At 37.3% G+C, this 72,089-nt stretch overlaps 1 protein-coding gene across 1 annotated transcript; it reads left to right on the top strand.

Moving 5' to 3' along the window:
- The first annotated feature begins 36,306 nt into the window (after positions 1 to 36,306).
- Positions 36,307 to 66,823, top strand: LOC135628213 (GABA transporter 1-like). Its single transcript, XM_065134769.1, has 7 exons — positions 36,307 to 36,655; positions 36,914 to 37,036; positions 37,125 to 37,219; positions 37,296 to 37,479; positions 37,682 to 37,812; positions 66,016 to 66,231; positions 66,304 to 66,823. The coding sequence occupies exons 1-7, from the start codon at positions 36,322 to 36,324 to the stop codon at positions 66,697 to 66,699; spliced, it is 1,479 nt and encodes a 492-aa protein (XP_064990841.1). The 5' UTR covers positions 36,307 to 36,321; the 3' UTR covers positions 66,700 to 66,823.
- The last annotated feature ends 5,266 nt before the right edge of the window (positions 66,824 to 72,089 follow it).

Below are 72,089 nucleotides of genomic sequence, written 5' to 3'. Positions count from 1 at the left end.
AAGACTCGTTGAACTCGCCACAAGACTGGGAGAGAGCTTGCTGGGAGTCCGCCGGAAGAAATCTGAGGGTGTATTAGAAGTCCGCCGGAAGTTCACCGGAAAGCTCGCCGGAAGGAAACTCGACATTGCCGGTTAAAAATTCGCTTAGGACTATGTCTTAATTTCATAGTTTGCATATAATTTGGGTTAGGATTAAGGGTTAATCTTATAACCCGGTTAGGGGCCAATTGGGCCTGAGTTTGGATTGGTTTGGGCCAAGTTTGGAGCCCAACTAGTGAGCTGGAATAGTCCAGGCGGTGGCACCGCCGAACTGGGTGGTAGCACCACCCAAAACCTGAGAGGTCGGGTGGTGGCACTGCTAGTACACTATCAGTGTCAGACATTGACAAGCGGTGGCACCACCTGCACCGGGAAACCTAAAAGTAATTCAAATTTGGAGCCCAAATTTGAATCCTCTTGGAGCCTATAAATACCCCTCAATTCTCAATAGAGAACACATCTTTTTGAGAAGTTAGAAAGTGAGAAAAAGCTCTAGCAAAGTCTTGTTTTCAATAGCTTAAGTGTTCATCTCCCTCTTTCTCTTTGAAAAAATCTATAAGAGTATGAACCACTTGTAAGAAGGTTATAAGAGGGGTATTTGGTCATTCCCCTTTAAAGTGATTTTCTAGTAGAAGTTGGGAGTCTCATCGAAGAAGGCTTCGAAAGTGGATGTAGGTTATTTGACCAAACCACTATACATCATGGTGTTCCTTGAATGTGTGAGTGTTTAATTTTCTGAACCATTTCTCTACTTAGCTGCAAATCGTTCGGTTTTCATCTCCCTACTCTTAGACTACCTTTACTCGAGCTATTTTAGCTAAGTCATCCTTCATCAAATCAAAATCTCTACACATTTACGAAATCAATTTCAAACTTACGAGTTTTAATCCGCTGCACTAATTCACCCCCCCCCCCCCTAGTGCCGCTCCGATCCTAACAATTGGTATCAGAACAAGGCTCACTCTCATATTTGGTTTAATACCCAAGAGAGATGGCTTGCTCCGGCATGCAAGAGGGTCACTCTATTACACGTCCGCCTATGTTTAATGGGTCGGATTACACATATTGGAAGACTCGTATGAGGATCTTCCTTATTTCCATTGATTTTGAGCTTTGGAATATTATCAAAAATGGATTTCAAAAATCTTCTCTTCCGATGAGCAAATGGGATGAATCAGAGAAGAAGGTTTTTGCTTTAAACGCAAAGGCTATGAATGCCTTGTTTTGTGCACTTGACAAAAATGAATTTAATCACGTTTCGATTTGTGATTCGGCTTTTGATATTTGGAGAACTCTTGAGGTCACTTATGAAGGTACTAGTCGAGTGAAAGAGTCCAAAATCAATATTCTTGTGCATTCTTATGAACTTTTCCGGTTGAAACCAAGTAAGTCCATCGGAGATATGTACACCCGTTTCACGGATGCCATCAATGGACTCAAAGGTCTTGGTAAAGGTTTTTCTAACTTTGAACTAGTAACTAAAATTTTAAGATCCATTCCGAAGAGTTAAGATCCAAAAGTTACGGCCATTCAAGAAGCAAAGGACCTTAAAACATTTCCTCTCGAAGAACTTATTAGGTCTCTAATGACCTACGAAATGACGTGCCATACTTGTGAAGAGCTCGAGAACCCCCTTCCAAAGAATAGGAAGGATATGGCACTTAGAATACAAGAAGACCACTTGAAAGGAACATCAAGTGATGAGGACAGTAACGATGACATTACACTTTTAACTCAAAAATTTATAAAATTTATAAGAAAGAATAAATTTAAAAATGACACCAAAAATAAACTTAAACATAAAAAGGACCAAGTAATATACTACGAATGCAAAAAGCCAGGGCACTTCAAAAATGAATGCCCCCAAGCCAAGAAGAAGCAACCGAAGAAGAAGATAGCTTTAAAAGCGACTTGGGACGACTTAAGTGATTCCGAGAATGAAGAAGCTAGCAACAAAGAGGAGGCAAACTTCACGCTAATGGCTTTAGGAGGAGAGGTATGTGATTTAATTAATGAATATTTATCTTTCGATGAACTTTCTATCACTTTTCATGAATTATTTGATGAGTGTAGAACTATTAGTAAGAAGTTCAATCTATTAAAGAAAGAGCATGCCTTACTACAAAATAAGCTTGATAGTCTTCAAACTCCTCCATGCTCTAAGTGTGAACACTTAGAAGCAATAAAAAATGAGAATTTGCTACTTAAGGAGACCTTAAACAAGTTTAAGGTCAGTAGCAAAGGCTTGGACAGGATCCTTGCAAACAAGGGTCACGTCGCAAATAGAAGTGGAATTGGTTTTGTGAGAGGATCTCACCAAAATCCTACCACCTTCATTAAAGGACCCACATTACATGTTTCACCTCATTTGAAATGAACTTTTATTGTAAATCTGGACATGTTTACAAATATCCATTTAAGAAAATTAGTTCACATAAGTTGATATGGTTCCTAAAGGAACTATAAATAATTCAATGATGAATGACAAAATTAATAGATCAATTTTTGAGACACCCAAAATCAAATAAGTACCTAAAAACCATCCTCTTTTGTAGATAAACTCACAAGCTAGGAGCAAGATATGGTATCTTGATAGTGGATACTCAAGGCACATGATCGGAGATTCATCTCATTTCTCTATGCTCACTAGCAAAGAAGAAGGGTATGTCACCTTCGGAGACAACAACAAAGGTAAAATCATTGGCAAGGGAACCATAGGTAACAAATCAAGTTTTTCAATTAATGATGTATTGCTAGTTGATGGATTAAAATATAATCTCTTAAGCATTAGTCAATTACGTGATAAAGGTTATATCATTAGATTTGAATCTAATGTGTGCATTATTGAAAAACTAAACAATAACATATTAATGATTGCCTTAAAATAAAATAATATCTACACCATCAACCTTGATGAACTTAGTAATGAAATGTGCTTTTCCGCTTTAAATGATGATACTTAGTTTTGGCATAGGAGATTAGGCCATGCAAGTATGAAACTAATATCTAAGATTTCATCTAGAGAGTTAGTACGAGGGATTCCCAATATGAAGTTTGTTAAGGACAAAGTGTGTGATGCTTGTCAACTAAGAAAACAAATAAAAACTAGTTTCAAACTAAAAAATCAAATTAGCACCACTAGACCATTGCAATTGATCCATTTAGACTTATTTAGACCAATTGACACAACGAGTCTAGGAGGAAGCAAATATGCCTTCGTAATTATAGATGACTATAGTAGATACACTTGGACCTATTTCTTAGCTCACAAAAGTGATTGTTTCAAATGTTTCTCTATATTTTGTAAACTTACTCAAAACGAAAAAGACTTCATGATTTTATCAATTCAGAGTGATCATGGTGGCGAATTTCAAAACTGTGACTTCCAAAGTTTTTGTGAATCCAATGGATATAACCACAACTTCTCCACTATGAGAAATCCTCAACAAAATAGGGTAGTTAAAAGAAAAAATAGAAATTTATAAGAAATGACAAGAACCGTGTTAAATGAACATAGTCTACCTAAGTATTTTTGGGCTGAAGCCGTTAATATGGTTTGCTATGTCATGAATAGGGTTCTAATAAGACCATCTCTATCAAAAACTTGTTGAATCTCGGATTTTGATGATGAAGTCAATTGTCATTTGTTATCTAATCTATATGTTGAGATAAGTGTGCAGAATTAACTACGATAAAAGTAAGATATGCAGCAGGAGTTGCGCCGGAGTCAAGACGATGATCACGTTGGGAGTTCGAGAGTTCGACGGAAGTTCGGACAGTCGTCGGAGGTTCTGCGGGAACAAATCCGAGGAGTCCATGAGCTTGCCAAAGAAGCTCATCGGAACTCGCCAGGTGGATCGTCGCAAGTCCAGGAGTTTGCCGGAAGTTCGCAGGAGCATCACCGAGAGTTCATCGGATGATCGACGGAAGTTCACCGGAAGCTCGCCGGAAGAAGCGATTGATGCACCGGAGCAAGTTGTAATAAATGTCTTAGGAAATATCATAGTTAGCACATTGATTAAGTTGGAAATGGGAGGTGATCCCATTAACTTAATCTTGGGGCAATTAGGCCCCTGAAAAACCCAAATTGGGCCGAATGGATCAACCCATTCGGACCCTGATTTCTGCCAGGTGGTTGAACTGCCCAAGCCGGGAGATGGCATCGCCTGGGCTAAGTCTCCAAGCGAGACTGGGTGGTGCAACCGCCCCAGCCAGGAGGTGGAACCGCTTGGGCTCAGTCTCCGAGCGAGACTGGGCGGTGCAACCTCCCCTGACAGGAGGTGGCAACGCTTGAGCTCGGTCTTCGAGCTCTGGCTGGAGGTGCAACCGCCCCTGACAGAGGTGGCACCGCCCAGAGGCTCAGTCTTTAAGCTCTGCTAGGCGGTGCAACCGCTCCAATCAGGAGGTGCAACCGCCTAATCCCGGAATTCTAGGAATTGACAGTTTTGATCTCCAAATTCAAACTGGGTTGGGGCCTATAAATACCCCACCCATTCAGCACTGAAAGGGCACAAAACATACACCGAAATCTTGATCTTGTTCTGTGATTTTTAGAGCTCAAAATTATTGTAAAGGCCAAAAGTACTTCTCCCTCTTTTCTTCTAAGTTCTGAGCTTTAAAGAGAGGAGAGAAAATTTTGTAAGGGTTATCTCCTAAGCCCGTCAAAAGGAGTGAAACTGTAAAAGCATGGTTGGCCTTCGCCTATTGAAGGAAGGCCTCTAGTTGACGTCGGTGACCTCGTCGGTGGAGGAAGCCAAAAGTGGTGTAGGTCAAGATTGATCGAACCACTCTAAATCTCGGTTTGCATTTACTTTGAGCATATTATCTTTACTGCAAACCTCCTCTAAAGCTTACTGCTTTCTGCGCATATAGGATCGGGTTTCAAGCTTTGCACTTTCTGAATCGGCGTTTAGACGTAAATCAGTTTTATCGTACGATCATTATATTTCTGTTTCGTTTACATTTTGATTTCTATCATAACTGCAAACTGCCTTTATATCCTTGCTTAAACTGCATCTCGATTAATCAAGTGATTTATGAATCAGCATTTAGATGTAAATCAGTTTTTTTGTACGAATATCATATTTCAATTTGCGCCTACTATCTGATTAGAATCATAACTGCAAACTGCATTTATATCTTTGCTGCATCTCGCTTAAACAAAAGTTAAAGTGATTTACGAATCAGCTTTCTTACCAAAATCACTTTTAACGAACGAACGCAGTTTTTATTTTTCGTAGAAGGTTTTCCGCTGCACTAATTCACCCCCCACCCCCCCCCCCCTCTTAGTGCTTTTGATTCTAACAATTGGTATTAGAGCGGGGTTAACTCTCAAACGGATTAAAACCCAAGAGAGATGGCATATGGCAGAAACCAAGAGGGCCATTCTATTACACGTCCACCCATGTTCAATGGGACGGACTACACCTATTGGAAGACCCGAATGAGGATCTTTCTTATTTCTATGGATTTTGAACTTTGGAATCTTGTCGAAAATGGATTTTCGAAGTCTTCTCTTCCAATGATCGATTGGAATGAATTGGAAAAGAAGGCTTTCGCTCTTAATGCAAAGGCTATGAATGCCTTATTTTGTGCGCTTGATAAAAACGAGTTCAACCGTGTTTCGATTTGTGAAACCGCATTTGATATTTGGCACACACTCGAAGTGACTCACGAAGGCACAAGTAGAGTGAAAGAGTCAAAAATCAATCTTTTGTTACATTCTTTCGAACTTTTTCGGATGAAACCGAGTGAGACTATTGGCGACATGTTTACCCGTTTCACGGATGTCGTCAACGGTCTAAAAGGACTCGGAAAATTTTTTTCAGATTTTGAGCTCGTAAATAAGATTCTAAGATCCCTTCCTAAGAGTTGGGATCCTAAAGTCACTGCTATTCAAGAGGCGAAAGATCTAAACAACTTCCCTCTTAAAGAACTAATCGGGTCATTAATGACCTACGAGATGACTTGCAAAGCTCATGAAGAGCAAGAAGACATCCTTCTAAAGAACAGGAAGGATATGACACTTAGAACTTCAGAAGACCACTTGAGAGAAAACTCAAGTGATGAGGACTGTGACGATGACTTGGCACTTATAACAAGAAAATTTAAAAAATTCATTAAAAGAAACAAGTTTAAGAATGACACAAAAAATAAACTTGAACCCAAGAAGGACCAAGTTATTTGCTATGAGTGCAAAAAGCCGGGACACTACAAGAGTGATTGTCCCCAAGTCAAAAAGAGAACATCAAAGATGAAGGCGCTCAAAGCAACATAGGATGACTCGAGCGCGTTCGAAGAAGAAGAGTCCAACACTGAGCAAGTTGCTCATTATGCCTTAATGGCCATCAGAGAGGAGGTAACGAATTTAATAGATGTAGATTTATCATTTGATGAATTATTAAATGTCTTCCATAACTTATTTGATGAATGCAAGATTATTAGTAGAAAATATAAATTGCTAAAAAAGGAGCATGATAGTCTTACTTGTAATTTCGATAAGTTAAAAGCTGAATATCATGATAGTTTAGGTTCATGCATAATGTGCCATGATCTAGAAACTCTCTAAAAGGAAAACTTGCTACTTAAGGACACCTTGAAGAAATTCGAGGTTGGTAGCAAGTCCTTGAACATGATCCTTGCAAACAAGGGTCACGTTCCCAAAAGAAGTGGAAAAGGAATTGTGAGAAGTCTTCACCAAAATCCAACCACCTTCGTAAAAGGCCCCATCTTACATGTTCGACACCAAGACAAATGCAACTTTTGTTGCAAACTTGGACACAAAACGCATTATTGTCCATTCAAGAAAATTAGTCCGAACAAATTAATTTGGGTTCCTAAAGGAACCATGATAAATTCTATGCAACATAATAAACAATGTAGATCTATTTTTGAGGCACCGAAAAGCAAATGGGTACCTAAAGATCATCCTTTCTTGTAAAGACATAAAACATCTTAAGCTGGGAGCAAGAAATAATATCCTGCTCTTTAGATTCTCGATATTCATGACCCAAGATCCAAAAAGAACTTGCGATGCTCTCTAGCCTAAATAACAGAAGAGGATTAAAAAATTAAAATTATAAATGTGATATAGATACAATCCTATTTGATCTCTCAGAATTGGAAACCCATGATTCTCACTTCACATATCCTCTAGATTTTCGAACTCATTGATTTCATCCGTTCGTTACTTTCGAATCCAACTATATCATGAACTTACTAAGTTTATCATGAACTTGCAAGACCTGAACAATCTGTCACAAACATGTGCACGACATTTAGAGTATGCACGTCACAAGATCTATCTTGATCATGCAAAATTTCTTATCTTACAATAGAAAATTCTTACGTAATTACGTAAGTAAAGTTGATTGCTCTGAATGAAAATTCTTCTCAAGTCAAAAACATTCAAATCAGATCACACTGTAGTCAGAACAAGTGCTCACTGCCTGCAGACCGTGGCACCGCCCTAGCTGGAGGTAGCACCTCCGGCTGTCACGTGTTGCAAGCGGTTGCACCACCCCAGCCAGCGGTGCAACCGCCCGCAACTCTGCCTCTTTTTAACCCGAGCTAGGGCTGGCAGTGGAACTGACCCCAACTCACTCCCTTCCCCTCTTTACTCTTCTAAAGCTTCGCCACCTCCATTTCACCCCTCATAGCATCCCAAATACTCCTCATTTTGAAGTAAAAGATCAACAATCTCTCCTTCTATTGAAGATCTCACTAAGGTATTTTCTAAGAACCCCTTAAATTATGTTTTTGATTCATTTACTCTTGCTCATTACTATTCTCTTAAATAGCAGTAGTTATGGAGTCTAGAAGATCCTCAAGGGACAAAGGGAAGAGGAGATTAGTGGAAGATTTTGATCTTACCCTTTTCGATTCAAAATATCATGCTGAAAAGTTTTCCTCTTTCGAACTTAGGAGTGTCAATAAGGGAAAACATGTAGATTTAAATGAATTAAGAGACTTAGAGACAATCCAATGGTTTGCAAACTTAGATCTACTCCCTATTTTACAAATTAGTGAACCCATCTATCCAAGACTTGTTAGATTGTTTTACAACAATATACAAGTAGATGAAGAAGAAAGAATGTCTACCTATCTCTTAGGACAACACATCTCCATTACGGATAAATTCATTTGCGAAATGATAGGCATTCCCATGAAAAATAGAGGACTCTACTTTAGAGGATCATGGGATGATGAAACTGTTGGGACAACATATGTTGAAGCTTTAGGAACAATTTTCGCCAATCCCAACTTAGCATTTGTTCCTAAAAGTTGTGAACATCTACTACCACTAAACACTAAGGTACTTCATCATATCCTAACTAGCATCATTCTCCCTAAACAATACCATCATGATGAAGTAAGCCAATTAGAATTAGGAACTATGTATTGGATCATGAAAGGACATGACATCTGTCTTGGTTATCTTATCTAGCAAAACATGTTAGAACTATCTAAGAAAGACATGATGCTCCCATATGGTGGTATAATCACTAGAATACTGAAAGCCTATGATATTCCAATACCACCGGAAGAAGAAGTAATAAAAGTAGATAGGTTTAGCATAATAAATAAAAATCTACTTCACCGATTAAGATGTGTTTATAGAAATAGTAACTGGGTTAGAATGCCTAGAAGAACCGATCCCCCTCAACCTGAACCAAAACCGGAAACACTAGTCTTTAGAGGTACTCAATCTCCTCCGATCTGTCCCTTTGAGGAAACACATTCATTTGAGCAAGCTCCTGCATCATCTGTCGAAGATATTGGGATTCGGATGGACCGATTTGAACAAAGACAAGAACGGCTTGAACATCGACAAGATCAAATCCTATCTGAGCTGCAGCAAATTCATCGACAATTTGACTCTTTATTTAGGCATTTTAATTTTTCACATCCTGAATAAGCTTATATGTGTATTATAAACTCTTTATGTTACTCACTATGATCACAATGCCTTGTGCCTTGATCTTTGATATGGTTACCTGATGTATTTATTTGTGAGCAGAGTTACAAACATCACTCATTGTTTAATCTCGTTACTCACTGTCAGATTTTACATCGAAACTAAATGTTTTTGAAAACCTTGTGTCTTGGTTTCCATGATTTGTGAAAATGATATACCAATGCAGTTGATGCGTCATGTTATTATATTGTCATAATATTAAACATCAACTAGCTGATATTTTTACAAAACCTCTAAGTGAAAAATAATTTGATTTCATAAGAAGAGAATTAGGAATGTTGATGTGTCCGAACACATAAACTAGTTAAAATTATTTTTCGGACTTTATTGAATGATCAAATCACTTAATTGCCATTATATGCCTAAATAACATGTTGGAAATTATGTATTGAATATAAAAATTTCCATAACAATAAGCATGTTTTGTCTTCATAATTGTATAGCTTAGTCTTGTCCGAATGCATGAAAGTGTTAATTTCATTTTCGGATTCGCTTAACAATTGGTATCCTAAAAATCGGATTTTCTCATACACTTATTATATGAAAAATATTTTTCTGAAATGGATTTGATGAAATGATTCCTGCTTATGAATTCCATCTTGAAATATGGATGATAGTGTTTTTACTTGCAAAGATTTGTTTCACATACATATCTTGATACCTGTAAAAATGAAGCATGATTCAATCTCTCATCGACTTTAACTTCATGATTTAATCTCTCATCGGTTTTAACTTCACTCAAAGTAAACTCACAAATAGCTAGTATCACAAATGACCTTCCTCCTTCATGCAAGAAGATTATAACAAATAAAAAGGAAGAAGTATTCAAAGTGATCTATATATCATGATTTCCTTTATATGCTTGTACAATTGATTTCCTATCACTTACTATTGGAAAATAACTTGAACCTAGTAAAGGCATGAACGACTATCGCACTTATGCTCAAAATTTGGTTATATTGTTCTCCTGGTATCACAACTACCATGCTTTTTGTTGATGACAAAGGGGGAGAAATATATGAGTATTAATGTCATGCTTGCATCACTAAGAGATATATGAATAGATGCTATGATTGCTATAATTTGCATTATGCCTTGTTTGTATCGTGTCAAGATATCAAAAAACTTGCATCGTAATTTTATGTATTGATATCTTACCATGTGATGAAATGCGATAATTGCTAAAACATTTGAAATGTGTGCATCATATCAAAATCTTACTTTGTAGTTTTACATATTGATATATGATGAATTGCTACTATTACCATCATTCAAACTTGTAATGTAAAATTTGAAAATGAATGTCAAGCCTTAACATCATCTTCAGAGAGATACATCATGATGGGAGTATTGATAAGTTTAAATGATTTTAACTTATCAATATATCTCTTGAATTCAAAGGGTTTGAATTCAAGAATGACTTATCTCAAGTATGACATATAGACAGGGGGAGTTAAGGTTAACTCCATTATCAATTGATTGTCATCATCAAAAAGGGGGAGATTGTTGAATCTCGGATTTTGATGATGAAGTCAATTGTTATTTGTTATCTAATCTATATGTTGAGATAAGTATGCAGGATTAACTATGATGAAAGAAAGATATGCAGCAGGAGTTGCGCCGGAGTCAAAACAATGATCACGTTGGGAGTTCGAGAGTTCGACGGAAGTTCGGACAGTCGTCGGAGGTTCTGCGGGAACAAATCCGAGGAGTCCATGAGCTTGCCAAAGAAGCTCATCGGAACTCGCCAAGTGGATCGTCGTAAGTCCAGGAGTTTGCCGGAAGTCCGCAGGAGCATCACCAAGGGTTCATCGGATGATCGACGGAAGTTCGCCGGAAGAAGCGATTGACGCACCAGAGCAAGTTGTAGTAAATGTCTTAGGAAATATCGTAGTTAGAACAATGATTAAGTTGGAAATGGGAGGTGTTCCCATTAACTTAATCTTGGAGCAATTGGGCCCTTGAAAAACCTAAATTAGGCCGAATGGATCAACCCATTCGGACCTTGATTTCTGCCAGGCGGTTGAACCGCCCAAGCCAAGAGGTGGCACCGCCTAGGCTAAGTCTCCAAGAGAGACTGGGCGGTGCAACCGCCCCAGCCAGGAGGTGGCACCGCCTGGACTTAGTCTCCGAGCGAGACTGGGCAGTGCAACCTCCCCTGACAGGAGATGGCATCGCCTGAGCTCGGTCTTCAAGCTTTGGCAGGAGGTGCAACCGCCTTAGTCAGGCGGTGGCACCGCCTGAGCTCGGTCTTCAAGCTCTGGCAGGAGGTGCAACCGCCCTTGACAGAGGTGGCACCGCCTAGAGGCTCAGTCTTTGAGCTCTGCCAGGCGGTGCAACGGCTCTAGTCAGGAGGTGCAACCGCTAGATCCCGAAATTCCGGGAATTGACAGTTTTGAGCTCCAAATTCAAACTGGGTTGGGGCCTATAAATACCCTACCCATTCAGCACTGAAAGGGCACAAAACATACACCGAAATCCTGATCTTGTTCTGTGATTTTTAGAGCTCAAAATTGTTGTAAAGGCCAAAAGTTCTTCTCCCTCTTTTCTTCCAAGTTCTGAGCTTTAAAGAGAGGAGAGAAAATTCTGTAAGGGTTGTCTCCTAAGCCCGTCAAAAGGAGTGAAACTGTAAAAGCGTGGTTGGCCTTCGCTTATTGAAGGAAGGCCTCTAGTTGACGTCGGTGACCTCATCGGTGGAGGAAGCCAAAAGTGGAGTAGGTCAAGATTGACCGAACTACTCTAAATCTCAGTTTGCATTTACTTTGAGCATATTATCTTTACTGCAAACCTCCTCTAAAGCTTACTGCTTTCTGCCCTTATACGATCGGGTTTCAAGCTTTACACTTTCTGAATCGGCGTTTAGACGTAAATCAGTTTTATCGTACGATCATCATATTTCTGTTTGCATTTACGTTTTGATTTCTATCATAACTACAAACTGCCTTTATATCCTTGCTTAAACTGCATCTCGCTTAATCAAGTGATTTACGAATCAGCATTTAGACGTAAATCAATTTTTTCGTACGAATATCATATTTCAGTTTGCGCCTACTATCTGATTAGAATCATAACTGCAAACTGCATTTATATCTTTGCTGCATCTCGCTTAAACAAAAGTTAAAGTGATTTACGAATCGGCTTTCTTACCAAAATCACTTTTAATGAACGAACGTAATTTTTATTTTTCGTAGAAGGTTTTCCGCTGCACTAATTCCCCCCCCCCCCCCCCCGCCCCCCCCCTCTTAGTGCTCTTGATCATAACAAAACTCTCTATAAATTATAGAATAACAAAAAACTAAATGTTTCTTATTTCAAAGTTTTCGGTTGCAAATGCTTTATTTTGAATGAAAAGTATGCCTTAGGAAAATTTGATGCTAAATCCGATAAAGGCATCTTTCTTAGTTACTCTTCCGTTTCTAAGGCTTTTCGTGTTTTTAACAAAAGAACCTTAGTTATAGAAGAGTCTATTCATGTAGTTTTTAATGAAAATTTTGAGTTAAAGAAAAATGATTTTGATGATGATCTTGGTTTTGATAATTTAAATTTAAATGAACCCCGTCCTCAAAATAGCAACTTGGATGCATCTTCTTTTGAAATTTCCTTACGTAAGGAATGGAAGTATGTAAATGCTCATTCTTCCTTCAAGAATGTTTGTGCTAACACCGCCTTCCTTTCTCAAATTAAACCTAAATGCATTGACCAAACCTTGAAAGATGATTCATGGGTTATTGCAATGCAAGAGGAATTGAACCAATTTGAGAGAAATGAGGTATGGAAGCTTGCTCCTAGACCTAGTGACTATTTAGTCATTGGTACTAAATGGATCTTTAGAAACAAGCAAGATGAATGCGGTATCATGATTAGAAATAAGGCAAGACTAGTGGCCAAGGGTTTCAACTAAAAAGAAGGTATCTGTTGAATCTCGTATTTTGATGATTAAACTACTTGATATATGTTTATAATTTAATCTGCGTTTTGAGTGACATAGGATTCTTCGATCAGGATGAGACAGTTAAAGCAGGAAAATCATGTTGTGCTGAAGGAACATGTCAGAAGATTGGACGTCAGACCGGTGGATCGGTCGACGTATCGACAGAAAGCTTCGGGCCGTGGACTCGGGCATCGGGCTAAGAAGAGTGGGTATTGTGCCAAGGATATCAGAGTTGCAGAGTCAACTGACCGATTGGGCAATAGGCCGTAGGAGAGGACGATGCGCCGAAGAATCGGACGAAGCATCGAGGGACCAATGACATGCCGGACAACTTGGTTAATTGCTTAGGATTAATTGTCTTGATCGAAGTTTTGTTTTAAGTGTGCAGGATTAACTACGATGGAAGAAAGACATGCAGTAGGAGTTGCATCGGAGTCAAGACAATGATCACGTTGGGAGTTCGAGAGTTCGACGAAAGTTCGGACAGTCGTCGGAGGTTCTACGAGAACAAATCCGAGAAGTCCATGAGCTTGCCAAAGAAGCTTGTCGGAACTCGCCAAGTGGATCGTCGCAAGTCCAGGAGTTTGCCGGAAGTCCGCAGGAGCATCACTGAGGGTTCATCGGATGATCGATAGAAGTTCGTCGGAAGCTCGCCGGAAGAAGCGATTGATGCACCGGAGCAAGTTGCAGTAAATGTCTTAGGGAATATTGTAGTTAGCATAATAATTAAGTTGGAAATGGGAGGTGATCCCATTAACTTAATTTTGGGGCAATTGGGCCCCTGAAAAACCCAAATTGGGTCGAATGGATCAACCCATTCGGACCCTGATTTCTGCCAAGCGGTTGAACCACCTAAGGCAGGAGGTTGCACCGCCTGGGCTCAGTCTCTGAGCGAGACTGAGAGGTGCAACCACTCCAGCCAAGCGGTGGCACCGCCTGGGCTCAGTCTCCGAGCAAGACTGGGCGGTGCAACCTCCCCTGACAGGAGGTGGCACCGCTTGGGCTCGGTCTCCAAGCAGCGGTGCAACCGCCTCAGTCAGGAGGTTGCACCACTTGAGCTTGGTCTTCGAGCTCTAGTAGGAGGTGCAACCGCCCTTGACAGGAGATGGCACCGCCAAGAGGCTCAGTCTTCGAGCTTTACTAAGCGGTGCAACCGCTCCAGTCAGGAGGTGCGACCGCCTGATCCCGGAATTCTGGGAATTGACAGTTTTGAGCTCCAAATTTGAACTAGGTTAGGGCCTATAAATACCCCACCCATTCAGCACTGAGAAAGCACAGAATACACACTGAAATCTTGATCTTGTTCTGTGATTTTTAGAGCTCAAAATTGTTGTAAAGGCCAAAAGTTCTTCTACCTCTTTTCTTCCAAGTTCTGAGCTGTAAAGAGAGGAGAGAAAATTCTGTAAGGGTTGTCTCCTAAGCCCGTCAAAAGGAGTAAAACTGTAAAAGGGTAGTTGGCCTTCGCCTATTGAAGGAAGGCCTCTAGTTGACGTCGGTGACCTCGTCGGTGGAGGAAGCCAAAAGTGGAGTAGGTCAAGATTGACCGAACCACTCTAAATCTCGGTTTGCATTTACTTTGAATATATTATCTTTACTGCAAACCTCCTCTAAAGCTTACTGCTTTCTGCGCATATACGATCGGGTTTCAAGCTTTGCACTTTCCGAATCAGCGTTTAGACGTAAATCTATTTTTTTCGTACGATCATCATATTTCAGTTTGCGTTTACATTTTGATTTCTATCATAACTGTAGACTGCCTTTATATCCTTGCTTAAACTACATCTTGCCTAATCAAGTGATTTATGAATCAGCATTTAGACGTAAATCAGCTTCTTCGTACGAACGTCATATTTCAATTTACACTTATATTCTGGTTTTCATCATAACTGCAAACTGCCTTCATAGATTGACTTTAACGTCATCTCGCTTGATCTTAAGTTAAAGTAATCTTAGAATCGGCTTTCACACCAAAATTGTTTTTATCGTTCGAACGTGTTTTATCGTTGAAAGATTTCCGCTGCACTAATTCACCCCCCCCCCCCTCTTAGTGCTCTTGATCCTAACAATCGGTATCAGAGCCCGGTATTTCTCATTTCGGATTTACACCCGAGAGAAATGGCTTTTCATGGCTTTCAAGAGGTCTTATCGGTCTTTCGTCCACCGTCGTTTAAAGGATTGGACTACACTTATTGGAAAACTCGAATGAGAGTTTTCTTGATTTCTATGAATTTAGATTTATGGAATATCATTGAAAACGGTTTTCAACTTCCCTCTAAATTGATAAATGAATGGTCGGATTTGGAGAAGAAGTATTTTTCTTTAAACGCAAAGGCTATGAATGCCTTATTTTGCGCTTTGGACAAAAATGAGTTCAATCGGATTTCTATGTGCGAAACAACTTTTGACATTTGGCGAACACTTGAAATCATGCACGAGGGAACTAGTAGAGTCAAAGACTCGAAAGTTAACATTTTATTGCATGATTATGAATTTTTTCGAATGCAACCAAGCGAGACTATAGGCGACATGTACACCCGTTTCACGGATGTTGTCAATAGTTTAAGAGCTCTTGGAAAATGTTTTTCGGATTTTGAACTCGTAAACAAGATTTTGCGTTCTCTTTCTAAGAAGTGGGATTCAAAAGTAACTGCAATACAAGAAGCTAAAAACTTAAACAACTTACCACTTGAAGAACTAATTGGTTCTTTGATGACATATGAAATGGTACACAATGCACATGATGAATATGATGAACAAAATCACCTTCCAAAGAACAGGAAGGATTTGGAACTCTGGACAAATAAATACCACTTGAGCGATGACTCAAGTGATGAGGACAATGATGAACTTGAACTTCGAACACTAAATCTTAATAAGTTTATTAAAAAAAAATCTAAAATAAACAATAAACTTGAACAAAGGAAGAGGCCAAAGAAGAAGAACATAAAGTGAGATGAATCGAGCTCCTTCGAAAACGAGGAGAAAATCAAGAAAGGCGAGGTGGCAAACTACGCCTTAACGACATTCAACGATGAGGTAATCAAAACCCCCTTAATTTATTTCGAAATTACATGATGCTCTTCATAATGCATTTTCTTTTTTAGTATAGAATTAATTTTCTTGAAAATTACATGTTTAAAAAAAAAATATGATGAAAATGCAAAATTTATGATCATACTAGTAGTTCTGAAAATAATCATGAAAAATACATATTTTATGATAAACAAACAAAATGATTTTGATTGAAAATATGAAATCATGTTTGATGATATAATGATGTTTTGATACCATGATTTTATTCTATGCATGAGATTTTAAAAATCGTGTTTATTGGTTTTATAATTATGGATGATGAATCTTGCGATTTTCGATTTTCACGGTAATTGAAGTGCCTTATTGATCTTTGTCATAATAAAACTTACAATTTCGATTTTAAAACATGCTACATGTTTGGCATAGATGAAATAAAATCATATGAATTAAAACAACTAAAAAGAGAAAAGTATTTTTCTTGAAAATTTATTTTTCTCTACCTTATTGACTTTTTCACTAAGAGATTAATAAAATTATCTATACCATTTTGAATCTCTTGAAAGTAATGTTGAGATTTTGATGATTTGAATTTAATGGGTTTTATCGAAATCATGATCTTAATTTCCCATGATTTATAACTTGAAATTATTTATGAATCAAGATCACCTACTTTGTGTTCTTATTGAAATTTATTGAAATGAATCGTGATTTCTTGGAATTATAACTTGAGAATTCTTTTTATAAATCAAAATAACTTACTATGATTCTTTCTTTTTGCTATTTGAGTTATCTAAAAAGAATCATAATATGTCTCTTAATATTCATAATTTGTCTACATGATTCGTAAATCTCATTACCAATTCTTCTTGATATTCCTTATGTGATGATATGAATACATGAAATATTCATTAATTTATTTTGATGTATACAAATGAAAAGTTATGATCATGCATGGTAGGATATAATTTGACAAAATTGATACCATCATGATATGAAGCATTTATGATTTGCAATTATGCATGCAATACTTGAGCTTTTTTAATTATGATGTGATGTATTGCATATGATGTAAATCATGATTTAAAATGCTATGAGTTGTTACTAAAATGATGTATTATAAATATTGATTTAATGTCATGAATACTCTAAATGATGAATGTTTGGTATCATGATCAAAATATTGATAAATAGTTAAAAATTTAAGTATCATGTATAATATGCTCATAATATTGATTGATTTATTCAGTATCATGCATGAATGAAATATAAGGTTTTTGAAATTGTGCATGTTCGAATTTGAAAATATAATTATGCACAAATAAGATTGAAACCTACCTTTCTCATGATTTAGAAATTAATGTAAAGGGTCTTCCCTTCTTTTCGCCAATGACATAGGGGGAGAAAGAGTTGCTAATGTGCATATCTCAAAGAGAAAATTGCTAGCTTGCGTGTCTTAAAATGTTGAAAATTTTTTGCTAGCTTGTATATTGTAAGCTTGCTATCGTACTACCATGATGATGAGCATGTCTTATCTTCATGATTGTATTTGAAAAACTATGGCAAAAATATGTCCGAATGATTGAACTAATTTTCGGACTTTCTTGATTGAATGATCAAATCACTCGATTGCCATGATGATTTTACACAATTGCATGCCCTAATAATAGGTTGGAAATTATGTGCTTTGGATACAAAAATTTCCATGATAATAAGCATGTTTTGTCCTCATGATTGTATTTGAAAATCAATAGCACAACCTTGTCCGAATGCATGAAATTGTTAATTTCATTTTCAGATTCTTAACTATTGGTATCCTAACAATTGGATTTTCGAATTATCCTCTTCCAGACTTAATAAGCATATGTCATATCAAGTTTAATTTATATCATTGATTTTTGATATATAGAATCAACTAGCAAATACATCTCTCATACATTTATTATGTGAACAATATTTTGTTTTGAGAAATGGATTTGATGAAATGATTCCTGCTTATAGATTCCTTCTTGAAAAAGGAAGTCATTTTTACGTACAAGGATTTGATTCATATACTTGTAAAAATGAAGCGTGTTTTAATATCTTATCAATTTTAACTTCATTCGAGTAAGCTCAGAAATAGCTTTCCTTCTTAATGTAAAAAGAAAATAACAAATAAAATGGAAGAAGTTTTCAAAGCTATCTCCATGTCATATTTTCCTTGAGATGTTTGAATATTTGGTATCTTATCACTCTTTGTTGAAAAATGACATGAACCTGCTTATGGCATCGCACTTATATTTAAAATTTGCTTATATCGTTCTCCTTTTTGTTGACAACAAAGGGGGAGAAATATATGAATTGATGCTATGATTGCCATATTTGCTCTATGCCATGGTTGTATTATAATAATATATCAAGAACTAGCATCGCAACTTCACTTATTGATATCTTGCCATGTGATGAAATGCTACAATTGATAAACACTTGAAATGTTTGTGTTACGATATCAAAAGCTTACATTGCAATCTTACTTGTTGATATCATACCATTTGATAATAGCAAACTTGCATGATGGTAAAAATGGATATTATGTTTTTCATGCAATGAGTTGAACTTATATCACAAACACTTGATTGTGGTACTTCTTCTTTTTGTTGATGACAAAGGGGGAGAAGTATGTTGATGACATAACATATTATGCATAAGTTTATGCATAAGTTCATGATGACATGTTGCAAGTATTCATGATGAATATTGCAATGACTTGAATTCAGTTTGAATTCAAGGTTCTATCAATATGGCATATTGATAGGGGGAGTTTGTTTAAACTCCGGGAGTTAAGTTTAACTCCGTCATCAAGTGGTTGTCATCATCAAAAAGGGGGAGATTGTTAAATCTCGTATTTTGATGATTAAACTACTTGATATATGTTTATGATTTCATCTACATTTTGAGTGACGCAGGATGCTTCAATCAGGATGAGACAATTAAAGCAGAAAAATCATGTTGTGCCGTAGGAACATGTAAGAAGATTGGACGTCGGACCGGTGGATCGGTCGACGTATCGACAGAAAGCTTCGGGCCGTGGACTTGGGCATCGGGCCAAGAAAAGCGGGTATTGTGCCAAGGATATCAGAGTTACAGAGTCAACTAACCGATTGGGCAATAGGCTATAGGAGAGGACGATGCGCCGAAGAATCGGACGAAGCGTCGAGGGACCAATGACATGCCGGACAACTTCGTTAATTGCTTAGGATTAATTATCTCGATCGAAGTTTTGTTTTAAGTGTGTAGGATTAACAATGATGGAAGAAAGACATGCAGCAGGAGTTGCGCCAGAGTCAAGACAATGATCACGTTGGGAGTTCGAGAGTTCGATGGAAGTTCGGACAGTCGTCGGAGGTTTTGCAGGAACAAATCCGAGAAGTCCATGAGCTTGCCAAAGAAGCTTGTCGGAACTCGCCAAGTGGATTGTCGCAAGTCCAGGAGTTTGCCGGAAGTCCGTAGGAGCATCACCGAGGGTTCATCGGATGATTGACGGAAGTTCACCGGAAGCTCGCTGGAAGAAACGATTGACGCACCGGAGCAAGTTGCAGTAAATGTCTTAGGGAATATCGTAGTTAGCACAATGATTAAGTTGGAAATGGGAGGTGATCCCATTAACTTAATCTTGGGGCAATTGGGCCCTTGAAAAACCCAAATGGGGCCGAATGGATCAACCCATTCGGACCCTGATTTCTGCCAAGCGGTTAAACCGCCCAAGGCAGGAGGTTGCACCGCCTGGGCTCAGTCTCCGAGTGAGACTGGGAGGTGCAACCGCTCCAGCCAGGCGGTGGCACCGCTTGGGCTCAGTCTTCGAGCAAGACTGGGCGGTGCAACCTCCCTTGACAAGAGGTGGCACCGCTTGGGCTCGGTCTCCGAGCACTGGCTGAGCGGTGCAACCGCCTCAGTCAGGAGGTTACACCGCTTGAGCTCGGTCTTCGAGCTCTGGCAGGAGGTGCAACGGCCCCTGACAGGAGGTGGCAATGCCTAGATGCTCAATCTTCGAGCTCTGCCAGGCGGTGCAACCGCTCCAGTCCGGAGGTGCAACCTGTTAGGACTCTAGCTTGGAGAGTCCTAATTGAGAGGGACATTCATGTAAAACTGTTAGGACTCTAGCTAGGAGAGTCCTAATTGAGAGGGACATTCTGTTAGGACTCTAGCTAGGAGAATCCTAATTGAGAGGGGCATTCAAGTAGGAGGTGTTTTCTTAGAGAAGAATTAGGAGTTGTAAGAGAATAGGAGCCTTGACTATTTGTCCTACTAGGAGTTGGTTAGAAGTAAGAGTCTTAAGTAGGAGTCCTATTAGGAGTTAGGGTTTAGAAGCCCTATAAATAGCCATGTATTCCTTCTCTTTTCATAAGCAATAGATGAATCTTTTCTGCAGCCTTTGAGCAGCAACTTGGAGGGAGGAACCCCTATAGAGTTCCAAGAAGGCCGATCCCTTAAAGAGATCAACCCCAAGTTTAGAATCTGCAAGGGTTCTAACACCTGGTATCAGAGCAGCGTTCTTGGCGTCTCGTTGCCCTTCCACAGCCATCCATCAACCCTCTACAACCATCCAAAGCAATTCCCACAATTGCTTAAAAGATTGTCACCGAATTTCGCCATCATCTCCACCACCGCGGATCATCCTTTGATCTCCCCGTGAATTGCAACAGGTTCTGGTTTCCTACCTTACTACTGCTGCAATTTAGTTATCCTTATTCGAAAATCCAAAAAAAAAAAAAAATCGTTCCTATATTGCTGCATAAACTTTTCGTCACAAAGTTTTCATCTCTACGACGAAAGATACATTGCAGAATTCCAACCGCATAGCACCATCTGTTTGATCTTGCTACTGTGCTTTTTCTATCCAAATTTCTACAAAATTTTATAATATCTTTGACACTTCCTAACAGTGGACTTCCCTTTGGTTTCATCAAAAAAATTCTCAATATAAACTATTGATCTTTTATGTCCAATCTGCTGCACTTGAATTACAGAATTCAAGCCGCATAGCACCATCGGTTTGATCTTGCTACTATGCTTTTTCTATCCAAATTTCTACAAAATTTTTATGACATCTTTGACACTTCCTAACAGTAGATTTCCCTTTAGTTTCATCGAAAAATTCTCAATATAAACTATTGATCTGTTATGTCCAATCTGCTGCACTTGAAAATCTATGCTGCAGAAAATTTCAGCTGCATATCGTTGCCTTAACCCATCTATTTGCAATCTTTTTTGAATGAAATTTCTTATACACTTCATAGATTATCTTGGATTCCATCTAAGATTGATCTATTAAGAAATTCATCTCTAAAAACGATTTTATGTTGCTGCAAATTTTCATCGTAACCTGCTGAAATTTTTCGACGACAATTCTGTAATTGCAACTTGCACCAATTTCCTTGCTGTTATACTGCCAAGATTTTCTTGATTAAATTAGATATCCTTGCTGTCATATAAACTGTGATTTTGCTATCAATTCCCTCCTCAATTCTCTCAAGTTTTTGGTGGAAATTACGTTGAGAAACCGTTGTTTCTTCGACGACAATTCTACTCTTACAAGACAGCACATACTTGCTGCAACTTCCACGGATTTTTGTCAAACCTTTGCTACCATCTACCACAGATCCAAAAATTTCATCCATAGCCCTAAAACTCTACCAAACCACACCCTCAAACTGCACCCAAAACAGTCACAAAACAAGCCTAAACCGCAGCCTACATCCACCAATCCACCAACACTTTCGACCATCACTTCTCTCAACCTATACATGTCTTTAACCCAACAGCAAAAGAGAGATCTTAACATCATTGATTTGGGGCCATATACTATGGCATCCAAGGAGGCAATCAATGCTAAATTTGAAGCCTTGGAGGCGCGAATGGAGGATAAGATTCGGACACTCTTTAACGAACTCAGATTGGGCCGACCACTAAGCCCGAAAAAATCATATCACGAAGAGAGCTTTGCCCAATCGCACCAGGCTCAAAGAGATGAGTTCCAAGGGAGGGGAGGCTCTATGAATGAACCCAACTATCCATGCATGAGAGTGGACTTCCCTAGATGGGAAGAAGGAGATCCGATTGGTTGGATCTCGCGCGCGGAGCGATATTTTCAGTACCATAAAACCGCGGATGCATCTATGGTGAAAATTGCAGCTATACATCTTGAAGGGGATGCTATACAGTGGTTTGACTAGTTTGAACATACTTACGGAGTCCTTTCATGGCAACAATTCAAAGAAGGAATGCTGATCCACTTCAGACCAACTGATTACGAGAATATTGATGGACAACTAGCAAAGATCCGACAAACTTCCACCATTCAGGAGTACCAAACCAGGTTTGAAAGGTTATCTAATCAAACTCATGATTGGTCTCAAAAATAGCTATTGAGGACCTTCATTGAGGGCTTGAAGCCGGAGATCCGAAGAGAAGTTAAAGCGCGACAACCGTATACGCTTATGGCAGCCATCTCTTTCGCACGACATCAAGAGGAGAAATTGAACCATGAAGCTCGAAGAACTAGGGTCACTCCTCAACCAGCAATATTGAAGCCCTTAGCCCCCCCTACTATTGACCGAGTCCCTGCACCAAAATGGTTGACAAGAGAAGAGCTTCAGGAGCAATCTGCAAAGGGGTTATGTTGGCATTGCGACGAGCCGTGGAGCCATGAGCATCGCTGTAGTAAAGGGAGACTTTTTATCATTGAACCAGTAGAAGAAAAGGTCATTGAATATCCAGAAGAGAGCATTGAACATAAAGAAGAAGATGCAGAAGAAGATGCAGAAGTAGAGCCACAACCGACCGAAGTTACGGTACATGCACTAGCCAGTTACTCAAACCCGCAAACGATGAAAGTTGGAGGCCTTCTCAAACAACAACCGATCATTGTTTTCATCGACACGGGCAGCACTAATAATATCCTAAACAGTAAGGTTGCTATCCGAATGGCATTACCTATCGAGAATCGCTGCAGGTTTGATGTTAAGGTCACCGACAGACAGATTTTGAAGTGTGATCGTAGGCGCCCGCAGGAGAAACTATTGTTGCAGGACCAAGAGATAATTGCAGATTTCTTCCTTCTTCCTCTTGATGATCATGAGGCCATGCTCAGAATTAAATGGTTGACAACATTATGTGATTTTTCTTGGAATTTTATGAAACTAATTATGAAATTTTACAGTAAGGAGAAACAGGTGATACTGCACGGGAAACGTGGGGGCGACGTAACGATGATTTGCACACAACAAATGAAGAAGGTTTTGCATAAAGCATGCAGTGGCTTTTTGGTACAACTTGAGCAGCAAACTAAGGGAGAGTCAACAGAATTTGAAGATCTAAATCTACTTCCTTTGCTTGCTGAATTTTTAAATATATTTGACGAACCGCGCAACCTACCTCTTACCCGCCGGCATGATTATTATATAACGATTCTTCCAGGCAAACCTCCAGCAAATGCTCAGCCATATCAGTATCCATATCTCCAGAAGGATGAAATAGAATGAATTATAAAAGAGATGCTCGAAACAGGAGTTATTCGGCCATGTTGCAGCCCCTACTCTTCACCGATGCTCCCCATACGAAAGAAGGATAAAACATGGCAATTATGTGTTGACTACCGAGCTCTCAATGGCATAACCATCAAGGATAAATACCCTATTCTAGTAGTAGATGAATTGCTTGATGAAAGGGAGCACAAATCTTCATAAAGCTGGACCTTCGATCCGGGTATCATCAAATACAAATATGTGAAGAAGACATACAGAAAGCCACCTTTTGAACACACAACAACCACTATGAATTTTTGCTTTCTTCAAAAGAAGGTGGAATATCTTGGGCATATCATATCAGAGGAAGGTGTGGCAGAAGACCCCTTCAAAATTGAAGCAATGCAAAACTGGCCTACCCCGAGGAATGTAAAATTGCTACATGGCTTTCTGGGTTTAACAGGCTACTACTATAAGTTCGTGAAAAACTATGGCGACATCAATGCACCACTTACTTCCTTACTAAAAAAAGATGTCTTCCAATGGTCGAATAGAGCCTCCGTTGCCTTCGACAAACTTAAGGCAGCCATGACGACGACGCCGGTGCTAACACTACCATATTTTAACCAATCCTTCATTATTGAGGCCGATGCATCTGGAGTCAGAATTGGAGCCATTCTCATGCGAGATGGTCGACCACTCGCATACACTAGCAAGGCATTATCTCCCTCCCATCAAAATAAGTCAACATATGATAAGGAGATGCTCGCCATTGTGCGCGCAGCAACAAGGTGGAGACCCTACTTGATTGGTCGACGATTTCAAAATAAAACCGACCATAAAAACCTCAAGTACTTTTTGGAGCGAAAGATACCATCCCCTAAGCAACAAAAATGGGTAACAAAACTTCTTGGATTTGATTTTGAAATAATTTACAAAAAGGGGAAAGAGAATGTTCTTGCAGATTCGCTTTCGCAGCTACCCGAGCAAGTTGAAGTTTCGGTCGTTTCACTTCTGAGCAATGACTTCCTTGAGGATATTAAGATGGAATGGCAGGAAGATTCAGATACTAGTAAGATTTTTAAAAAAATATTTGAGGAAGCACCAAGCCCCATGGCTCATTACAATCGGGACTCAAAAGAATTATGCTATAAGGGACGCATTGTGCTTGTGAAAAATTCTACTTGTATCTTCAAGAGCAGATTTTAGACAAAGTTATTCCATATGCATGGTACTAAATTGAAAAGGAGTATGACATATCACCCACAAACCAACAGCCAGACGGAAGTTTTAAATAGGTGCTTGGAGACAGCCCAAAGCCACCCACCAAATATGACTACCCAAATAGAACTCCAGACCCAACCAAGTGGCATTATTGATCGACAGATCGTGACTCGACGACGATGACCCACTAATGAAGTGCTAATAAAGTGGGCGAATCTACCAATAGAAGATGCCACTTGGGAGAACTATGACGACTTGAAGATCAAATTCCCAGAATTCACGAATCATCAGCCTCGAGGACAAAGCTGATTTGAAGAGGGCGGGTCTGTTAGGACTCTAGCTTGGAGAGTCCTAATTGAGAGGGACATTCATGTAAAACTGTTAGGACTCTAGCTAGGAGAGTCCTAATTGAGAGGGATATTCTGTTAGGACTCTAGCTAGTAGAATCCTAATTGAGAGGGGCATTCAAGTAGGAGGTGTTTTCTTAGAGAAGAATTAGGAGTTGTAAGAGAATAGAAGTCTTGACTATTTGTCCTACTAGGAGTTGGTTAGAAGTAAGAGTCTTAAGTAGGAGTCCTATTAGGAGTTAGGGTTTAGAAGCCCTATAAATAGCCATGTATTCCTTCTCTTTTCATAAGCAATAGATGAATCTTTTCTGCAGCCTTTGAGCAGCAACTTGGAGGGAGGAACCCCTATAAAGTTCCAAGAAGGCCGATCCCCTAAAGAGATCAACCCCAAGTTTAGAATCTGCAAGGGTTCTAACACAACCGCCTGATCCCGGAATTTCGGGAATTGACAGTTTTGAGCTCCAAATTTGAACTGGGTTGGGGCCTATAAATACCCCACCCATTCAGTACTGAGAAAGCACAGAATACACACCGAAATCCTGATCTTGTTTTATGATTTTTAGAGCTCAAAATTGTTGTAAAGGCCAAAAGTTCTTCTCCCTCTTTTCTTCCAAGTTCTGAGCTATAAAGAGAGGAGAGAAAATTCTGTATGGGTTGTCTCCTAAGCCCATCAAAAGGAGTGAAACTGTAAAAGGGTGGTTGGCCTTCGCTTATTGAAGGAAGGCCTCTAGTTGACGTCGGTGACCTCGTCGGTGGAGGAAGCCAAAAGTGGAGTAGGTCAAGATTGACCGAACCACTCTAAATCTCGGTTTGTATTTACTTTGAGCATATTATCTTTACTGAAACCTCCTCTAAAGCTTACTGCTTTCTGCGCATATACGATCGGGTTTCAAGCTTTGCAGTTTCCGAATCAGCGTTTAGACGTAAATCTATTTTTTTTGTACGATCATCATATTTCAGTTTGTGTTTACGTTTTGATTTCAATCATAACTGTAAACTGCCCTTATATCCTTGCTTAAACTGCATCTCGCCTAATCAAGTGATTTACGAATCAGCATTTAGACGTAAATCAGCTTCTTCGTACGAACGTCGTATTTCAGTTTGCACTTATATTCTGGTTTTCATCATAACTGCAAACTACCTTCATAGATTGACTTTAACATCATCTCACTTGATCTTAAGTTAAAGTAATCTTAGAATCGGCTTTCACACCAAAATCATTTTTATCGTTCGAACGTATTTTATCATTGAAAGATTTTCGCTGCACTAATTCACCCCCCCCCCCCCCCCCCCCTCTTAGTGCTCTTGATCCTAATAGTATCGACTACGAAAAGACCTTCGTTCCTATGGTAAGATTAGAAGCCATTAGGATGCTCCCTTGCCTATGCTAGTAGTAATGATTTTAAACTATTTCAAACTGATGTCAAAAGTGGTTTCTTGAATGGTTTTATTTTCGAAGAAGTGTATGTTGAACGACCTCCCGGATTTAAAAATTCGCTTCTTCCTAATCATGTATTTAAATTAACTAAGGCTCTCTATGGCTTAAAATAAGCTCCTAGAGCTTGGTATGAAAGGCTTAGTTCCTTTCTTATTTTAAATAATTTTACAAAAGGCAAGGTTGATACTACATTGTTTATCAAATATTTTAAAAATAATTTTCTTATTGTTCAAATTTATGTTAATAATATTATTTTTGGTTCTTCGGATGAATCACTATGTGAATCATTCACTATGAGAATCACTATGTTAATAATATTACAAAAGGCAAGTGTATGAATCATGAATTTGAAATGAGCCTAATGGGAGAATTAACCTTCTTTTTAGGATTGTAAATTAAACAACTTAGTAATGGTATATTTCTTAATCAATCTAAATATACATTAGAATTATTAAAATGATTTAACATGGATGATTCAAAAGCTATAAACACTCCTATGAATACTTCTACTAAGTTAGACATGGATGAAAGTGGTGAAAGCTTTGATAAAAAAACATATAGAGGAATGATTGGTAGTTTACTTTACCTCACCACAACTAAACCGGATATCAGGTTTAGTGTGGGACTTTGTACTAGGTTTCAAACTAATCCTAAATTATCTTATCTTAAAAGTGTTAAAAGAATCCTGAGATATCTTAAAGGAACTCCTAATTTAGGATTATGATATCCAAAATCTGATAATTTTGATTTAATAGCTTATTCTGATGCCGATTTTGGCGGATGTAGGATAGATAGAAAAAGCACATCCGAAACATGTCAATTTTTAAGACATACACTTGTTTCTTGGACTTCCAAGAAATAAAATTCGGTTGCACTATCTATGGTGGAAGCCAAATACATAGCTACAAGTGCATGCTGTGCACAAGTTGTTTAGATAAAAAAATACGTTGGAAGACTATAGAATTTACTTAAAGAACATTCTCATAAAATGTGATAATACAAGTTCTATTTGTCTAACTAAAAATCCAATTCAACACTCTAAAACTAAGCATATTGACATTAGGCATCACTTTATACGAAATCATGTCAATAATAATAATGTCATTCTAGAATTTATTGATACAAAGCCTTAAATGAAGATCAATTTGACTTTATTAGAAGGGAATTAGGTATGTTGAATTGTCCTTGTGAATGAGCTTAATTGTATATATTTTTCGAAAATTTTTCATCCTCTTTTCGATTTTCGTGGATTTGATTTCTTTCTTTTCGATTTTGAATGACATCTTAAAGAGTGATCCAAGACACTATCCTATCTTAAATCAAACACACTAAAACTTCTAAAAATAAAATTAAAAAAATTTATTTTTTAACGTGCCAACGGTGGCACTGCCAGAACCGACGGTAGCACCGCTTGGGCGCTCGGTCCCCAAGCGGTGGCACCACTCGGTTGGCGGTGGCACCGCCCAAGAACCCCCTTATAAAGAGGGGGGGATTAGGGTCGGTGGTGGAACCACCCAAAACCCGAGATCACCCTCCCTAGCACTCTCACAAAGCCCTCTAAACCTCTCTCAACCTCATTCTAAGCCTCTAGAAGCCTAAGAGAGGGGTTCTTCTTGGATCAAGCTCTCTACCTCCCAAGGAAACTTATATAAGGTAAGATTTGAATTTTTTTTTTCCTTCTTCCTCTCATTTTTTGGCTTATTCTTTAAAGTTCTCTCTTAATCTATCATCATGATTAGATATGGCTCCTAAGAGATCATCAAGAACCAAAGGAAAAAGGGTGGAAGGAGATTCCTATGACCAAATCCTCTTTAGATCTAATGAAGTAGCCCTTAGGTATCTAAATTTCAAAACAAGAACAATACATAAGGGCAAACATATTAATCTAGATGAACTTGGAAACCTAGAACCCATTTGATGGTTTGTAAATTTAGATGTCTTTATCTATCCTACAAATCGATGAACCGATTTACCCTAGGTTGGTTAGGTTATTTTACGCAAACTTAAGTGTAGACAATGATAGCTTAACAACCTACCTCTTAGGAACACAAATTTGAATCTTTGATAGCACTATATGTGAGTTAATTAGAATTGCCGAAAAGGATAGGGGTTGTTATTTTAGAAGTAAATTAGATATCAATGCAATCATAGCAACTTACTCCGAAGCCTTATAAACTGTTTTTGCAAATCCGAACCTAGGCATAATTCTCAAAAGTTGTGAGCACTTGTTGCCCTTTAACTCTAAATTTCTTCATCACATCATGATAAGCATCCTACTTCCTAAACAATTTCATTATGATCGGCCAAAATAATTATTTTGAATACTTAATCCGGCAACATATATATGACATAATAGCCAAAGACTCAATGTTATCGTATGGGGGGTTAGTCACTCGATTAATGCTTGCCTATAATATTTGTGTCTCACTCGATGAAGAAATAATCCAGGTCGATCGATTTAACACTATCAACAGAAACCTACTCAAGAGACTTAGGTGCACTTTTGGCAATGGTATATGGATTAGGCAACCTAGAAGGACTGTTCTAGTTCTCCCACCAGTAGAACACCCTGAAACACCCATTTTTAAGGGAAATGAATCTCCTCCTCCTAGTCCCTTTGGTACAGCACCTTCAGAACCAGCTCCTGCCATCTTCTGAAGATCCCATCATGGTAGAATTAAATCAAATCAAATCACAACAAGAGCAACTCAAATCACAGCAAGAGCAAATCCAATTACAGCAAGTTGAAATTTTGAGGGAACTACGACAGATGAACCAAAAGATAGATGTCATGTATAGAAACTTTGGAATTCCTCCTAAGGAATAATTGTTGTGTTAAACCTTTCTTATTATAGTAAACCTCTATGCTACCTTGACATGTGTTTGACATTATCCTAGTATATGATGTTGGATGTTTCTTTCTGAAATTTTGTCAACATTTTGATGGCACCTTCATGCTATTTTGGATGATTTGATGTCTTCCTTGAATGATCGATCTTAATGCCAAGTTGAAGCTTTGTCAATTTTGACATCTCATTTTCAAGATTTTTTTTCTTATGAGATGATTTTATGAATGGCTTCAATGATCACGAGTTTTATGCTTGAAAACTCATCTCCTTTTTGTTGATGACAAAGGGGGAGAAGAATGTGCAAAAGATTGATGACTTATGCAAATATGAAATTAGTATGACTTATATGTATCGTATTGCAATAGCTTATATGTTGTATAATATAATAAAAAATATCTTATATGTGTTATATTCCTTAAAAGCATCGCAAAAATTTTTGAGCATATCGTATATGAAAGTTTTTAGATTGATTGTCGTATCATGTTTATCATTTTTTTTATATATATGATAAGCAATCATCTCATGATATGAAATCATGCTTTACATTTATATCATAAGATCCATGTTGAAATTTTAAATTATTATTATTTTTTGTCGAAATGATAATTGTATTTTATCATTCGGTTTGAAAATAATTTTCATACCTTGAAATTATGAGAAATATGAAGTTTCATATTTGCTGATGCTTTTTAAGAATAACGATAAATTCAACGGATAGAACTTATCGGTTTAGGCTTGAATTCAAAGAGATTGAATTCAAGTGTTTTTATCTTCTCATAATATGACATATAGATATGGGGAGTTATGATTAACTCTGTCTTCAATTGATTGCCATCATCAAAAAAAGGGAAAATTGTTAAATCTCGGATTTTGATGATGAAGTCAATTGATTGGTTAATTGATCTAATCCATATTATTGAGTTAAGTGTGCAAGATTAACTACGATAACTTGAAGACATAAAGCAAGTTTACCAGAGTCAAGTTCGATGGGTGCTCGAGAGTCTGCCGAAAGTCTGAAGAATCGTCGAAAGTGCTACCGGAACCAACCGAGAAAGAATCGGAGACCTACCGAAGTTTTTGGAAGTCCGCTGGAAAGATTGTCGAAGGTTTGCTGAGATCACCAAGAAGGTTCGGATACTTGCCAAAGACTCATTGAACTCGCCACAAGACGAGGAGCCTGTTGGGAGTCCGCCGGAAGAAATCCGAGGGTGTATCGGAAGTCCATCGGAAGTTCACCAGAAAGCTCGCTGGAAGGAAACTCGATGTTGCCGGTTAAAAATTTGCTTAGAGCTATGTCTTAATTTCGTAGTTTGCATATAATTTGGGTTAGGATTAAGGGTTAATCCTATAACCCGGTTAGGGGCCAATTAGGCCCAAGTTTAGATTGGTTTGGGCCAAGTTTGGAGCCCAACCAGTGAGCTGGAATAGTCCAGGCAGTGGCACCGCCGGACTGGGCGGTGGCACCACCCAGAACCCGAGATGTCCGGTAGTGGCACCGCTAGTACACTATCAGTGTCAAACACTAACAAGCGGTGGCACCGCCAGCACCGGGAAACCCAAAAGTAATTCAAATTTGGAGCCCAAATTTGAATCCTCTTGGGGACTATAAATACCCCTCAATTCTCAACAGAGAACACACCTTTTTGAGAAGTTAGAAAGTGAGAAAAAACTCTAGTAAAGTCTTGTTTTCAATAGCTTAAGTGTTCACCTCTCACTTTCTCTTTGAAAAAATCTTAAGAGTGTGAACCACTTGTTTATAAGAGGGGTATTTGGTCCTTCCCCTTCAAAGTGATTTATTAGTGAAAGTTGGGAGCCTCATCAAAGAAGGCTTCGAAAGTGGATATAGGTCATTTAACCGAACCACTATACATCATGGTGTTCCTTAAATGTGTGAGTGTGTAATTTTCTGAACCATTTCTATACTTAGCTGCAAATCATTCGGTTTTCATCTCCCTACTCTTGACTATCTTTACTCGAGCTATTTTAGCTAAGTCATCCTTCGTCGAATCGAAATATTTACACATTTACAAAATCGATTTCAAACTTATGAGTTTTAATCCGTTGCATTAATTCACCCCTCCCCCCCCCTCTTAGTGTCGCTCCGATACTAACAAAATCTTCCAAACGCATGAATTTTTTAGGTCACTATCTTGATTTCTCAGTATTCATGACTTGGGTTTTCTTTCGAATTAAGATCATATACTATTTGATCTCTTATGATTATTTCTTTTCACTATTTATAAAAGAAAAGATTTATCAAAATAAAACATGATTTTTCAATATTCACAACTTGATCTTTTATGATTTGAACTTATATTTAATATCTTTCATGTTAAGATTGGCACATTGATGGAAATTTTTGCATCATTGTATCATTCCCTTCTTTTTTATAATGACAAAAGAGGAGCGAAAAGTACTAGCTTGCACATCTAAAAAAGAAACACAAAACTTACTAGCTTGCACATCTCAAGAGAAGCAAAAATTTGCTAATTTGTACATCTCAAGAGAAGAAAAACTTGCTAACTTGTATATCTCAAAGAGAAGCAAATACTTGCTAGCTTACATATTTCAAAGAGAAGTAAAACTTACTATCTTACTAGTTTGTATATTTCATAAACTTGCTAGTTGTACTTTTCTCTTTTTTGTTGCTGATAAAGGGAGAGAAGTTATGATGATTTAAAATTTAAATCATACATATTATGATATACCTTAATGATTTGGAATCTTAACTCATACTTTGATATTATGATGATGCATATGATGTATGTAATGTTATTTTAACTATGCATATGAAGTGTAAAATGATTATTTTGCATATGATCTTTACAAAGATATTCATTAAAATTGTTTTGATTTAAATTCAAAGATATTATGATTAGAAAGTTATTATTTTCTGAATAAAATTTACTTTAATATGGTATATAGATAGGGAGAGTTTAGTTAAAACATAATCATAAATTGATTATTATTATCAAAAAGGGGGAGATTATTGAATCTTCGATGTTGATGATGAAATCAATTGATGAGTTTATGATATAATAAGTATTTGAGAAAAGTAATATAAGACTAGCTTCGATCATGGAAAGGTAAATCGATTTAAGTAGGAGAATTAAATATTGGGTCAGAGTGGATCATGTTATAGATCGGGCATCAGGCCAGAAGGATCGGGCATTGCGCTAAGATCGAATGTTACGGGAGGTCAACATGTCGATAGATCGGGTAATATGCCAAAGAGAAGGATGATGTGCTAGAAGTTCGAATGAAGTACCAGATGAACTAATGACATGCCGGACAATATAAGATTCATGATTGTAATTGTTTATATTTTGATCGAAGTAGTTTAGGTTTTAATTGAGTTGGTTTTGGATGTAATCATGCCAACTTAATTAAAGGCCCATGGGCCTAAATCAGAGATGAATTGAGCATATTGGAAGGCCAATTCAGTGACCTGAAGTTGGGTCAAGCAGTGGAACCGCTAGTGCGCTGGAAAGTATAGAGTATACATTTTCGGAAAACCTAGTGGTGGTACCGCTAGTGTCAAGTGGTAGTACCACCTAAACTAACAGTAATATCACTTAGACTAGTGGCAGTATTGCAAGAACACAATCTTCTATGTTGTATCAGGCAATGGTACCACCTAAGTAGGTGATGGTACCGCTAGTGCTTAATGTGGCAAGCGATGGAGCACTGACGGTAGTATCGTTAGTATCCCGAAAACCCAAGGATGAGACTTTTTGGCTCCATTTTTGAAGTTCTTACATCAAACTTATAGAACTAAGTTGGGGGTATTTTGACTAATGCCATTATGATGATCAAGTCAATATTGAGCTCGGATAGTTCGAATGAACTCTTGAGAAAAGATTGTGTGTCCATAATGTACATAGGGAGCCTTTTTATAATGGTCTCGGTGTTGTTATCTAAGATCATCGATGATGTGCGTCGTTCTCAAACCAAATTATAATAGTAGGCATTGTGGTGTGCTAAATCTAGGACATGTCAAGATTTGGGTGCATCGAATCAGGGACACACCTTGATTGGCCTACTTCAGTCTAGGTGACACACCTTGATTGGTCTACTTTAGTCTAGGTGCTAAGGTATCAACCACATGCCATCCGTATTATCTCAAGCTATTAATATGTTAATTATTGAATCTCATATTTTGATGATAAAACCACTTGATATGTGTTTATATTTTAATCTGCATTTTGAGTGACGCTGGATGCTTCGATCAAGATGAGACAATTAAAGTAGGAAAAATCATATTATGCCGGAGGAACATGTCAGAAGATTGGACGTCAGGCCAATGGATCGGTCGACGTATCGATAGAAAGCTTCGGGCCGTGGACTTGGGCATCGGGCCAAGAAGAGCGAGTATTGCGCTAAGGATATCGGAGTTGTGGAGTCAACTGGCCGATTGGGCAATAGGCCACAGGAGAGGACGATGCGCCGAAGAATCGAACGAAGCGTCGAGGAACCAATGACATGCTGGACAACTTAGTTAATTGCTTAGGATTAATTGTCTCGATCGAAGTTTTGTTTTAAGTGTGCAGGATTAACTACAATGAAAGTAAGACATGCAGCAGGAGTTGAGTCGGAGTCAAAGACTATGATCACGTTGGGAGTTCGAGAGCTCGATGGAAGTCCGGACGGTCGTCGGAGGTTCTGCGGGAACAAATCTGAGAAGTCCAGGAGCTTGCCAAAAGAAGCTCGTTGGAACTCGCCAAGTGGATCGTCACAAGTCCAGGAGTTTGCCGGAAGTTCATCGGAGCATCGCCGGAGGTTTGTCGGAAGCTCACCGGAAGAAGCGATTGACGCACTAGAGCAAGCTGTAGTAAATATCTTAAGAATTGTCATAGTTAGCATGTAGATTAAGTTAGGAATGGGAGGTGATCCCATTAACTTAATCTGGGGGCAATTGGGCCCTTGATAGATCCAAATTGGGCCGAATGGATCAACCCATTCGGACCAGAATTCCTACTAGGCGGTGGCACCGCTAGGGTCGACGATGGCACCACCCAGGAGAGGGTCTCCCAGGAAAGCTGGGCGGTGCAACCACCCCAGGCTCAGTCTCCAAGCGAGATTGGGCGGTGCAACCGCCCCTGACAGGCGGTGGCACCGCTAGGGCTCAGTCTCCGAGCGAGACTAGGCGGTGCAATCGTCCCTGTCAAGCGGTGGCACCACCCAGAGGCTTAGTCTCCGAGCTCTACCAAGCGGTGCAACTACCCCTGACAAGCGATGGCACCGCCCAGAGGCTCAGTCTCCGAGCTCTGCCAGACGGTGCAACCGCCCCAATCAGGCGGTGCAATCGCTAGACCCCGAAATTCTAGGAGATTACAGTTTTGAGCTCCAAATTCAAACTAGTTTAGAGCCTATAAATACACAAGCACAGAGAGATTAAAAGAGAGAAAACGCTGCTGCAATCTCTAGAATTTCCCTCCTCTAGCTTAAGTGTTAGAATTCTGTTTAAGAGAGGAGAGTGAGTGCTTGTAAGGGTTGTCTCCTAAACCCAGTAAAAGGAGAAGAGTGGTATAAGAAGGAGATTGATCTTCGCCTAGTAAAGGAAGATCGTTAGTGGATGCCGATGGCCTCGACGGAAGAGGAATCGAAGGAGTGGATGTAGGTCACGATTGACCGAACCACTATAAACTCTCGTCTTCTTTGGTTTGCATTTACTTTGAGCATCTTATCTTTACTACAAACCCCCTCAGTAGCTTATTGCCTTCTGCTCATTTACAAATGCGTTTCTTAGTTAAGTAGTTTCCGAATTGGCGTTAAGACGGAAATCGGTTTTATCGTACAAACATCATATTTCAGTTTACGCTTACATTCTGATTTCTATCTTAATTGCAAACTGCCTATGTTTCCGTAAGCTTTCAAAGTTATTATCTGCATGAAATGACTTTTACATCGGAATCGGATTTTAATGTACGAACACAATTTTAATCGTCGAAAGTTTTTCGCTGCACTAATTCTCCCCCCCCCCCCCCCCTATTCTCCCCCCCCCCCCCTCTTAGTGCTCTTAATCCTAACATTAATCACGTGTTGTCCATAGGATGAGCTATTAGCCTTAAGGTATCAACCATATATCCTCCTCGTAACCTAGGTGGTTGACGTGTCGATCACTTACTACTCACATGCCATATAGGTATTGACTAAGTCATTAGCCATGCATCACATTCTTGTCTCTATTCTTAACTAGAAAAGGTGTTCAAAATATATTATTTTAATCGTTTTTAAACTTTACCTATTATGCGTGTATGTTTGTGTATGAATTTTAGTTTTGATTCAGAACGTATATGAAGTTTATGTTATGATCTTATATAAGTAAAAAAGAAAAAAAATTTATGTTCTTATATATTTGAAACGGATGCTGACTGAAAAATAATTCATAAGTTTTGATTAAATTATATATATATATATATATATATATATATATATATATATATATATATATATATATATATATATATATATATATGGTATGTGAGTTTTTGATGTTTACTAAGCTCTTTCTTGTTCATACCCATGTTTTTAAATATTTTTATATGTCGATAAGTAGCATGGATATGCCTAATAAAAAAAAAGTATTTAAGATATTTTATGGAACTCAAATTTGACTCTAATAATTATATTATCTGGATTTGGAGCTTAAAGATATGATCGTATAGGTAAGTAGATTTTTATGAGATAATTGATTGAGACATCTTTGAAGTGTATGAAAACGAATTGTAAATTTAGAATTTTGCATTTCTGAGAAGGATGTTTATAGAAATCGTAGTTTTTCTTTCGTTGGAAACGTCTCACCACTGGATTTGTTGGCACATTATAATGACAGGCACTTGATCCAAGTTCCACGCTGACGTCGAGTGCATTGATGAGGAAGATGCTTCTTCTGGACACGGAATTGGTGAGTTCTCCCCCTGCTGGCACTCTGCTACAGATGACGTAGCAACACTTCAGTCATCGGGCGAGTATAAGCGCCGTATGACATTGACTATTGCGTATTCCACATATTGGCCTTGTCAGGTGACTGCTCCTGTGCTTTCTCTGTCTCCACCCTCATTCTCATCACCGGAAAGAAAGAGGCGGAGAAAGATCGAGATGCATGCCCCTGCTGCAGGTGCCCAGATCTTCCAAGGCGATGAGGGGAAGGAGGAGGATCAAGAGCAGCAGCCGATTACAGCGAGTGTTCGAGGACTAAGAGGAGGAGGGAAAGGGACGTGGAAGCACGCAGCCTCCCACGTCGCAACGACCATCGCCACACCGGCGGCTTACGCGCCTTTGCCCTTTGCAGTCGCCTCCCTCGGATGGCCTCTTGGTGCGACTTTTACGCCTACAGCTACCACTCCTTCCATCCTCACCCTCCTTCCGTTCAAGCGAAAAGCATCTTTTGCAGTCTGCTAAAATAAGCATCTTTTTGACTAGTCTGCGATGGAATTAACCACCAATAATTCAATGAATTAATGCCCAAATTCCTATTCATAGATTGACATCTTCCTGAGATAATTCCTTATAACCTGGTTACATTTTCTGAAACCCAAGGATGCATGTCTCTGAATTCTCTGATCTTGTCCAGGTGTCTGCAGTTTGGTTCTTGGAACGTTGACTACCTGGTATTCCAGCTTACTTATCGCTTCACTGTGGAAATGGGACGGAGAAAAGCACACCACATACCGTCTTCTGGGACAGAGCATATACGGTGAACCAAATGTTTCATATGCATTGATTATTTATATCCCAGTGTCATATTTATTGTCTAAATACGTTTTGTCTTTCCATCTTCCAAGGACGCTGGGGTTATTGGTCTATAACACTATTCCAGCAAATTGCTTCTCTGGGCAATAACATCGCCATCCATATCGCCGCTGGAAGCAGTCTCAAGGCAAGACTCCAAAGCAGGAGCTTTACATGCAGTGATCAGCAGTTATACTGATCATAATTACCGTCTCTCTCACCAGGCGGTGTACAAGTACAATTGGGACGGCGGCTTAACATTGCAGGATTTCATCATGTTCTTTGGGGCATTTGAGCTGCTGCTGTCGCAACTCCCTGACATCCACTCGTTACGGTGGGTGAATGCGCTGTGCACCTTCAGCACCATAGGTTTCGCTGGAACGGCGATTGGCGTGACTATTTACAATGGTAAACTTCTGATGTCGTGTTCTTCTTTCCTACTTCGTGTGTGTTCACTTAGCACACACTTCTAAACGCTTAAACTTGCTCTGCTTTGCCCCTTGTATCAAAAGGTATCCTTCAAGGAAGGCCTCACCTTGTGCTGCTGGTAACTCTTTCTTTCTTTTAAGCCCACCAAGGACAACGTGCCATTCTTTCTTTGGCAATGCAGGGAAAAATATGGATCGGAAGTCAATCAGCTATGGGTTTCAAGGAAACTCCTCCTCTAGGGTTTTCAAAGCTTTTAATGCTTTAGGAGTAATTGCTTTCTCATTCGGGGATGCGATGCTGCCCGAGATACAGGTACAAGATATCACTGAAGCCTCCTTTTCTGCTTGAATTCTCTCTTACTATCCTGGTTTTGCTTGATTTGATGCCAATTTGGAGCTACTAAGTATGAGATGATATATGATCTATGCCGAAATTAAGCTTAAACAAGGATGTCTTACTTAACTATCTTGGATAAATAAAGATTTTGATATATTGAAAAGGGAATGGATCTTTTGAAAAGATAAAAACTAAGAGGAGAGGGTGAATAAGTGCTTTTGAAGAATTTCGATAATTTCAAAAATTTCATTCGATGAAAATCGATATCGAAAGTGTACTTGACTTAAAGCAAGTGTAATAAGCAAATAAATTAGTAAGTAATGAGAGTAAAAGACACCAAGAAAATGTACATCGCATTCATAATGGTTCGATAATCGTGATCTATATCAACTTTCGATTCCTCCTCCATCGAGGCCATCGGCTTTTACTAACGATCTTCTTTCAATAGAGAAAGACTAATTACCTTTGTTATAACTCTTTCTCCTTTTTAAAGATTTAGAAGAAAACATTTATAAGTCTTACATTTTCCTTAGATAGAATTCTAAACTTTTGAAGAAGAGAAGGGAACTCTCAATACTTTTCAAGATTACAACTTTGATTTATCAGCATTTTAGTTCACTCTTTCTTATCTTTTCACAACAGGGATGAAAGGGATATTTATAAAGCCCAAATAACTTCAAAAATGAAGTCAAAAATTTAAATTTCTGGATCTTCTGAGTATGAGTAGTACCATCGCCAGTGTTAGGCGGTACTACTGCTTGACAGAGCCTAGGAGATCGGGCTCTAGTGGTACTACCGCCTGCTTGGGCGGTACCACTGCCTGCTAGCATAAAGTGTTGGCGGTACTACCACTCAATCTGGGTGGTACTACTGCTAGACAACTTGAGAGACTATGTACTTGACTTTTTGAACTCATAGGCGGTTCTATCGCCAGTTTGGCGATGCCACCGCCTAACCTAATTTGTGTCATTAAATAGGCCTTTCAATGGGCCCAAATCAACCATAATTCAAGCCCAATGAGCCCTTAATTAAGTTAATAAGATTACACCCAAAACTAACTCAATTGAGGCCTAACCTTTGACAATCAAGACACTAACAATTATAAGACAAGAATTTTATGTTGTCAGGCATGTCATTGGTTCATCTAAACTTTGTTTGAACTTTTGATACGTCATCTGAATCTTTGGCATATCGCCTGATCCATCGACATGTTGACTCTCGCAATATCTGATCTTAGCACAATGTTTAATTCTTCCAGCACGATGCCCGATCTCTAACTCCAACTCAATATTTGATTTTTTTGCTTTAATTGTTTTACCTTTTCATGATCGAAGTTAATCTTGCATCACTTTTCTCAAAACACATATTAGATCATAAACTCATCAATTGATTTCATTATCAAAATCCGAGATTCAACAATCTTCTCCTTTTTTATGATAAAAATCAATTGATGATAGAGTTTAACTGAACTCCCCCTATCTATATGCCATATCGAAATAAAACAAACTCGAATTAAAAAGGAATGATAACCTTCGAATTTAAGTGTAAACGATTTTAGTCGTGATCATATGCAACACATTATATCAACATAAACATTATTTGCATCATATATATATCATCATTATAAACATAATTTCAAATCATCAAGGTATAATATAGATAATTCCAAAACATAAAATTTTAAATCATCACTTTGGGCATAACATACATTAAAATTTTTATATCATTCATCATTACTTCTCCCCCTTTATCATTAACAAAAAGGAGAAAAGTAAAACTATCATGTTCTTGAAACATGCAAGCTTGTAAATTAGCAAGTTTTACATCACTTTGCAAGCTAGCAAATTAGCAAGTTTTACTTCTCTTTGAAGTATGAAGGCTAGTAGGTTTTGCTTCTCTTGAGATGAGTAAGCTAGCACTTTTGCTTCTCTTTGGGCATGCTAACAATTCTCTTTCTCCCCTTTATCATTATATAAAAAAAGAAATGAGAAGGGAATGATTCAATGGTGTAAATATTTCAATCATCACATAAATAAATGAAAGATTAAGCCATGAATATGAAAGATCATGAATCATTTTGACATATCTCTTCTTTTGTAAATAACAAAAAAAAAGAAGCATAAGAAATGGTCTTGATTAAAAAAGAAAACTTAAGTCATGAAAATCGAGAAATTAAGATAATGATCTAAAAAATATAAAAAAAATTCATGTATTTTGAAGATTTAACATGCCTAATTCTCTTCTAATAAAATCAAATTATTTCTTATTCAGTGGTTAGTAAAAATATCTGCTAATTGACATTTTGTATTAATAAAATCTAAATATATATCATGATTATTAACATGATCTCTAATAAAATGATGTCTAATATCAATATGTTTAGTTTTAGAATATTGAATAAGATTCTTTGTTAAACATATTGCATTATGTTATCACATTTTATAGGAATATTTTTTAAATAAAGTTCATAGTATTCTAAAATATTTTTCATCCAAATAACTTGTGCACAATATGCACCTACTGTTATATATTCAACTTCAGTTGTAGATAATGCAATAGAATTTTATTTCTTGGAAGACTAAAAAATAAGTGCATGACCTACGAATTAACATGTTATAGATGTGTTTTTTCTATCTATTCTACATCCAGCAAAATCAACGTTAGCATAGGCAATCAATTCAAAATTTTTATATTTTAGATACCATAATCCTAGATTATGAGTTCCTTTTAAATATCTAAAAATCCTTTTAAATGCTTTGAAATGAGATTGTTTAGGATTAGATTGAAATCTAGCACAAAGTCCAACACTAAATATAATATCAAGTCTAGTTGCTGTGAGGTATTGTAAACTACCTATTATAGTTTTATAAGTTTTTTTATCAAAGCACTCTCCTTCATTGTCTATATCTAATTTCATAGAAGTGCTCATAGGTGTGTTAATGGCCTTAGAACTATCCATATGAAATTATTTTAATAAATCCAAACCATACTTAGTTTGACTAATAAAAGTTTCATCATTAAGTTGCCTAATTTGTGATCCTAAGAAAAATATTAATTCATCCATTAAACTCATTTCAAATTCTTGGTTCGTACTTTTGGCAAATGATTCATACAAAGACTTATAGAACAAAAAATAATATCATCAACATAAATGTAAAAAATAAAAAAATTATTTTTAAAATATTTAATAAATAATGTGATATCGACCTTATTTTTTGAGAAGTTATTTTGAATAAGAAAAGAACTAAGGCTCTCATACCAAGCCTTAGGGGCTTACTTCAAACCATAAAAAGCCTTAGATAACCTAAAAACATGATTTGAAAAAGTAGCATTTTCAAATCTGAATGGTAGTTCAACATAAACTTCATTATAAATAAAGTCATTTGGAAAAGTACTTTTCATATATATTTGAAATAACTTAAAATTATTATAATATTTATAGACAAGGAATATCCTTATTATTGAATCTCAAATTTTGATGATGAAACCAATTGATGTGTTTATGATTTGATCTGCATTTTAAGTGATGCTGGAAGCTTCGATCAGTGAGAGACAATTAAAGCAGGAAGAATTATGTTGAGCCGGAGTGGAACATGTCAGAAGATTGAACGTCGCACTGAAGGATCGATCAACGAATCGACAGAAGGCTTCGGGCCATGGATTCGGGCATCGGGCCAAGAAGAGCGAAGATTGCACCAAGGAAATCAGAGTTGTGGAGGTCAACTGACCGATTGGGCAATAGGCTGCAAGAAAGGATGATGCACCGAATAATTGAACGAAGCATCGATAAAACAATGACATGCTGAACAACACTTGATTCAAGCTTTATAATAATTGTTTAGATCAAAGTGGGTTTTATGTATACAAGATTAACTATGATAGCAAGGTATAAAGCAAAATGAAGTCCCGTAGTCAAAAACGAGATTTCTTTGGGAGTTCAAGATTTATCGGAAGTCTGGACATTCGTCGAAAGTACTATCGGAATTAACCGAGAAGTCCAGGAGCTTGCTAAAAAAGCTCATTGGAACTTGCCAAAAAGATCGTCGTGAAGCCCAGGAGCTTGCCAGGAGTCTGTTGGAACATTGCCAAGAGATCGTCGGATGTTCGCTGAAGATCATCGGAAGCATTCCGGAAGAAACCTAGACTTACGGACTTATTTAGCTTAGTAAATGTCTTAAAATTCGTAGTTAGCACATAATTAGGTTAGAATTAGGTCAACTCAATTAGGGGTCAATTGGGCCTAAATTGGGAGTGATTTAGGCTCATTAGGAGGCCCATTCAATGACCTAAATGTTGGGCCAAGCGGTAGAACCGCTTGTGAATTGGAAAACCTCGGTCTTCAAGGCTGTCAGGTGATGGTATTGCCTAATGACAATGTGTCAAGTAGTGATACCACCAGATTGGGTGGTGCTACCGCCCAGTGTCAGGCTGCAAGCAGTGGTACTGCCCAGTGTAGGCGGTGGTACCGCCCGTACCTGGAGGACCTGGATGTTTAAATTTTTGGTTCCATTTTTTAAACCATTTGGGGCCTATAAATACCCTACTTGGGTAGTAAGAATGTAGCAAGAATTCCAGAGGAAAAAACTGAGTAAACTCTGCCAAAACTTTTAGTTCCCTTATAGTGCTTAAAGTTAGTCCTAAGGGAGATGTGTGAGGGAATACTTGTAAAAGAGTGACTTGTAAACATTTTCTTCTAAACCTATGAAAAGGAGAAAGTATTATAAGAGGGTAGTTGGTCTTCACCCATTAAGGAAGACCGGTAGTGGACGTTGGTGGCCTCGACGGAGGAGGAATCGAGAGTGGATATATATCACAACGACTGAACCACTATAAAATCTTGTTTGCATTTATTTTGAACAATTTACTTTCATAGCAAACTTCCTCCTTACTTTGCTTTTACTACACTTATAAACAAACACGCTTTCAAGTCAAGCACATTTCCAAAATTAGGTTTTATTGAATGAAGAATTTTTAAACTAACGTTTTTATCACTGTACTAATTCACCTCCCCCCCCTCCCCCCTCTTAATACCCACTCATTCCTTACAGTTGTTATTAGAGCCTCGTTATTTCTTTTGGTTTAACAACCAAGAGAAATAGCTCTTTTCAGATTTCACGAGGGTTTTCAATCGTTCGTCCTCTTATGTTCAATAGAACATACTACACTTATTGAAAAACTCGTATGAGAGTTTTCTTGCTTTCGTTGAATCTCAATTTATGGAATATAGTCAAAGTTGGTTTTCAAAAGTCTTCTACTCCAATGAATGAATGGAATGATTTGGAGAAAAAAGTTTTTTCTTTAAATTCTAGAGCTATGAATGCTCTATTTTGCACCTTAAACAACAATGAATTCAATCGGGTTTCTACTTGCAAAACAGCTTTCGATATTTGGCACACTATTGAAATCACACACGAAGGTACAAGTAGGGTTAAAGAGTCTAAAGTTAATCTTTTGATATGTGATTTTGAATTATTTTGTATGAAACCAAGCAAAACCATTGGAGACATATACACCCATTTTACTAATGTCATTAATGGTTTAAAAGCACTTGGTAAAGTTTTTCGAATCTTGAACTTGTTAATAAAGTTATACGATCTCTTTCTAAAAATTAGGATTTGAAAGTAATTGCAATATAAGAGACAAAGAATTTAAATAAAATTTCATTTGAAGAACTAATTGAGTCTTTGATGACCTATGAAATAACACATGATGAACTTGAGAACTACATTCCAAAGAAAAGGAAGGATTTTGCACTTAGAACAAATGAAGACCACTCGAGCGAAAGCTCGAACTTGAACTTCTCACAAGAAAGCTTAAAAAATTCTTAAAACAAGAATCAAAGAACAAAAATAAACTTAAAAAGAATGTAACTACTTGCTATGAATACAAGAAGAACAAAGTACCTTGGGATGAATCGAGCTCATCCGATGACGAGGAGCAAACTGATGAAGGCGAAACGATGAACTTCGCTTTGATGACTCTCGACAATGAGGTAAACAACTCAAACGAAACTTCTTTAATTTATTTTGAAATTACTTGATGATTTTTTTATGAATTATTTTTAAATTAGTTAGTAAAAAATTAAAAAATAAAAATTACAAAAAAATATATCATGCTTCTTTTTATTTTAAAAAATGAGCATGAAAATTGCATATTTTATGATAATGTAATAAAATGTTAGAAATAAATCTAATACTTGTACACCTAAAAGGATTAATTCTATGTATGTTTTAAAGAAGCAATAATGAGTATCTTGATGATTTTTATATTACTTTTCGATGATGATGCTGTTAGGATCGAGAACACTAAGAGGGGGGGGGGTGAATTAGTGCAGCGGAAATCTTTTAGCAATTAAAAGCGAAAGCTGCATTCGTTCGATAAAAACGATTTTGATGTAAAAGCCGATTCTAAGATTACTTAAGATTGAGCGCAGTTTACATCAAAACATAGTTTACGTCTAAACGCAGTTTGCGTCTAAATGCAGTTTGCGTCTAAACGCATTTTTACGTCTAAACGCAGTTTTACGTCTAAACGCAGTTTGCGTCTAAACGTAGTTTTACGTCTAAACGCAGTTTTACGTCTAAATGTAGTTTGCGTCTAAACGCAGTTTTATGTCTAAACGTAGTTTATGTAGTTTTACGTCTAAACATAGTTTATGTCTAAACACAGTTTGCGTCTAAACGCAGTTTGCACAGTTTATGTCTAAATGCAGTTTTACATCTAAACGTAGTTTGCGTCTAAACGCAGTGTTATGTCTAAACGTAGTTTCAGAAAGATATGAACTTAGAAACTCGTTCGTAAAAGCGCAGAAGACAGTTTGCAGTTATAAATGGAATCAAAACACAAACGTAAGCTGCAATGTAATGATCGTACGAAAACACCGATTTACGTCTAAATGCATATTCAGAAAGATCAGAACTTAGAAACTCGTTCGTAAAAGCGCAGAGGGTAGTAGCTATGTAGGAGGTTTGCAGTAATGATAAAGTACTCAAAGTAAAAGCAAACCAGAGATTTAGAGTGGTTCGGTCAGTCTTGACCTACTCCACTTTTGGCTTCCTCCACCGACGAGGTCGCCGACGTCAACTAGAGGCCTTTCTTCACTAGGCGAAGGCCAACTGCCCTTTTACAGTTTCACTCCTTTTGACGGGCTCAGGAGACAACCCTTACAGAACATTTCTCTCCTCTCTTTACAACTCAAAACTTGAAGAACAGAGGGAGGAGAACTTTAGGCCTTAACAATAATTTTGAGCTCTAAGAATCACAGAAAAGATCAAGATTTCGGTGTAGGTCCCAACCCAGTTCAAATTTGGAGCTCAAAACGATCAAATCCTGGAATTCCGGGATTAGGCAGTTGCACCTCCTGATTGGAGAGGTTGCACCGCCTGGCAGAGCTCGAAGATTGAGCCCAAGCGGTTGCACCTCTCTGTCAGGGGCGGTTGCACTGCTTGAGTCTGGCTCGGAGACTGAGCCCCAGGCGGAGCCACCTCCTAACTGAGGCAGTTGCACCTCTCCTGCCAGAGCTCGAAGACCGAGCTCAGGCAGTGCTACCTCTGTCAGGGGAGGTTGCACCGCCCAGTCTCGCTCGGAGACTAAGCCCAGGCGGTGCCACCTCCTGGCTGGGGCGGTTGCACCGCCTAGTCTCCCTGGGAGACTTAGCCCAGGCGGTGCTACCTCCTGGCTTGGGCGGTTGCACCTCCTGGTGCAATCAGGGTCCGAATGGGTAGCTCCATTCGACCCAATTTTGGTTTTTCAGGGGCCCAAATGCCCCAAGATTAAGCTAATGGGATCACCTCCCATTTCCAACTTAATCAATGTGCTAACTACGATTAATTCTAAGACAATTTCTGCAGCTTTGCTTTGGTGCGTCAATCGCTTCTTCCGGTGAGTTTCCGGTGAACTTCCGTCGATCATCCGATGAACCCTCGGTGATGCTTCTGTGGACTTCTGGCAAACTCCTAGACTTGCGATGATCCACTTGGCGAGTTCCGACGAGCTTCGCTTGGCAAGCTTCTGGACTTCTCGGATCTGTTCCCGTAGAACCTCCGACGACTATCCGAACTTCCGTCGAACTCTCGAACTCCCAACGTGATCATTGACTTGACCCCGGCGTAACTCCTGCTGCTTGTCTAACTTTCATCGTAGTTAATCCTGCACACTTATCTCAACATATAGATTAGACAACAAATGACAATTGACTTCATCATCAAAATCCGAGATTCAACAATCTCCCCCTTTTTGATGATGACAATCAATTGATAATGGAGTTAACCTTAACTCCGCCTGTCTATATGCCATAGTTGACATAAGACTTATTGATAAGTTAAACCAATTAAACTTATCAATACTCCCATCATGATACCCATCATGATGTATCTCTCTGAAGATGATGTCAAGGCTTAACATCCATTTTCAGTTTTCAAGTTTGAATGATGATAATGTAACAATTCATCACATAGTAAGATATCAACATGTAAAGCTGTGAAGTAGGATTTTGATAGAATTGTATGATGTGCACATATCAAATATTTTAGCAAGTATTGCATTTCTTCACATGGTAAGGCATCAACTGAAGGCATAATGCAAATTATTGCATATGTTCATATATCTCTTGGTGATGCAAAGCATGGCATAATCATAGCATCGATTCATATATTCATATATTTTTCGGTGATGTAAAGTATGGCATAATCATTTATAGCATCAATTCATACAAGCATATATAGCATCAATTCATATTCGTATATTTCTTGGCGATGCAAGCATGGCATAATCATTTATAGCATCAATTCATATATTTCTCCCCCTTTGTCATCAACAAAAAGCATGGTAGTTATGATACTAGGAAAATAATATAAGCAAGCATATAAAGGAAGGATATTTTTCATGAAATTTATACGCAGGAATCATATTTTGATACCAAGAAAATCTGATTTATAGTATTCGGACAATGAGATGCATTCGGACAAAATTATGCTGCTGATTTTCATATATAATCATGGAAACATGGCAATCAAGTGATTTGATCATTCAATAAAGTCCGAAAAATAATTTTAACAAGTTTATCTATTCGGACACATCATATACCAAAGAAAATGATACTATAAAAATTTGAGATATATTTACTATAAGGCACAAGACATATGTTTACCACAATAGATGTTTACAACCATATCAAGGATTAAGACAAAGCACATCATGGTAAGTAACATAAAGAGTTTACAACAACAACAAATGTACATACAAGCTCATTCATGAGGTGGAAAATTAAAGTGCCTAAATAAGGAGTCAAATTGACTACGAATTTGCTACAGCTCAGATAGGACTTGATCTTGACATTGTTCAATCCGTTCTTGTCTCTATTCGAAACGGTCCATCCGAATCCCAATATCTTCGACAGATGATGTATAAGTTTGCTCAAGTGGATGTGTTTCCTCAAAGGAACAGATCGGAGGAGATTGAGTACCCCTAAATACTGGTGTTTCTGGTTCTGGTTCAGGTTAAGGGGGATCGGTTCTTCTTGGCATTCTAACCCAATTACCGTTTCTATAATAACATCTTAGTCGGTGAAGTAGATTTTTGTTTATTATGCTAAATCTATCTACTTTTATTACTTCTTCTTCCGGTGGTATTAAAATATCATAAGCTTTCATTATTCTAGTGATTATACCACCATATGGGAGCATCATGTCTTTCTTAGATAGTTCTAGCATGTTTTGTTGGATCAGATAACCAAGACAGATGTTATGTCCTTTCATGATCAAATACATAGTTCCTAGTTCTAATTGACTCACTTCATCATGATGGAATTGTTTAGGAAGAATTATGCTAGTCAGGATGTGATGAAGTATTTTAGTGTTTAGAGGAAGTAGATGTTCACAGCTTTTAGGAACAAAAGCTAAGTTGGGATTGGCAAAGATTGTTCCTAAAGCTTCAACATAGGATGTTCCAATAGTTTCATCATCCCATGATCCTCTAAAGTAAAGTCCTATGCTTTTCATGGGGATGCCTATCATATCACAAATGAACCTATCCGTGATTGAGATGTGGTCCTAAGAGATATGTGGACATTCTTTCTTCATCATCTATTTGTATGTTATTGTAAAACAATCTAACGAGTCTCGGATAGATGGGTTCGTTAATTTGCAGAATTGGAAGTAGATCTAGGTTTGCAAACCAATGGATAGTCTCTAAATCTCTTAGTTCATTCAGATCTATGTATTTTCCCTTATTGACGCTCCTAAGTTCGAAAGAGGAAAATTTTTCAGCATGGTTTTTCGAATAAAAAAGGGTGAGATCAAAGTCTTCTACTAATCTCCTCTTTCCCTTGTCCCTTGAGGATCTTCTAGATCCCATTACTACTGTTGTTTAGAGGGATAATGATAAGCAAGAGTAAATGAATGAAAAAACAGAGTTTAAGGGATTCTTAGAGAGTACCTTAGTGAAATCTTCAAGAGAGGGAAGGATTGTTGATGTTTTGCTCCGAAATGTAGGGTATTTGGGATGCTAAGCGGGGTGAAATGGGGATGGAGGAAGCTTGGAAGAGTAGAGGAGGGAAGGGAGTGAGTTGGGATCGGTTTCACCGCCGGCCCTAGCTCGGGTTAAAAAGGCAGAGTTGCGGGCGGTTGCACCTCTGGCTGGAGCGGTGCAACCGCTGGCAGCCCGTGATTGCTGGAGGTGCCACCGCCAGCTGGGGAGGTGCCACCGCCTGCTGGGGAGGTGCCACCGCCTGTAGGCAGTGTGCACTTTGTTCTGATCAGCGTGATTTGATCTGGGAGTTTTTGGTTTTGAGAAGAATTTTCATTCAGAGCGATTTAACTTTTCTTACGTAATTACATATGAGTTTTTATTTTAAGGCAAAGATTCTTATACGATCAAGATAGATCTTCTAACGTGCATACTCCCAATGTCGTACATATGTTTGTGATAGTTTGTTCAAGTTGGTAACCCTTTCAAGTTCATGACATACTTAGTTTCTTGGATTTGAAGATGATGAATGGGTGAAATTGACGGGTTTTGAAGATCAAGGGGATATGTGTGAATTTGGGAATCATACGTTTCTAATTCAAAAAAAATTAAATAAGGCTGTATCCAAATCGCATTTGTGATTTCATAATTTCCACTTGTTATTAAAGCATTGCGAGTTCCTTTTTGAATCTTGGGTCAAGACTATCGAGAATCAAGGAGCAGAATATTATTTCTTGCTCCAGCCTAAAGTTTTAATGTTTTTACAGAAAGGGATGATTTTTAGGTACCCATTTGCTTTTGGGTGCCTCACAAATAGATCTATATTGTTTATCATGTTGCATAGAATTTATCATGGTTCCTTTAGGAACCCAAATCAATTTGTTTGGACTTATTTTCTTGAATGGACAATAATGCGTCTTGTGTCCAAATTTGTAACAAAAGTTGCATTTGTTTTGATGTCGAACATGTAAGATGGGGCCTTTTATGAAGGTGGTTGGATTTTGGTGAGGACTTCTCACAAATCCAATTCCACTTCTTTTGAGAACGTGACCCTTGTTTGTAAGGATCATGTTCAATGACTTGCTACCAACCTCGAATTTCTTCAAGGTGTCCTTAAGTAACAAGTTTTCTTTTTGGAGAGTTTCTAGATCATGGCATTTTATGCATGAGCTTAAACTATCATGATGTTCAGCATTTAACTTATCGAAATTGCAAATAAGACTATCATGCTCCTTTTTTAGCAATTTGTATTTTCTACTAATTGTTTTACATTCATTAAATAATTCATGAAAAGCATTTAATAATTCATGATAAGGTAAATCTTCATCAATTAAATCTGTTACCTCATCTCCGATGGCCATTAAGGCGTAATGAGCAGCTTGCTCGGTGTTGGACTCCTCTTCTTCGGATGCGCTCGAATCATCCCATATTGCTTTGAGCGCCTTTTTCTTTGATGTTCTCTTTTTGACTTGGGGACAATCACTCTTGTAGTGTCCCGGCTTTTTGCATTCATAGCAAATAACTTGGTCCTTCTTGGGTTCAAGTTTATTTTTTGCGTCATTCTTAAACTTGTTTCTTCTAAAGAATTTTTTAAATTTTCTTGTTAGAAGTGCCAAGTCATCGTTATAGTCCTCATCACTTGAGTTTTCTCTCAAGTGGCATTCTGAAGTTTTAAGTGCCATATCCTTCCTGTTCTTTGGAAGGATGTCTTCTTGCTCTTCATGAGCTTTACAAGTCATTTCGTAGGTCATTAATGACCCGATTAGTTCTTCAAGAGGGAAGTTGCGCAGATTTTTTGCCTCTTGTATAGCAGTGACTTTAGGATCCCAACTCTTAGGAAGGGATCTTAGTATCTTATTTACGAGCTCAAAATCCGAAAAGCTTTTTCCGAGTCCTTTTAGACTGTTGACGACATCCGTAAAACGGGTAAACATGTCGCCAATGGTTTCACTCGGTTTCATCCGGAAAAGTTCGAAAGAATGCAACAGCAGATTGATCTTTGACTCTTTCACTCTACTTGTGCCTTCGTGAGTCACTTCGAGTGTGTGCCAAATATCAAATACGGTTTCACAAGTTGAAACACGGTTAAACTCGTTTTTATCAAGCGCACAAAATAAGGCATTCATAGCCATTGCATTAAGAGCGAAAGCCTTCTTCTCCAATTCATTCGAATCGATCATTGGAAGATAAGACTTCGAAAATCCATTTTCGACAAGATTCTATAGTTCAAAATCCATAGAAATAAGGAAGATCCTCATTCGGGTCTTCCAATAGGTGTAGTCCGTCCCATTGAACATGGGTGGACGTGTAATAGAGTGGCCCTCTTGGTTTCCGGCGTACGCCATCTCTCTTGGGTTTTAATCCGTTAGAGAGTCAACCTCGCTCTAATACCAATTGTTAGGATCGAGAGAACTAAGAGGGGGGGGGGTGAATTAGTGCAGCGGAAATCTTTTAGCAATTAAAAGCGAAAGCTGCGTTCGTTCGATAAAAACGATTTTGATGTAAAAGCCGATTCTAAGATTACTTAAGATTGAGCGCAGTTTACATCAAAACACAGTTTACGTCTAAACACAGTTTGCGTCTAAATGCAGTTTGCGTCTAAACACAGTTTTACGTCTAAACGCAGTTTTATGTCTAAACACAGTTTGCGTTTAGACGTCTAAACGTAGTTTTACGTCTAAACGCAGTTTGCGTCTAAACGCAGTTTTACATCTAAACATAGTTTACGTAGTTTTACGTCTAAACGTAGTTTACGTCTAAACACAATTTGCGTCTAAACGCAGTTTGCGCAGTTTACGTCTAAACACAGTTTTATGTCTAAACGCAGTTTGCGTCTAAACGCAGTGTTACGTCTAAACGTAGTTTCGGAAAGATCTGAACTTAGAAACTCGTTCGTAAAAGCGCAGAAGACAGTTTGCAGTTATAAATGGAATCAAAACGCAAACGTAAGCTGCAATGTAATGATCGTACGAAAACACCGATTTACGTCTAAATGCAGATTCAAAAAGATCTGAACTTAGAAACTCGTTCATAAAAGCGCAGAGGGCAGTAGCTATGTAGGAGGTTTGCAGTAATGATAAAGTGCTCAAAGTAAAAGAAAACCAAAGATTTAGAGTGGTTCGGTCAGTCTTGATCTACTCCACTTTTGGCTTCCTCCATCGACGAGGTCGCCGACGTCAACTAGAGGCCTTCCTTCAATAGGCGAAGGCCAACTGCCCTTTTACAGTTTCACTCCTTTTGACGGGCTCAGGAGACAACCCTTATAGAACCTTTCTCTCCTCTCTTTACAACTCAAAACTTGAAGAACAGAGGGAGGAGAACTTTAGGCCTTAACAACAATTTTGAGCTCTAAGAATCACAGAAAAGATCAAGATTTCGGTGTAGATCTGTATGCTTTCTGTGCTGAATGAGTGGGGTATTTATAGGCCCCAACCCAGTTCAAATTTGGAGCTCAAAACGATCAAATTCCGGAATTCCGGGATCAGGCGGTTGCACCTCCTGACTGGAGAGGTTGCACCGCCTGGCAGAGCTCGAAGATTGAGCCCAGGCGGTTGCACCTCTCTGTCAGGGGCGGTTGCACCGCCTGAGTCTAGCTCGGAGACTGAGCCCCAGGCGGTGCCACCTCCTGACTGAGGCGGTTGCACCTCTCTTGCCAGAGCTCGAAGACCGAGCTCAGGCGGTGCTACCTCTGTTAGGGGAGGTTATACCGCCCAGTCTCGCTCGGAGACTGAGCCCAGGCGGTGCCACCTCCTGGCTGGGGCGGTTGCACCGCCCAGTCTCCCTGAGAGACTTAGCCCAGGCGGTGCTACCTCCTGGCTTGGGCAGTTGCACCTCCTGGTGCAATCAGGGTCCGAATGGGTAGCTCCATTCGACCCAATTTTGGTTTTTCAAGGGCCCAAATGCCCCAAGATTAAGCTAATGGGATCACCTCCCATTTCCAACTTAATCAATGTGCTAACTATGATTAATTCTAAGACAATTTCTGCAGCTTTGCTTCGATGCGTCAATCGCTTCTTCCGGCGAGTTTCCGGCGAACTTCCGTCGATCATCCGATGAACCCTCGGTGATGCTTCTGCGGACTTCCGGCAAACTCCTGGACTTGCGACGATCCACTTGGCGAGTTCCGACGAGATTCGCTTGGCAAGCTTCTGGACTTCTCGGATCTGTTCCCGTAGAACCTTCGACGATTGTCCGAACTTCCGTCGAACTCTCGAACTCCCAACGTGATCATTGACTTGACCCCGGTGCAACTCCTGCTACTTGTCTAACTTTCATCGTAGTTAATCCTGCACACTTATCTCAACACATAGATTAGACAACAAATGACAATTGACTTCATCATCAAAATCCGAGATTCAACAGATGCATGGCTTAATGATTTTTGTGATTAATCTTATCTTTGGTTTTCGATTTTAAACATGATGCATGATCTTGACATAAGAACAAAAATTTAGGCATGCTAATATAAAGTCAATCACCAAAATTAAAACTAAAGAAGTTTAGATATCTTTAAGAATCATTCAACATTATGTTCAATCAAAAACTAGACGTTTTAATGAAAATGTTAAGAGGCTTGATGTCATGCTTAATGAGTTTATAGTTTAAAATTGTGTATGTTATACCTTGAAAACTTGAAACCATGTTTTGTTATCATGCCCAAAGTAATGATGCATAATGATCATGTTTAATAAGTTTATATTTCGAAATTATGCATGATGATTTTTGTGATTCATGGCTTATTGATCTTTGTTGCAATGAAAATTGCTTTTTCAGTTTTAAACAAAATGAATGGATTTCATATGAAAAACTTGAGCATATTTATATGAAATCAATCACATAAAATGAAATACGTAAAATGAAAAATGAATTATCATTGGAATTAAAATGATGAATCAAATCTCTTGTTTGAAGAAGCCTTATGTTTAATGTGTTATATTATTTTGGTTTTGATGGTTTTTATGACAAAATTTATTTTTCGATCCTAAACGTTGATGCATATTTTTATTCGGCATAGAAAAAGGCATGCTTGTATGAAACAAACAACTTCAAATGAAACACATAAAAAGTGAATACATTTTCCATCTCTATCTTATTGATTTTTCGATAAAAGATTAAAGAATCCATATATATTATGTTTTTGTGAATCTCTTATACTATAAAAATGATTTGATGAATTTTAATGAGTTTTATCAAAATCATAATTTCTCGAGACTTATAACATGAAATCTTTTATGAATCAAGATCTCTTATCTCGTCTCTTATGTTTCTCTTTGCCATTTACTAAAAATAAAAATAATCCAATTCATGATCTTGATTTCTCGATATTTGATACTTGAGATTTTTTTTGTGAATCAAGATCTTGTATTTGATCTCCTATGTTTCTTCTTGTCATTTAATAAATAGGAGAATTTTGTAAATGAATCATGAATTTTTTGGAATTATAACTATTTTTTTAATTGAGACATTATACATGAATCAAGTTTTCATGTGAATCTATCTACGTTGCCTTCATTGAATTTTCCAAAATGTTATTTTGATGATGATTTTGGATCTATTTTCATATAACTAATGAGATGATATATCCAACTAAATTATTTATCGTATCTACGACTTTGATATATTCAATATGAAACATCTTTATTGATGCACATATGATTCACTCTTTTAAGAGAATGTTTATCAAATCATGATAAGATAAGATTCTCTTTGTATGAATCAAGATTTTTCATGATCTCCTAAGAATTTTTTTTGTTATTTATTTAAGAGGAGATTTGTTAAAATGAATCATTGTTTCTCTTGATTTCTCAAAATTATAACTTGAGAATTCTTTTTATAAATCAAGATTGTTTACTATGATTCTTTCTTTTCGCTATTTTAGTTATCCAAAAAGAATTATAATATGTCTCTTGATATTCACAATTTGTCTTCATGATTTGTATATCTCATCACCAAATTTTTCTTGTTATCCTTCATGTGATGATATGAAATCATGCAATACTCATGATATTATGTTGATGCATACAAATAAGAAGTTATGATCATGCATGGTAGGATGTAATGTAATTTGATATTTTGATACTATCACGATTTGAATTATTTATGATTTGAAATGATGCATGCAATACTTATAATTTTATTATGATGTATTGCATATGATGTGAATCATGATTAAAATTGCTTTGACTTGAATTCAATTTGAATTCAAGATTTACCTTAATTATGGCATATTAAAATAAAAATGATACTTTAACTTTATTATGATTTGAAAATTGATGTAAAGGGAAATGAATTATAATATTATATTTTTTCCTTCTTTTTGATAATGACAAAGGGGGAGAAAAATTGCTAGCTCAAGATACAAAATTTGGAAACTTGCACATTGTAAAAGAAGTAAAAATTTACGAGCTTGCTTGCTCTAATATATGTAAAATTTTGCTAGCTTGCGCTTTGCCAAGGAAGTAAAAAATTGCACTTCTCAAAAGAGAAGAAAGAACTTACTATCTTAAACATCACTAAATTTGCTAGCTTACATATTTCAATAAGATACGAAAATATGCTATCTTGCACATCCCAAAGAAAAGCAAACTTATTAACTAACATCACAAAAAATTGCTAGCTTGCCTATCTTAAGAAGCAAAAATGCAAACTTATAAAATTTGTAATCTTGCACATCTTTTATGATGATTTAATGATTATAAATGTTTTAAAGTGATGGGAAAGTTGCTAAATTGCTAAGCTTATATCTCTAGAACATTGATAAATGCATTTCTCCTTTTTTGTTGATGACAAAGGGGGAGAAGTATGATGATGTTATGCATAATTTTATGATGATATATAGCTTAGATTTTTGAATTCAAGAGTTCTAGCATATTGATACGGGGAGTTAAGGTTAACTCCGTCATCAATTGGTTGTCATCATCAAAAAGGAGGAGATTGTTGAATCTTAGATTTTGATGATAAAACCAATTGATGTATTTATGATTTGATCTACGTTTTAAGTGACGCAGGAAGCTTTGATCAGTGAGAGACAATTAAAGCAGGAAGAATTGTGTTGGGCCGGAGTGGAACATGCAAGAAGATTGGACATTGCACCGAAAGATTAGTCGATGTATTAACAGAAGGCTTCGAGCCATGGGTTCGGGCATGGGGCCAAGAAAAGCAAAAATTACACTAAGAAAATCAGAATTGCGGAGGTCAACTGACCGATTGGGCAATAAGCCGCAAGAGAGGATGATGCGCCGAATAATCGGATGAAGCATCAATAAAATAATGACATGTCGGACAACACTTGATTCAAGCTTTGTAATAATTGTCTAGATCAAAGTGAGTTTTAAGTGTATAGGATTAACTATTATAGCAAGGCATAAAGCAAAATGAAGTTCCAGAGTCAAGAATAAGATTTCGTTGGGAGTTCAAGAGTTCGTCGGAAGTCCGAATGTTCGTCGAAAGTTATATCGAAATTGACCGAAAAGTCCAGGAGCTTGCCAAGGAAGCTCGTCGAAAATCATTAAGAAGATCGTCCTGAAGTCTAGGAGCTTACCGAGAGTCTATTGGAACATTACTGAGAGATCGTCGGAAATTCGTTGGAAGATCGCCGAAAGCTTGCTAGAAGAAACCTAGACTTATGGACTTGTTTAGCTTAGTAAATGTCTTAAAATTCGTAGTTAGCACATAATTGGGTTGAAATTGGGCCAACTCAATTAGGGGTTAATTGGGCCTAAATTGGGAGTGATTTGGGCTCACTAGGAGGCTCGTTCAATGACCCAAATGTTGGGCCAAGCGGTGGCACTGCTAGAACAAGCGGTAGAACCACCTGTGAGTTGGAAAACTCAAAAATCTCAATCTCCGAAGCTGTCAAGCGATGGTACCACCCAGTGACAGCGTGTCAGGTAATGGTACTGTCAGACTAGGTGGTGGTACCACCCAGTGTCAAGCTGTGGGCGGTGGTACCGCCCGTACCTAAAAGACCCAGAAGTTTAAATTTTTGGCTCCATTTTTTAAACTATTTTAGGCCTATAAATACTCTCACTTGGGCAACAAGAATATAATAAGAATTCTAGAGGAAAAAACTGAGTAAACTCTGCCAAAACTTTTAATTCCCTCCTCCTAGTACTTAGAGTTAGTCCTAAGGGAGGTGTGTGAGAGAATACTTGTAAAAGAGTGACTTGTAAAGGTTTTCTTCTAAACCTTAAAAAGGAGAAAGTGTTGTAAGAGAATATTTGGTCTTCATCCATTGAAGAAAGACCGATAGTGGATGTCGTTGGCCTCAACGGAGGAGGAATCGGGAGTGAATGTAGGTTACGACGATCGAACTACTATAAAATCTGGTTTGCATTTATTTTGAGCAATTTACTTTCATAGAAAACTTCCTCCATAGTTTGCTTTCACTACGCTTATAAACAAACACGCTTTCAAGTCAAGCACATTTTCGAAATCGATTTTTATCAAATGAAGAATTTTCAAACCGACGTTTTATCACTGTACTAATTCACCCCCCTCCCCCCTTAGTGCTGATTCGTTCCTAACACTTATGGCTTTAAGTTTTAGCACAAGAGAGAAGGTTTCTTTATAATCGATACCTTCTTCTTGGTTGAAATTTTTGGCCACCAATCTAGCCTTGTTTCGAATCACAATACTAAGTGTATCTTGCTTATTCCTAAGACCCATTTAGTACTAATTACAAGATGATCACTAGGCTTAGGAATAAGTGTCTAAACCTTATTTATCTTAAATTGATTTAATTCTTCATTCATTGTAAAAATCCATGAATTATCTTTAAGAGCATCATAAATACATTTAGGTTCAATTTGAGATAATAAATATTTTTAAAAGAGGAATGAGTTTGAACACATTTTGATATATCTCCAATAATTAGCTCCTTTAGATGTGCATCTACATACTTCCATTCCTTAGATAAGAATTCCTTGGAAGTAGATGCATCCAATTTGCGTGTGAGAGAAGGATTTTCATTTAAATTCAAAATTATCATCAAAATTATTTTTCTTAAATTCAGGAGACTCATTAAAAAATATATGGATAAATTCCTTAATAACAACCAAAGTTCTTTTATTGAAAATATGATAAGCTTTAGAAATGGAAGAATATCTAAGAAAGATACCTTCATCGGATTTTGCATCAAATTTTCCTAAGATATCCTTTTTATTTAAAATAAAGCATTTACAACTAAAACCTTTAAAATATGAAATATTGGATCTTTTATTATTCCACAATTCATAGGGAGTTGTAGATGGGAGAGGTCTTATAAGAATCTTATTCTTGATATAACATGTCATGTTAATGGCTTCGACCCAAAAATATTTGGATAGGTTATGTTCGTTTAGCATAGTTCTTGCCTTGTAAACACTTTTTTTTTTCTCTCAACAACTCTATTTTGTTATGGATTTTTTAGAGTAGAGAAATTATGGTCGTACCCATTTGAATCACAAAATTCTTGAAAATCATAGTTTTTAAATTTATTACCATGATCACTATGATTAGAAGAAATCATTAATTTTTTTTCATTTTGAACTTATTTGTAAAATTTTATAAAACATTTAAAAGTATCACTTTTATGTGCTAAGAAGTATGTTCAAGTGTATCTACTAAAGTCATTAATAATTATAAAAAAAATTTTATTACCTCCTTGATAATAATTGATCCAAATAAATCTATATGAATTAATTGTAACAGTCTAGAGGTACTCACTTGATTTTTTTAGGTTTAAAGCTACTCTTTATTTGTTTACTTAGTTGACATGCATCACAAACTTTATCTTTGACAAATTTAATGCTAGGGATTCGAGTTCTTTAGTTATAATTTGTGAGATTAGTTTTATGATAGTATAACATAGTCTCCTATGCCAAAGCCATGCATCATTGTTTAAAGTCGAAAATTAAGTTTCATCACAAAAATCATCAAGATCAATAGCATACACATTACTACTTCTTAAGGTAATCATAGATTTTTTTTTTGTGGTATTTCTATAATGCAAGCATTAGATTCAAATTTAATGTTATATCCCTTATCACATTATTGACTAATGTTTAGTAGGTTGTGTTTCAAACCATCTACTAACAAAACATCTTCAATCAAAAAGTTTGATTTGTTACTTATATTTCATTTGCCAATAATTTTTCCTTTATTGTTATATCTAAAGGTGATATATCCTTTGTCTTGGCAAGTGAGCTTAGAGAAATGTGTTGGATCTCTAGTCATGTGCCTTGAGCATCCACTATCAAGATACCATTTCTTGCTTCTAGCTTTTGATTATAGATATATCTACAAAAAGAGGGGATTTAGTTTTAGGCACCCATTTAACTTTGGGTCCCTCATGATTAGATTTATCTATCTTGACTTTTGCTATTGAGTCATTTATAGTTCTTTTAGGGACCCAAATTAATTGATGTGAGCTATATCTTTTAAATGAACATGTATAAGCAAAATGACCATATCTTCCATAAAAATTATATTTAATTCTAAGGGGGGATATATAGTGTGGGTTCTTTAACAAATATAGTTAGCTTTTGTTAAGTATTACTACTTACAAAGGCGATTCCTTCCTTTCTATAAACATGACGCTTGTTGGCAAGAATCATGTTTAATGATTTGTTACCAATTTTAAAATTTTTATTATTTATTATAGTAATACATTTTCCTTCTTAAGTGAATCTAACTCTTCACACTTAGTATAAAGAGTTAACATGCAATTATCATGCTCATTTTTTTATTTTTTAAATTCACTACCGAGAGAAGTATGGTCCTTTTTTAGTACTTTATATTTCTTACCAACTAATTTAAAATCATCATATAAATCATAAAAATATTTAATAATTCATCATAAGATAAATGAGTTTCAATCGAGTCACTTACCTCATCATTGAAGGTCATTAGAGCAGAGTTTACCACCTCATCTTCAGATGCACTCGATTTGTTCCAAGTGGCCTTGAGTGCTTTCTTCTTCTTAGGTAGCTTCTTCTTTAATTGAGGACATTCACTTCTGAAGTGCCCCGGCTTCTTGCATTCGTAGCAGACGATTATGTCCTTTTTGAGTTTATTTTTGTTCTCATTATCTTTGTTTACAAGATTTGTTTCATTTTTTTATGAATTTTTAAAATTTTCTTGTGATGAGTGCCAAGTCATCATCATCATCACTTGAGCTTTTGCTCGAGTTATCTTCTTTAATTCTATGTATCATATTCTTTCTGTTCTTTGAAAGATTATTCTTATATTCATTATATGCCTTGTAAGTTATTTTATATGTCACTAATGACTTTATAAGTTCTTTAAGTAGAAAATTATTGAAGTCATTTACTTCTTGGATTTTATTAATGATCTCAATTTTTTTGGGAGAGATCTTAGAATTTTATTAATAAGTTCAAAATTAGTAAAACTTTTACTAAGAGCTTTTAAACCATTGACTACATCTGTAAAATAGGTATACATGTCACCAATGGTTTCACTTGGCTTTATTCGAAACAATTCATAACTATGCATAAAAAGATTAATTTTAGACTCTTTAACTTTACTTATGCCTTCATGTGTAACTTTGACTATGTGTCAAATATCATATACAGTTTCATAAATAGAAACAGGTTTAAATTCATTTTTGTCTAAGGTGCAAAATAAGGCATTCATTGCTTTTGCATTTAAAAAAAAAGTTTTCTTCTCTAAATCATTTCATTCATTCATTGGTTTAGAAGACTTTTGAAAACCACTTTCAATGACATTCCATAAATCAAAATCCATGAAAATTAAGAAAATTTGCATACGTGTTTTCCAATAAGTGTAATCCGACCCACTAAACATAAGAGGATGAGTGACAAAGTGATCTTCTTGATTACCAATAAATGTCATTTAATATCTTTTAGGTGTTAAACTAATTGAGAGAAACTTGGCTATGATACCAACTATTAAAATCATAGTGGCACTAAGAGAGGGGTGAATTAGTACTTTAAAAAAATATTGACGATTTTAAAAGTTTTGTTTGATAAAAATCGATATCGAAAGTATGCTTGACTTAGAGCAAGTGTAATAAGCAATTAAATCAGTAAGCAATGAGAGTGAAAGACACAAAGAAAATGCACACCAAATTTATAGTGGTTTAGTCACCGTGACCTATGTCCATTTTCGATTCCTCCTCCGGTGAGGCTATCGACTTCCACTAATGATCTTCTTTCAATGGGCGAAGACCAACTACTCTTGTTACAACTTTTTCTCCTTTTCATAGGTTTAAGAGAAAACCATTACGAGTCTCATACCTCCCTTAGATAGAATTCTAAACTTTTGAAGAAGAGGAGGGGATCTCTCAACACTTTTCAGGATTACAACTTTGATTCACTAGTGTTTTAGTTCACTCTTTCCTATCTCTTTATAGCAGAGATGAGTAGGTATTTATATGCCCCAAATGACTTCAAAAATAGAGCCAAAATTTTAAATATGCCGAAGGAGAGGACAATGCACCGAAGGATCGAACGAAGCGTCGGATGAACTAATGACATACTAGACAATATAGAATTCTAGTCTTGTAATTTGTTGTCTTGATTAGTCATAGTTAGGTCATAATTGAGTTAGTTTTAGGTATAACCATGCTAACTCAATTAGGAGCCTATTGGGCTTGAGTTAGAGATTGTTTTGGACCAAGTGAAAGGCCTATTTGGTCACCCAAGGTTATGTGGAATCATCTATGAGCTGGAAAAGTCAAGAGCACACTTTTCTAGGCTATCAGGTAGTGGTACCGGTAGACTAAATGATGGTACCACCTAGTGTTAATGTGTCAGGTGGTGGTACCACCCAGACACAGTCTCTTAGACTATGTTAGGCGATGATATCGCTAGACTGGGTATTGGTACCACCTAGTGGCAATGCTGCAGGCGATGGTACCACCCAGTATAGGGGGTGGTACCACCAAGACTCAGGAAACCTAAGATAGACCTTTTTGGCTCTAATTTTTAAGTCATTTGGGGTCTATAAATACCCCACTCTTTCTTGCTTACTAAAGCACAAATTTTAGTAAAAATGGAGGAAAAATTACTTAAGAAAAAAATTAAAAACTCTCTTAAGATTTAGAGTCTCTTCCTCCTAGAGTTAGAAGTTTGTTAAAGGGGAGTGAGATCTAAAGAGAGGTGTAAAGGTTCTCTCTTAAGCCTGTGAAAAAGAGAAAAAGTTGTAAGAGTAGTTGATATTTGCCCGTTGAAAGAAGATCGATAGTGAAAACTGATGGACTTTAGTGGAGAGAAATCGAGAATGGACGTAGGTCACAACAACCGAACCACTATAAAATCTGGTTTGCATTTACTTTATACTTTCTATTTATATTGCAAACTAATTTCTTACTCTCACCACGCTCATTACATTTTCATACATTTTTAAGTTAAACATCTTTCCAATATAGCGTTATTGAACAAAGTTTCCTAATCGATGTAAGTTTTACAAAAGCACTAATTCACACCGCCCCTCTTAGTATCAATTTTGGTCCTAACAAGATCTATAAGTTTTCAGGGATATACGATCTCCCTATATAACACATCTTTCTTATATGTGTAGTTTTTCGATTTTACGAGTTTTTGCTCACCAATCTTTGCATGACAATGAAACCATATTTTTCTACAAGAATTCTAGGATTTTGTTTTCTATTCTTCCACTACACATATGATGTCGCCATAAATTTCTCAACAGAGGCCATCAGCTTTCGCTATTGATCTTCTTTTCAACAAGCGAAGATCAAGTACCCTCTTTATAACTCTTTCTTCTTTTCACAAGATCAAGAGAGAGCCTTTACACCTCTCTTTTACACTAAGACAGACCTCACTCCTCCTTTAGAAAAATTTCTAAATCTAAGAGGAAGAGACTCTATACTACAAGAGAGTTTACACGTTTTTTTTTCAAGTATACTTACCCCTTTCTACTCTTGTTTTTGCTATTCCAAGCAAGAATTAGTAGGGAATTTATATACCCCAAATGATTTCAAAAATAGAACAAAAAAAAGTCTCATCCCAGGTTTATGGGGCCTTGACAATACCACCGCCAATATTGGGTGGTACCACCTCTTGCGATATTAACTGCTGGTAGTACCACTACCCTATCTGGGCGGTACCACTGCTTGACACTAGCAGTACTACCGTCGGGTCTTCTGGAAAATATATACTTTGTACATTTTAGCTCATAGGTGATTCCTCCTAATAGGCCTAAATCAGTCCTAGCTCAGGCCCAACGGGCCCGTAATTAAGTTGGCATGGTTACACCCAAAACCAACTCAATTATAACATAAACTACTTCGATCAAGACATGATCGATTACAAGATAAGAATGCTATATTATCTAGCATATCATTAGTTCATCCGACATTTCATCCAAACCTTTGGCACATTATCTTCTCCTTCGGCATATTTGTTGAATTTCAGATTTTAATAATAAAATCAATTGATGAAGTTATGATCTAATCAGCGTTTTGAGTGATGCAGGACTAACCTCGATCAAGGAAAGGCAAATAAATTAAAGCAGGAGGAATCTGATAGTGGGTCAAAGTGAACATGTCAGAAGATTGGATGTTGGTTAGAGGATCAATCGACATGTCGGTAGGACTTCGTATTGTGAGTTCGAGTATCGGGCCGAAGGATCGGACATTACACTAAGGAGATCGAAAATTGTGGGAGTCAATATGTCGATTGAACAATATGCTGAAGGAGAGAATATGCATCGAAGGATCGGACGAGACGCTAGATGAACCAATGATATGTCGGACAATATAGGATTCACACTTATAATCGATTATGTCTAGATCGAGTTAGTTTAGAGTCTAATTGAGTCGGTTTTGGTGTGTAACCATGCCAACTTAATTAAGGGCCCATTAGGTTTGAGTTGAGGCTTTTGGGCCAAGTGAGGCCCATGCAGCAACCCTTAGCAGGCCTAGGTGGTGGCACCGCTAGGACCGACGATGGCATCGCTTGGGACTCGGCCTTCCAGTCTATCTAGGCAGTGGTCCTGCCCAGACCGACGATGGTATCGCTAGACTAGGCGATGGTACCACCTAGTGTCAGTGTCAGATTAAGTAGTGGTACTACCTGGTGTTAAACTGACAAGTGATGATATTGCCAATTATTAGTCTATCAAGCGATGGTACTACCTAGTACTAGCGATGGTACCGCCAATACCCCGAAAACCTTGGATGAGATCATTTTAAGTCTAAATTTAAATCCATTTGGGGCCTATAAATACCCCAATCTTTCTTGCTTGACACAGCACAAAAGTAGAACAAAAAATCTATGATTCTAAGGTTACAAACCCCATTAGAAAGTTGAGTTCCCTCCTCTATATGCTTAGAGGCTGTTCTAAGGGAGAGTGTGAGGGAATACTTGTAATAGAGTGATGTAAAGGTTCTCTCGTGAACCTGTGAAAAGGAGAAAGAGTTGTAAGGGTAGTTGATCTTCACCTATTAAAAGAAAATCGATAGTGGAAACTGGTAGCTTCGGGTGAAGAAGAATTGAGAGTGGATGTAGGTCACGATGATCGAATCACTATAAAATTGGTGTGCCTGTCTTTCTATGCTTCTTTACTTATTTTACAACTGCTTTATCTGCTTATTACTACTTTTGCAAATATTTTAAGTTTAAAAGTCTTTCCTATACGGCTTTATTGAACGAAGATTTTCAAACCGATGTGATTTTATAAAAGCACTTATTCACCCTACCCCCCTCCCCCCGGCCCCCTCTTAGTAATGATTTCAGTCCTAACAGTAGTGCCTAATCGATATGTTGACTTCCCACAATATTCGATCTTCTTAGCGTAATATGTCTGATCCTTCTACCCCGATGCCTGAACTCATGACACGAAGTCCTTCTACAAGCATGTCGTTCAATCTTCTAGCATAATGTTCTCTGGCCCAATATATGATTTTCCTACTTCAATTAATTTATCTTTCCATGATCGAAGTTAGTCTTGTATCACTCAAATCCTGATTAGATCATAACTTCATTAATTGATTTCATCATTAAAATCTGATATTTAACAGTCTTGGCCTCTATACTTCGCTCGATGTCTTCCTAAATCTCTTAGGTAAGGAGATGTATCATTATCAAAATCAAACTATTGGGCATTATTTTTATACTGGTTGTTTCTTCTCCGAAGTTCTTCAATAATTTCATTCTTTTCTTGTAGACTATGTAGTAATTTTTGTAGTTGTAACATTCAAGGACTCAACATCATCTTCATAGCCATAAACTTCACCAACTACATCTTTTTCATTTCGCCTTGTCATGATCTCTAGCCTTTATCTCTAATACCAAACTAATACCGGGATAATGAGGAATGATATTTAAAAGGTTGAAAACTATATTTGCTGGAAACACTTTCAGAATGGAGATAAATAGATTCACCAAGTTTAAAATCATAAAGGATACAAAAAAATCATCGCCCTAAGGATAATTAAAAAATGATACAGAACTTAAGAAAAATACTCACCATTTAAGAAAATATCCAAGAGATACAAAGGTTAAACCCACAACTCTTTGGTAAACTAAAGAGATACAGAGTTGAAAGAGAGAACTCAAAGAGTTTTTGTAAATACAATCAGATTGTGAACTTGTGAACTGCTTCTAACTCTAAAACACTAAAATAAATATTAGTACATGAAATAATACTTCATAGGAAACTATAAAATTTATTACTTTATAACTAATAATTAAGCTCTTTAATATATTCTTTGATCAGGAAGAAAAGTTAAATTATCTCTCCCTTTGAATCTACCCACCAAAGTTAAGAGTTTAAGCTTTTTTAACTTATAAAGACATGCCCCCTAACTCTTTAGTAATCAATTTGGGCTATTTAATCAATTTAGGCCATCTACCGGTTTGAAAAATAGGCTTATAACTCATTTGACTTATGGGTTATCACGTTTGAGAGATTTGGATTAAAAACTATGAGATAAGTATTATGGGCTATAGAGACTACCATAGAATCATCAGGCACTCTCGTATCATTATTGCACTAATTCACCCTCCCTTTTAATATCATTAAAATCTTCACAGCTGTATTATTAAGAAGCTTGCTAGAGATGATACATACCAAATATGAGCACAACGTGCATCATGGAAAAAAAAAAAAACATATTGACTTAAACTTTTACTTCATCAAAGAGTATATGAATTAAACTCATTCATGTGAAGATTTAAGAACAAGAAGCCGATACATTCGCTAAACCACTTGGAGTTTAACTATTTACCAAGTTCTAATCACTTCTTAACATAATGGATGAAATAAAAGTAACCGAGAGTATTGAAATTAAGCTTGATAAAAAATAGTTTTTGACTATCTTGATGTAGAAAGATTTTGATGTTTGGATCTTTTGAAAAAACCAAAGAATATCTTAGATATTTTGGAAGAAGTTAAAATTCTCTTGCAAGATATTGTAATTTCTCAAAAGTTAATATATCTAAAAAATTGTTAAGATATCTTAGGAAGAAAAAGGTACCATCTAGAAAGTTAAGAATATCCTTAACTTTTGTCTTCATCTCCTATAAAAAAAAAAGAAAAAAAAAAGAGGATATCATTGTCAATATAAGCTTGAACATTTGACTTTAATATTCTCTTCAGCCATTCCTCTTTGATGATTCCATCAATTTTTAACCATTTATGCAAAGGACATCTAGACACAAATGAAGTTGATAGATTACGTGAATAAAGGTATGGATTAGAAGTGATGGCATGTGATTCTTGTACCAGAATACTATCAGAGAACCTGCAAAGAAGAACATGTACAAAGGTGTATCAGCTGCATACAGCATCATCGTTCTGTCTTACTGGCAACTGGCCTTCAGTGGTTATTGGGCGTTTGGATCCCAGGTTCAACCCTTCATCTTATCCTCCCTCACTATTCCGGAATGGACAATAGTCATGGCAAATGTTTTTGCTGTGATTCAAATATCAGGATGCTTTCAGGTACTCTCTGCATTTTTGGGATTGCCATCTGTGCATATACATGTATGATGATTACATCCATGCTGTCCACAGATATATTGCAGGCCAACATACGCATACTTCGAGGAACGGATGCTGTCCAAAGTTTCAAGTGATGGCGTACGCCTTCGGAATTGCTTCCGGAGACTGGCTTTCACTTCGGCTTACATGGTTCTTGTCACTCTCGTTGCCGCCGCAATGCCCTTCTTTGGAGATTTTGTGTCCATCTGTGGAGCTATTGGATTTACGCCTTTGGATTTCGTCTTCCCGGCCTTGGCTTTTCTCAAAGCTGGAAGAATGCCCAAGAACACGAGGCTCCGCCTTGTAGTGCAGGTACTGCATCTGGCCATTGCTGCATGGTTCTCCATAGTTGCAGTCGTTGGTTGCATAGGTGCAGTAAGGTTCATAGTGATCGATGTCAAGACCTATAAGTTCTTTCATGACATGTGATCTCTCACGGCGTTGATTTCGTGCCTAGCGTTTTTTTCCACGGACAAGAATAAAAGACAAGAAGAATTATTGAAGAATCTGTTTTACATTTCAAACTATTCTCTTCCTATTTATATAGATCAAGAGGGAGGATTTCCCTCAATACAGTAGAGAGATTTCCTCGTACAGTTTGGAAAATCTTATCAGAATAGAGAGATTTACTCATATAGTTAAGAAAATCTTATCTACTATCATGCCCCCGCAAGATGGTGCTCATATCAAGGATACCAATCTTGGATCGATGCAAAGCAAACAGTTTACGAGCGAAAGGCTTCGTTAGTAGGGCAAGAGCAGATCATTGTTGCTGCTACTGCTGCGATGGCAACAGCTATAGTTGCTGTGAAAGCTGCAGCTACTATGAATGTTGCAACAGAGGAGAAAGCTACAGTGATGCTACAGCAGAGGAGGAAGCTATAGTAAATGAGATAGCTACAGTAGAGGAGAAAGCATACGAGAAAGCTACAGTAGAGGAGGTAGCTGCAGCGATGCTACAACAGAGGAGGAAGCTGCAACGATGCTACAGCATAGGAGAAATCTGTAGTAGAGGAGGTAGCTATAGCATAGGAGGAAGCTATAGCGATGTTGCAATAGAGGAGGAAGCTACAGCGGAGGAGGAAGTTGTAGCGGAAGCTACAGCAAAGGAGGAAGCTGCAATGATGCTGCAGTAGAGAAGGAAGCTGCAGTAGGAGGAATTTGCAACGATTTGGTGGAAAAATCTATAGTGATTTGGTGGAGAAACCTACAACGATTAGCTCTTAGCAGAAACTAAGGATCGATAGTTGACAGCGAGGCAGCAGGCTATGATTGATGTAGATCACAGCATGATGAAGACGATACTATGACGGTGGACAACCTGAGCTTGGGGTCGATGCAGGCGGCACCGGTGAAGAAGAAGGCCACATAAAGGAGAAGAGGGAAGGAGCGGGCAGGGGTTGGAGAGGGATTCACTACCAAGGGCGAGCAGTCGGCTGCACCAAAACAGACCCTCGTTGTTGTGGCCGCACTTGATGGTGACTCCGGGTGTGGTCACGGCAGTGGCTGGGGTAGCAGCGAAGAAATCACATGCCGTACAGCGGACGAAGAGGGGAGTCTAATACGGAATTCGACGGGAAAGAGTTCCCCCCTTCTTTGCTCTGCAAAGGGATGTGGTGAATGGCAGACTTCGATGGTTGTGGAGCCTCGCTCGTCTCACTTGCTCTAATACCATGTTGGAAAGAATAGAAGACAAGAAGAATTATTGAAGAAGCTATTTTACATTGAAGTTATTCTCCCCCTATTTATACATATTAAGAGAAAGGATTTTCTCTTACTAGAGTAGAGAGATTTACTCATATAGTTAGGAAAATCTTATATGCTATTAGTTACCAATGATAAAACGTGCAAAGTTAAATATAGCTTTGATTTGCTAGAAGATCTCTGTAATGTGAAGCAAATACTGCGTGCTGAAAATTCGTGAGAGAAGTGACGGCCCCGCCAGTCCTTCAACTGTATCCCCAAGTCAAGAATTATACAGAACAAGCATTGTTTTGAGATATTTTATGAGATTAGGTACAAATAGAATATTGAGAATAATGTACAAGATGTTGAATTTCATATTTTGATGATGAAACCAATTAATAGTATTTATGATTTAATCTGCGTTTTGAGTGACGCGGGATGCTTTAATCAGGATGAGATAATTAAAGCAGTAAAAATCATGTTAGGCTAGAGGAAAACATGTCAGAAGATTGGATGTCGAGCCGGTGGATCGGTCGAGGTATCGATAGAAGGCTTCGGGCCAAGAATTCGGGCATCGGGCCAAGAAGAATGGATATTAAACCAAGGATATCATAGTTGCAGAGTCAACTGGTCGATTAGGCAATAGGCCGCAAGAGATGACGATACGTCGAAAAATCGGACGAAGCGTCGAGGGACCAATAACATACCGGACAACATGATTAATGCTTAGTATTAATTATCTAGAATGAAGTGGGTTTTAGATGTGCATGATTAACTACGATAGTAAGGCATGAAGTAAAATGAAGTCTCGGAGTCAAGGACGTGATTTCGTTGGGAGTTCGAGAGTTCGTCAGAAGTCCGGACGTTCGTTGGAAGTTCTGCCGGAACCAGCCAAGAAGTCTCGGAGCTTGCTCGAGAAGCTTGTCGGAACTCGCCAAGAAGATCATTGTGAAGTTTAGGAGCTTGTTGGGAGTCCGCCAGAACATTGCCGGAAGATTGCCGGAAGCTCGTTGGAAGAAAACAAGACATAGGGACTTATTTAGCTTAGTAAATGTCTTAGGAATCGTAGTTAGTACATAATTGGGTTTGGATTTGGGCCAACTCAATTAGGGGCCAGCTAGGCCCATGTAAGGATTGTGTTAGGCCCAATAAGAGGCCCAAATAGTGCCCCAAGAAGTCTCACCATCATGGCATAGTCTTCGAGACTATGTTAGGCAGTGGTACCGCCCAGCACAACCTCCCTGGCGATGGTATCACCGAGTGTCAGACTGACACTGGCGATGGTACCGGCCATGCCCGGGAAATCCGAGATAAGATGTTTTTAGGCTCCAAGTTTGAATCAACTTGAAGCCTATAAATACCCCTCTCATCCCTGGTTAAAAAATAAAGAACAGAGAGTTTAAAAGTGAAGAAATAATGCTACAATCTCTTTAGAAATTCTCTCATCCACTCTAAGTTTAGAATTCTATAAGAGAGGAGTGAGTGCTTGTAAGGGTTATCTCCTAAACCCAGTAAAAGGAGAAGAGGGGTGTAAGAAGGAGGTTGATCTTTCCCTATTAAAGGAAGATCAATAGTGGATGCCGGTGGCCTCGATGGAAGAGGAACCGATGGAGTGGATGTAGGTCATGACGACCAAACCACTATAAATCAGTTTGCATTCTTGTTCTGCTTTTAATTCTCATATTGCAAACTGATTTACTTCACTTGCTCATTACATTCTTGTAAATGTTTTAAAGTTAAACACTTTCCGAGATCGGTTTTTAACATACGAAGATTTTACTAAACTGACGATTTTACCGCTGCACTAATTCACCCCCCCTCTTAGTGCTAACCCCTATTCCTAACAATTGGTATCAAAGCCTCGTTATTTCTCATTTGGTTTAATACCCAAAGAGAAATGGCTCTTTTCGGCTTTCAAGAGGGTCACTCTCTCATTCGTCCTCCCTTTTTCAATGGGACGATCTACAATTATTGAAAAACTCGAATAAAAGATTTCTTGCTTTTATTAAATCTCGATTTATGGCACATAGTCGAATTTAGTTTTCAATAATCTTCTCTTCCAATGAACCATTGGAATGATTTGGAGAAGAAGACTTTTTTCCTAAATGCAAAGGCTATAAATGTCTTGTTTTGCGCCTTAGATAAAACTAAGTTTAATCGGATTTCTATATGCAAAACGACTTTTGACATTTGGCACACTCTCGAAATCACACACGAAGGTACTAGCAAAGTTAAGGATTCTAAAGTTAACTTTTTAATGTACGATTTTGAACTATTTCATATGAAACAAAACGAGACCATTGGAGATATGTACACTCATTTTACGGATGTCGTCAATGGTTTAAAAGCACTTGGTAAAAGCTTTTCGGATTTTGAACTTATAAACAAAGTTTTACGCTCACTTTCAAAAAATTAGGATTCGAAAATAACGGCTATTCAAGAATCAAAAATTTTGAATACTTTTTTGATTGAAGAACTAATAGGGTCTTTGATGACCTATGAAATGACGTGCAATGCACGTGAAGAACTCGAGAACCACCTTCCAAAGAACAGGAAGGATTTCAGACATAGAACATTTGAAGACCACACGAGCATAAGCTCAAGTGATGTTGAACATGAACTCCTCACTAATAAATTTAAAAAGTTCATGAAACAAAAAATAAAGAACAAAAAAAACGCAACTACTTGCTTTGAACGCAAGAAGAAGAACACAAATTGGGATGAATCGAACTCCTTCGAAGTTAAGGAGAAAATCAACAAAGGTGAGGTGGCAAACTATTCCTTAACGACATTCGAAGATGAGGTAATCAAAATATCTTTAGTTTATTTTGAAATTACATAATGCTTCTTATGACTTATTTTTAATTTAGTTTAAGAAAATTAAATATGTTTTTTGAATTGCATGTTTAAATGCAAAAATAAAATTGGATCATGCTTACCTTTCTAATGATTTTAAAAATAATCATGAAAAATCCATATTTTATGTAAACAAACAAAATAATTTTTATTGAAAATATGAAATCATGCTTGATGAAACAATGTAATTTGAGATCATACCTAAAAATTTATTTTTCAAAATTATGCATGATGATTTGAAGTAATGATGAGTTTTTGGTGATTTATGGATTATCGATTTTACTATAATGAAAGTAACTTTTTCGGTTTTAAAAATGATGCATGTTTTGATTAGGCATTAATGAAAAAGACATGCTTATGTGAAATTGTGTAAGTGTTGACGATTGAATATTTAATGATGTATACTGATGTAATAAAAATATTAAATGTTTTGATACCATGATTCACGATTTTATGCATGAGATTTTCAAGTTATACATGATGATTTTTATGATTTATTAATCTTGATGATTTTTATGATAAATCTTGCACTTTCATTTTAAACAATGATACATGTTTTGATTTGACAAGTTGAATGATTGAGAATAAATAATGATTTTTCTCTTGATTATAACTTATGATATTTTTTATGAATCATCATCTTGATTTTAAACTCCTACCATTTTTCTAAAAATGACAGATTAATGAATCTATTTATGTCCTTTTTATGAATCTCTTTAAAACGATTTTGATTTGATGATTTGAATTTGAATTAGTTTTATTCAAATCATGATCTTGAGTTCTTCAAATTACTTGAGATTTTTCCTAATTAAGATCACTTCTCTTTACCCCTATAATTTTTCTTGGTATTTTATTTAAAGAGGAGATCTACTATATTAATCATGTCTTTTGATATTTACATGATCTTATCTCTCATGATATATTTATTTTTGTATAATCCTTTGTATTCATCACCAAATTAATTTTTCTTGATGAGATGAAATGAATGTGATGAAATAAAAATTATGCATGAAATACTATTATTTTGCATACAAAGGAGAAGTTATGATCACGCATGGTAAGATGTAATTTGAAATTTAGATACCATCATGATTTGAAATACTATGATTTGTTGCTAAAGTGATGATATGAATGCATGAGATACTCATGATAGTGTTTTGATGCTTAAAAATTTTAATGTCTTAGTATCATGTATGATATGCCCATAGTGATGATTGATTTATTTTTATCATGCATAAGTAAGGATACATATGTATGGTTTTGAAATTGTGCATATT

The sequence above is a fragment of the Musa acuminata genome, chromosome BXJ3-1, assembly GCF_036884655.1.
Source record: "Musa acuminata AAA Group cultivar baxijiao chromosome BXJ3-1, Cavendish_Baxijiao_AAA, whole genome shotgun sequence".
NCBI classification, from domain to species: domain Eukaryota; kingdom Viridiplantae; phylum Streptophyta; class Magnoliopsida; order Zingiberales; family Musaceae; genus Musa; species Musa acuminata.
Note: the sequence above shows the minus strand (reverse complement) of the source record. Positions and strands in the feature narration are given on the sequence as shown.

Bases quoted from the DNA above. Each gene is read 5' to 3' on its own strand.
- LOC135628213 (XM_065134769.1), top strand. From the start codon at position 36,322: ATGACATTGACTATTGCGTATTCCACATATTGGCCTTGTCAGGTGACT. The intron at 37,220-37,295 runs GCAAGACTCCAA...CTCTCTCACCAG, and splicing joins CCGCTGGAAGCAGTCTCAAG to GCGGTGTACAAGTACAATTG. The intron at 66,232-66,303 runs GTACTCTCTGCA...TGCTGTCCACAG, and splicing joins AAATATCAGGATGCTTTCAG to ATATATTGCAGGCCAACATA.